Here is a 62,427-nt window from a genome sequence, read left to right as displayed (position 1 = left end):
ATATGTTAAATTCACGTTCAAAGTCGAAAAAGCCAGTCTAGCCAGACCTCGGTGCCCAACGGAGGAGTACATGTATATTGCCAAATTAATTAATAGCCAAGAAGAAGAAGCATAAAACATAAAAGATACCTTCAATGCCTTCGATTTGTATTTCGGAAACTGCAGCAACGGTGACTGGAGGCTGTAGCTCAGAAGTACATATATATGTACATGCCTCTATATCATTGTTGAATTTCTATTTCACATATGACCTCAAATAAGCTTTATAAATTGTACTCGTATCTAAAACATATTTACTTACATTCTCGATTTTAATTACAATTTTTATTTAAATTTAGAAATTTGACTCAATTCGCAAATTGCAATTCCTGTTTAATTTTACTTTGCGATCAGTTGTTTTTCTCACTTGCAAATTCTTACAAGTACAAATTTATCCAGTAAAAACTTGCAACTTCTCCTCAAAATGAAATGCCATTTGCTCTCTCACTTTCCCCTACTTTGCAATTTTTTTGGATACATGAACAGCCACACTTGATAATTTATAACAGTTGTTATTGTTATTGTTACAAATTATTTGCCTCATGAACAGATGTTACGCTACGAAGATCTCTTACATACATACATACACATTTTAGAAGCCTAGGAGCCGGCAGAAAATGTTGCTTAGATTTCGCTCAATACTGTAAATTCATGAAAGTAGCAGATAGTCAGTCACGCATAAGTTGTATGTTTAATCGCTGCGTTGCTATCAAAACCATTTCAAAATTTCGTTTCACTTGGTGTTTAAGTACAAGGCCATTTTGTAATCTCTGAGTAATAGTTTAAATAAAAAGTATACACTGTTTGTATGTAGTTATGTAATATGTATGGATGTATGTTTGTATTTTCCCCAATAAATTAGAAAACCAGATCCAAAACGTGATTTCACGTAGTACGAGACAGTTGAAGAAGAGGTGAAGGTCGTTTCTTCCTCTTCATCGTTCATGCAGCTTCTTCTATTGAGTATGGGAATAAGTTTCCGTCTTTCTTTATACAATTAAATAATTCATAATATTATTATACATATGTGAAGTATGTGCCATTGGAAGCTATAACTTTACTCCATCTTTTAGGTAGCATACGGACTTCTCTGAGGAAAAATTCGAGTTTTTTTGGCTTGATCCATTCATTGAGCCAGTTTGCGATGCTCTCATAAGAAGTGAATTGCTCTCCAATAAGGGCTGACTGCATTGATCGGAACAGATGGTAATCCGATGGGGAAATTTCTGGGGAGTACGGCGGGTGGGGCACGATTTTTCATTTCCCAATTCAGCCCCTCTAAATATTCTAGATCGATTTAACAACGTGTGGCCTGGTGTTGTCATGCAGCAAAATCAGTTTGTCTTGTCTACCGTCCCATTCCGGCCGCTTTTTCTTTGAGAGCTTGATTAAAACGCATTAGCTACAGTCGGTAACGATCACTAGTGATAGTTTCAGATGGTTTATGGAGTTCATAATAGATGATACCCTTCTGATCCCACCAAATGCCCAACATAACCATGAACCTGGTTCACTTTGCAGGCTCCAACATTTTAGATGCTCGACATTTTGTATCACCAGTGACGATGCGATGCAGAAAACCTTTTCTTTTCTGCCGTTCAAGAAGCGTCTGACACGTCACCAAACGTCTCCCGATATCCCTCTCCTTCAATTGATGTGACACCCAGTTACCTGCTTTCTGGACAATTCCCATCACGTGCAAACGTTTATCGCCGGCTGATCTCTCAACATCCAACTCTTTAGACACATCATCAAGGGTTCGACATGCGTCTTCATCCAATAATTGTTATAGTTGAGTGTCTTCCATTTCGAATTTTTTCGGTGCCCCTTCGCGATCTTTATTACTCACGTCGAACTTGCCACTTTGGAAGCGTCGAAACCTTTCTTTACAAGTTGTATTTGTTGGAGCGTCATTACCGTAAATATTGATCAATGTACGATACGTTTCAGCTGCACTTTTCTTTACTTTACTTCCCGCAAATGCTGTTTTTTCGGGACGAATAAATCTTTTTTGGGGTCCCTATATCCTAGGACCACTTGTGGAACGACAGGATGAGGAGCTCAACACCCAACAAGTGTGTAAGCGCTAAATATATTTATTATTATGGGACCCAGCTGATTAACCAGCTCCTATGGAGATCAGACGACAGTCCAACGCAGTTTTAGAAAAGAACGTAAAGCAGCACAGATAATTTGATTCTAATTTGGCTATCACTTTGGAATCATTGTAATGATCGGAAAATTACAAAATAGGTGTATTGGTGACGAGAAGACACACTTTTTACTCTGCTAACAACTTTACGGCATTCTTGTAGACTGCCAGGGGAGCATAGAGATTGCTATTTCATCTCCGTCAAATTGCTATCTACAATCGGGAACAGACCCAACCATTTGTATTGCTCGAAATGGAAGCAAACATTTCTATTATGTGCGAGCGTCACAGAGTTTCAGCATCCAATGGATGGGATGACTAGAGCCAATTAATTTAGAATAACAATCAGAGCATTGCAAGGTGACTTATACAAATCCTGTTAAAATCTTTAAATATTGGAATATACAAGCAGGTTCAATAAGTACCCGTGTTAGGAATGAAGACATAATTTTTTCAAAAATATTTTTTTTTTCAACATAGTCCTCTTTTAGAAAGATACACTTCTCTCAACGCTTCGGCCATTTTTTTAATCTCTCCAAAAAATAGGATTTGTCGAACTCTCTAAAATATGCCTCTCCCTCGGCGATGACTCCCTCGTTTGAACTAAATTTTTTTCCCGCGAGCCATTTCTTCATGTTAGGGAACAAGAAAAAGTCGCAGGGAGCCAGATCGGGCGAATACGAGGGGGTGCGACAGCAATTCATAATACAATTCACGCAGTTTGGCGGCAACAACTCCGGATGAATGTGCTGGTGTGTTATCGGGGTGAAACAGAACCTTCTTTTACGCCAAATGCGGCAGTGCCTCCTTCAATTTTTTGTGAAAGCGGCCCAATAACTCACTGTGATTTTGTTCAATGATCGTTCTTCATTTTTCTCAAAAACCCATGAGGATGACGCCGTTCGCACCCCAAAAAATCATCGCCATGGCCTTTCCGGCCGATGGGTCTATCTTCACCTTCTTTGGAGCAAATTCATCGGGAGAAAACCATTGTTTTGATTGTTGCTTAGTTTCGCGTGTGTAAACGATGAATCCAGGTTTCCTCACCGGTGACAACTCGATGCAAAAAATTCCTTCGGATCTCGCTTAAATTGCTCAAAACACTGTTTCGAAGTTAATAGCCGCATCCGCTTGTTGTCCACCGTGAGCAATCGCAGCACCCATCGAACTGAGAATTTTTTCATCGCCAACTTATCATGTAAAATATTATTTGCCGTTCCGGCCGACACGCCTATGACCTCTGTTACTCCGCGCACTTTCGTTCGTCGATCAACGAGAATCATGTGGTGGACTTTTTGAATGATTTCCTCGGTAACCACGTCTGCCGGGCGTCCTGGTCGCTCCGTATCAAAAACGGATGTTCGCGCACGTTTAAACTGGTTGATCCAATGTCTAACTGTGGTTATAGATGGCGAAGAGTCCGCATAGATAGCATCCAACTTTGCTTTTATTTCCTCGCATCTTTTCCCATCCAACAACAAAAAGCGAATTACCGAACTGCTGCTCTGTTTCCATCTTAGCGAAAATCACGAAACATGTATATAGCATGAATAGCTCTTCCAAATCCAAACTAACCTATCAATCAGTTTGAAATTTGTTTAGCCGTCGTTTGATAGATGCCAGCGCACGATGCTATCACTAATTTTCCTCAGGAACGCGCTTTGTCATCAAGCACGCGTACTTATTGAACCGCCCTCGTATTTCAATCGCCAAGAAAAGTATCACGAACTGTGTTTAAGATGACTCCAACAATACTGGTAACATTTTGGACCCTTGTGGTCTCTGTGAGGGCTATTCAGATCAGCCAAATTTACCTAAACTAACCTAAAATATATTTTAATGTTAACCATCTCGCTCGAAAGGAGTCACAAAAGTTGCAAATATACGGGAGAAAATATCTTACGACTGCAGCACATTTTAAACGATGAGCTTCGCTTCCTTTTACTAAATTCTTTCTTATTTATTTTTTTTTTTTTTGCAAAATCATTTTTTGTTTGTACTATTTGTTTTTTTTTTCATTAGGCTGTCGAGAAGCTAGTATATTCTTTTCACGGTTATCTGTCATGACTCCATTTCGTGCATTCATATCTACATAAAACCCTTCAACAACTTATCTTTTACTGATTTCGATTTTGCTTTTCATTTCCAACAGCCGGTAGCGCGGTGGACGATTTCATCAAGCAATTGCTGCCACTCCTTTCGCCCGGCGATGTGATCATCGATGGTGGCAACTCCGAGTACCAGGACACCGCACGCCGTTGTGATGAATTGCGTGCCAAAAAAATATTGTACGTCGGTTCTGGCGTGAGCGGCGGCGAAGAAGGTGCACGTCATGGACCATCCCTCATGCCCGGTGGCCATCCGGAAGCTTGGCCACTCATACAACCCATTTTCCAGGCCATCTGCGCGAAGGCAGACAACGAACCATGTTGCGAGTGGGTAGGCGAAGGCGGTGCTGGACACTTTGTGAAAATGGTGCACAATGGCATCGAATATGGTGATATGCAATTGATTTGCGAAGCTTATCAAATCATGAAAGCGCTTGGTCTGACCCAATCGCAAATGGCTGCTGAATTCGAAAAATGGAATAGTGAAGAGTTGGACTCGTTCCTTACGGAAATCACACGTGATATTCTCAATTTCAAAGATGACAAAGGCTACTTGCTGGAGCGGATACGTGACACGGCTGGGCAGAAGGGTACCGGAAAATGGACAGCAATTGCGGCGCTGCAATATGGTGTACCTGTAACGCTAATTGGTGAGGCGGTGTTCTCGCGTTGTCTCTCTGCCTTAAAGGATGAACGTGTAGCGGCCAGCAAGCAATTGTCGGGCCCAGGCGTGCAGGCTAAGGTTGAGAATCTACCCGTGTTTTTGAATCACATTAAGCATGCGTTGTACTGCGCGAAAATCGTGTCGTATGCACAAGGTTTCATGCTGATGCGTGAAGCTGCCAAGGACAACAATTGGAACTTGAATTATGGCGGCATTGCTTTGATGTGGCGCGGCGGTTGCATCATTCGCAGGTGTGTAACCTAGTTGAGGAGCGCGCGCTCTCTCTCTTGTGTCGCTCATATATTTGCTTGTTGACTTTTAACTTATTATTTTATTGTTTTTTCCTTTGCAGTGTCTTTTTGGGCAACATCAAGGACGCCTACACTCGCAATCCACAGCTTTCGAATTTATTATTGGACGACTTTTTCAAGAAGGCAATTGAAGTGGGCCAGAACTCTTGGCGTCAAGTTGTGGCCAATGCCTTTCTATGGGGTATCCCTGTGCCAGCTCTCTCGACCGCACTCTCCTTCTACGATGGCTATCGCACTGAGAAGCTGCCCGCGAACTTATTGCAAGCTCAACGTGATTACTTCGGTGCACACACCTACGAGTTGTTAGGTGCAGAGGGCAAATTCGTGCACACCAACTGGACCGGAACAGGTGGCAATGTATCGGCAAGCACATACCTGGCGTAATTGGAATACACATTTCACGACACGTCGCGGCTAATGTTCCAAATGTCATTCCACTTTTTCCTTAGAAGCTAATTAGAAATTAATTTTATAATAAATATGTCAATATTTAAAAACGGTGTAAATAAAAAAAAAAAAAAAAAAAAAAACGAATCAAGTTGGAATCAAAGCTTATAAACACTTAACGTTTAAATGTGTTTTTATTTCATGTTTTGTTTTTCAGAAGTTTCAAATTTTTAACCTACTAACCTAAATGCAGCCAGTGCGATATAAACAAAGTAATTATCATAGTAGCAGATATAACAAGGTGCAACAATATGTCGGGCTTTTCATTTTATTTCGAGCGGCGTAATGCTTTTTTGGGCTGTTCGATTACAAGTTTTTCAGCGGAGTATAAGTGGCCAATGATTACCTGCAAAAGATAGATAGATTTGATAAGGTCGTATAACAGCAAAATAGGAGTACTTGAGTTCATATGAATGTTTGTGTGTTGCGTCTATGTAGTTTTCCATATAAAGGGTTTTCCAATAACAGGTGTTATTGGTGAATGGTTTGCGCTATCGAGAGATGATTAACGATTTTTTTTATCGCCGGAATTGGATGGTATTGAGCTGGACAACGTTTATTCTCAACAAGACGGCGCTACGTGTCCCACAAGCAACGAAACCATTGATCTCGCAGGAGTGATCACAATTGGCCACCGAGATCTTGTGATTTAACACCTTGTGACTTTTTTTTGTAGGGCCACGTAAAAGTGAAGGTCTACGCCAACAGTCCAGGGTCGATTCAAGACCTCAAAGATGGAATTCGTGAGGCTATCCAGGACATAGGGCAGCCACTTTGCAATTCGGTTATGGAAAATTTCATGAAAAGGATATTGTGCTGTAAGCGTGGTTGTTGTTGTAGCAGCATACACATTCCCCCTACCTACATACGGGGAATGCTGCTGGAGTGACAGTCCTTGGCCGGATATAAATCCGGGCCGTTTCGGTAACGTAGAACCGACTGTCGTGGAAACGCTGTAAGCGTGATCGTGATGGTCATTTGTCTGATGTTATTTTCCGCTATTAACGGTATACCTTCCTCTTTATAATGAAATAAACATCCGATCATTTATATTAAAAAATAGCATTTTTCTTTGAATATCAAAATAACACCTCTGTTTGGAAAACCCTATACTATGGACGATGTTTTTTTTTTATTCAGCGAAGGCCCTAGTAGCCAGTGTGCTAATTAAGTTAGAGTGATTTTGTATATAAATGATAATAATAATTATTTCATATTTTTCAAAAATTTTCATACATGAATGTATAGGCCTAGAAACTCATACCTTGCTCGTGATTTATATATATATATATAATTGGCGGGTACACTCTTTTTGGGTGTTTGGCCGAGCTCCTCCTCGTATTTATGGTGTGCGTCTTAATGTTGTTCCACAAATGGAGGGACCTACAGTTGCAAGCCGACTCCGAACGGCAGATATTTTTATGATGAGCTTTTTCATGGCAGAAATACACTCGGAGGTTTGCCATTGCCTGCCGAGGGGCGATCACTATTAGAAAATTGTTTTTCTTAATTTTTGAGTTTTAGTGATTTACTTTTTTAAATTAAGTACATGAACGTTAAAAAAAACTACAGTGCAACTACAACACTGATCAGCTAGACACCTCAATACATCAGCTGTAACAATGGATAGGAAGTTCTGCCTCAATATCATTCATGTTTCCCGCTTGATTCAGATCAACATTTCAAACGCATGTCTACATTTCTTAGTTGAAGTATTTCTAAATGCAGTTGTTGCTTTAGTTAACTCACTCATTGCGGTGCTTTTTCTACCACTTTCATATCTACTACATCTACAACTATGCCGTTAGCACTCGCAAAGAGGAAATTCTTCTTAATAACTCTTCAGCAACTCATCAGCAACCCATCGGTGTCGAACGCAAATCAACTAATAATAGCAATCAACAAAAACACACGAATTCTAACCTGTCGCCGTATAAGCTCCAAATTCTGTTTTGCTTCCACTAGCTTATGATCGATGACCGCGAAATCGCTTATGCTTTTATTCTCCCTGAATGTATCCCGTATTTTGCGTCCAGCAAACATTCTACAATGTGTAAATATGGATTATTAAAATGTATTCAGTTGCTGCAACAAGCATTTCACAATTTGGTTAGGTAAAGAGTGCAAACCTGAAGTTGTAGGCTGGAATTTTTTCTGCTTCCCGCAAAAGTTGGCGATAAATCGCAATCACTTGTCGTCTTGTGGACATTTTCGTTACTTTCTTTCAGCTTACACTTATAATTCGCCGTTTGTTACAGCGACAATTTTGCGAAATTAAAATAAATAGTCCAATTGGCGCAAACGCACTAAAATCGTAAATCAGCCGCTACTGACGAACAATTTAGAATGGCGACACGTCAAAAACATATGGTACTAATGTCAGCTGACTGCACACAAATCTACTACAGTGGCCTCTGTAGGGCCATATTACAGTTTGCCTGTTTGAGTGCGAATAGTTGGTATAAATTGTTGAAATGAGGAAAAGGAGGGCATTTTTTTTAAATAAAGTTAGTTCAGTATAATAATAATAATAAAATCAAATAAAATAAAATAAAATGAAATAAAATGAAATAAAATAAAATAAAATAAAATAAAATGAAATAAAATAAAATAAAATAAAATAAAATAAAATAAAATAAAATAAAATAAAATAAAATAAAATAAAATAAAATAAAATAAAATAAAATAAAATAAAATAAAATAAAATAAAATAAAATAAAATAAAATAAAATAAAATAAAATAAAATAAAATAAAATAAAATGAAATAAAATAAAATGAAATAAAATAAAATAAAGTAAAATAAAATAAAATAAAGTAAAATAAAATAAAATAAAATAAAATAAAATAAAATAAAATAAAATATAACAAAATAAAACAAAAAAAAAAATAAAAAATAAAATAAATTAAAAAGGATACGCTGACCGCCATATCTGAATAGATTGGTGTGTAACTACCATTCGGTTCGAATTGCCGTGCATGAACATCAAATAACAAAAACAGGTTTTTCTAATAGCGGTCGTCCATCAGTAGGAATGGCAAACCTCTGAGTGTATTTGTTTCATGAAAAAGCTCCTCATAAAAATCATTTGCCGTGCGGAGTCGGTTTGAAACTGTACGTCCCTTCAATTGTGGAACAAAATCAAGACGCACACCGCAAATAAAAGGATGAGCTCGGCCAAACACTTCACAGAAGTGTACACGAAAATTACTTATTTTTAGTTCATTACGCACCGATTTTGGATTATAGTGTCCAAATATGTGACTCGATCGAAAAAATTTTAATAAACTCGGTTCGAAAAATTACTTTTTTTGTAAATTTCGAAAATAAGCATAAATTATCTATTCTTATTCTGCCTTAAAGTAGCAAGTTAATCAATCAATTTTTAGTTTTAACTCATTAATAGTAATTTATTAAATAAAATTATTCTGTGCTTTTGATGAAATGATAGAGTTGAGGTCTGAAACTCTCAAGAGATAAAAGAGAACAAGCAAAACCCCAATAAATATTAATGATATTAGACAGCAATGCTATTTGTTTATGTGTTGTGAAATTTTTTATAACAAATTATATATTAAATTAAAGTTTTCTTCTTCATTGTTTATTTAGGAGAACTTAATTTTTTTTTATAAAATAATAAATTTTAATATATTGGAAACTTTGTCCTTTTTTCTGGTGGTAAAAAATGTTATTAACTCTTTTTATTTATTTTTTTCGCCAACTCTTTTTAATTGATTCTTTGTATTTGTTTTATTTTTTTGTTTTGCTTTTGATTTTTTTAATTATTAATTTGGTTTTTTTTCCTTCTTCTTCGTCATTTATTTAGGATTTGATCCTATTTACAATAAATGTTATGGGCTATTTTATATTATAAATTTATTGTATGTTTCCGTTTGCCGCTTGCTTTACTGCTATTCTTACATCTCTATTGCTGGTGTACCTTGATCCGAGATAGGTAAATTCAAGAACCTGCGCTATCGGCTTTTTGTTGACTGTCAATTTGCATCTTACGGTTTCTTTGGATACAACCAAGCATTTGGTTTTTTTCTGCAGAAATTTGCATGCTTTCCTTTCGGCAACTTGCTCAAATTTTAAGAGAAGTCCCATTATGACGTCTTCATTCTTAGCAAAAGAACTGCGTCGTCTGCGTAACTAACTATCTTAAATTCGTCGATTGTCATACAGAGTCCAGATGTAGCCGTTTTGACTTGATCTATTATTTCGTCCATTTTTTTTCTTTCCTTGTTCACTCCTCTCGGGAGCATAGAGCCTCGATAAGACTTTTTTTTTTTTTTTTTATATTCCTTTAAAAGGATTTGTTAAAATTTTAATTATTTCCAGAGATATATGTAGCTATTTTAGTGTCACGACTTCTAAACTGGCTCAGCTGGAACGCCACAGCGCGTAATTGCACTCAAAACTTTAAACGCGTTTTTGTCGAAACTATATTTTTCACAAGGTTTACCATGATTTCTCAGGTTCTACTTAACCGATTTACTTGAAATTTGGTGTGGGCCTTTTCAATATATATATCTATAGTACTTACTATTATTATAAGCAAAATAAAAATTTTTACTATTTAAAAAAAGTTCCGAAAAGTAACAAAAAGTAGTAAATAAATTTATCATTTTTTCGGGCAGCCGTAATTTAGCCCATACACATTTTTTTTTGACTTTTTTGTAGTAAGTACGTTAGCAACATTCATCAGGATTAATAATCCTTTTTATTTTTTTGTTTCAGATTAATAGAACGCTTGCAATCGTGGCAGGTGTGGCGCGCCATTTTTTGTTAACCACCCACTCCAACAACTTATAACTTTTTGAGTTTTTCATTTTTTGAGATTTTTAATTTTTTTTATGTACTTTTAAAACATTAGTAAATATCTTATTAAAAAATGGATGGCAAAAATATTTTTCATTTTTTATTTATAGCACCCGAAAAAACACCTCAAATGCATGCCTCTACACTAGAATACCCCCTTGAATTTTTTGAATCATCAATAAAATATCAAAGTGAATATGATTTTATTTAATAAGATAAATTTGTAAGCTTTTCACTGCTACATATTTTTTAAGCTACACCGAATTCTATTTTCTAACCTCACGATTTAATTTTCCAAATTCTCTTGTAATTCCCTTAAGTAAGCAACACTGCACTAATTTCCGTTGTTCTATTTTATTCATTTATTTTATTTTTTACGATGAATTTCTAAATTTTTTCACTGAAACATTTTTTTAACTTCACTGAATTCTCTTTTCTAACCTCACGATGTAATTTCACAAATTCCCTTGAAAATCCCTCAAGTAAGCAACACTGCACTAATTTCCGTTTTTCCGTTGTTCTACTACAATAAACCGTAATCTGTGCAAGAGAATTCAACCATATGCCTTCGTAGTGCATTCGCAGTTGTTCTCCGAAAACTTGTTGTGTGGGATCGTTGTGCTAATTGAATAAAATTGATTTTTTTGCACTTAAACTTTCTGCTTAAAATGTGGCAAAATATTTGCAATAGAAAAATGCGATTATTATTAACTTTCTTCGAGTATTGTATATGAGAAGTGTACGAAATCTGTGAAAAATGAATAGTTTACAAAGTGAACAGATGGAAGAAATATTCGATGCGGATTCCAGCGTACTTGCGAAATCTGCTGCAGACAACAAAGACAACCGTGTTTGTGCCCTGTCACTTGTGGAGGTAGCAGCAAATAAGCACAAATATGTGGGGGATGATTACAGGGACGAAGGTCAACAACTTGACGAGGAGGAAACGATTTTTCTTGAACGTCGTTGCAACAGTCAATGTAGCGTAAGCAATGCAGCTGAGACTCCGATAGAGGCAACAACCCCCATCTCCCCCACCTCACCATCATCTACACCCTCACCAACTAGCGCACAATCAACCCCTTACACAAACAAGCCCACGGCATATGCGTGTATGCAAAATCAACTAGAAAGGGAGGACGAGGAAGAAGAAGCAGAGGTAGAGGTGGAAAACACCACAGGGGAATCAACACGAACCAATATAGCGAATACTGACCACCATGTGTTTGAAGCATGCAAGGAAACGAATGCTATTTTCGGTGATGATACTTTGTTGCCCTCGGAGCATTACGATCACACATCCCCTCATCCGCTTAGTGAACGTTGGTCGCCTCTAGGCGCGAACTATGACGATGCAATGAGTCCTACTTCAGAATTGCTTAGTCCCGAATCCGAATTAGAACTTTTGAGTTCCGATAGTCAGGACAAGCAGGAGTTGTTGCGTAATGATCCCAACGAATTGGGACGTTTAAGAAATATGGAAGAGGAACAGGAGCTGTTAACCACTTCGCTGATGGCATTGACTTCGCATTTCGCCCATGTTCAATTAAGGGTGCGACAAATTGTGGAGGCGCCTTCACACGAACGAGATCAGCTACTGAAGGATTTGGAGGAATTTGCGTTTCGCGGCATACCGGAAGTAAGTTATAAGTTTTAAAGTTTGATAAGTGGTAAGGAAGATGTTTGTAAGAGAGAATTTGATTGAAGCTGATAGTGAAGTATATACACCTCAGTTGATATACGGTACACTAGACAGGGCTAGTGTACTGGGGCGGCAGCCCTTGGTCGGGAAAAACCCGAGTCATTCCGGTAACGTAGAACCGGCTGCCATGGGAACGTCCCCCACCAAGTCCACGGCGACCCTTTTCACCACCTGGACAAAGGAGGTCAAGCTGTCCCTTAAGGTAAAAGTCGATGACACACTAATTCCGACTGTGAATAACCCCAAAATTTTGGGTGTAACCTTCGACAGTTTGCTCTCCTTCTCTGCGCATACAACCGCAATTGCCACTAAGGTCCAAAATCGCAACAAGGTCCTCAAATCGCTGGCCGGCAGCACTTGGGGCAAGGACAAAGAACTGTTGCTTTCGACATTTAAGGCAATTGGCCGGCCGGTTCTAAACTATGCTGCGCCTATCTGGTCGCCTGGTACTAGTGATTCGCAGTGGACAAAGCTGCAGACATGTCAGAATACCGCCATTCGGACAGCGACCGGGTGCCTCCTGATGTCGCCCATACAACACCTGCACAACGAGGCACAAATGCTCCCAGTTGCGGAGCACAACAAATTGCTCAGCAAGCAGTTCCTGCTGGGGTGTTACCGCAGGTTTCACCCCTGCAGACACCTGCTTGAGCCCGAGCCGCCTCCCAGGCACGTCAGGAGACATCTCCTCGACTACGCTGACGAACTCCAGGACAAAACTAACCGAGACCTACTGGACAGGACAGTATTCAGACAGTCAATAAACGACATTCACCGGGAGACCGTTACCACCTTCATGAACTCCCGTCCTGTGAATGCCGTAATCGGAGTCCAACCACCACCCATTGCAGATGAAGAGCTCCAGCTTCCCCGTGAGACTCGTGTAACATTGGCACAATTACGTTCTGGATATTGTAGCAGGTTAAACTCCTACCTATCCAGACCCGCACGACACTAACCACCTCTTCACATGCCCCCTCAATCAGACTCATCTAACCCCCCTCTCCCTCTGGACCCAACCTGTCGAAACAGCATGTTTCCTGGGCCTACCCCTAGATGAGCTAGACGAAGATGACAGATGATATACCTACACTGACAGGGCTAACTACGCTGTTAAAAACAACAACAACATATATACACCTCAGTAGTGTTTAAGTGTATGGAGAGAAAAGTGAAGAGTGTAGAGCAAGAAGATTTAAAATAATAAATAAATGATTGGCGCTTACATTTCAGTTCGGTGTTTGGCCGAGCTCCTCCTCTTATTTGTGGCGCGCGTCTTAATATTGTTCCACAAATGGTGGGACCTACAGTTTTAAGCCGACTTAAGCCTTTTCATGTTAGAAATACACTCGAAGGTTTGCCATTGCCTGCCGAGGGGCGACCGCTATTAGAAAACACTTTTTCTATAATTTTGTTGTTTCATGTCATAGATTCGAGCCTACGAGCCTCTCGTATTTGAATGCTTTGATCAAGGAGGGATTCATTTGAAATTCCCTTATTGCCACACATATATTTGAACCGGGAAGGCCTTTGTAGCTCCTACGTTGGTAAGGAAGGCGGGATGCCTACGAACTGACAATTACCTCCCATTGTTGACAACTGATATAGTCTTGTGATCAGGATTCAATACCATCCTACATATGAAGAAGCTTTACACAATTCTCTTTCTACAATTCTTGAGCTTTTTAGAGTCTAACTGAAAAAGGTCTTATAGATCGACCAGCTGTTCGGAAGGGCTATAAAACTGGAACCTACCATTTATGGAACGATATCAAGACGCACACCACAAATTGAAGAACGTAGGATCAATGTGCCAATTATATATATATACTCTTAAGAAATACTGATCTAACCTGAGGTCTTAAGATGATTTAGGTTGCTACAAAAAAACTATATGCTAACAGAGTCTAAAGCTCTAAAACTGGTAATTCGAATTAAAAATTTCCCTATTTTTTACTGATTTTCTTTGTCAGTTTCTTACCAGAAAACTGTTAAGGAAAAATGTCACGAATCCAACATTTGCTTCTGGTGTTTTCACAAAGATGAAATAAAAGTACTTCGTCTTGCCATTAATTCTGTAGGTAGGTAGGTAGATAGGTATAGTGGTTGTCGGCTGACACACCGTGGCCTGCTGTCGGCCCATTGTGATACCACCAGGGCTGTCCGCTCTCCTCACTCTACATTGTTCTCATTGAACTAACCTGTGGCTTTAATATATCTAACACGGCTTGTTATTTTTATATTGGCTACTTCTGCCAGGTTATTCAGGGAACTTTTTCCTAAAATCTTGAACCTTCTTCTATCCAGAGCCATGCACACCCATAGAAAGTGTTCTATAGTCTCTTCTTCTTCAATGTCGTTAGAGCTTCTGCAATAGTCGTTATAGGGTGCACCCAATCTACTGGCATGCCTGCCAATCAGACAATGCCCTGTTAGGACCCCGAGAAGATTTCTTATGTTTTTTCTGTTTAGTTTCAAAAGTTGGTTTGTGCGGCCCTTGTTCCATTCCGGCCACGTCATTCTACTTGTTGCACAGGTCAGGGACTGAGTCTTTAGCATGTTGGCAGCTTAAAAAATTTACAATTCATACGGCGAGAACAAATTCGAAGAAAAAAGTTCCGTTATTTTTGTTTTTGCTCGTATGCATTATCTTCTCAATTTCGTGGCAAATTTCGTTTGTTAACAATGGAGTGAGGGGAGAAGCTAAGGGAAATGGCATTGCAGTGATTGTATTACAGAAGAAGAAGTGATCGTCCTCGCGTGATTCGAACCAGCCATAAAGGCCGTTCGAGAAAGAATTCGCAGAAATCCTCTTAGAAAGCAGAAAATCATGTCCTGGGTATCGAATGTATTGATCAGATCCATGTCAAGACTAATTAGAGATGATCTCTTCCTGAAACTCCGTCGCTCAACTGATCATCTTTTGACAACACGCTTGAAGAAAATTAGACTCGACAGATGCAAGCAGCTTTTTCGGTGGCACGCGGTCAACGGCCCTGAAAATATTATTTTCACAGTTGAGAAAATGTTTACTGTTGAACAAATTTTTAATAAGCAAAACGATGGAAAAATCTATGCTAAAACTTTTAAAGAAGCACACAAACTGTTTTTCCTAGGGCTCAGCATGGCCACCATCCACCGTCCGTAATGGTTTGGTAGGGAAAGTCTTGCAAAGGCGTTACATCTCATCTTAATTTCTGGGAAAGAGGGTTTAGACCAGGGCAAAAGTGTGTGGAGGATGTCTTAGAAGGTGTGGTGAAGTATTTGGGCGGTACCCTCTTCAATGGAGAGTGTTGGATCTTCCAGCAAGATTCCATAAGGCAAAAACCATCTAGTAGTGGCTAAAAAACAATATTCCTGTGTTCATAGACGCAAAAAATTGGCCATCTGGAAGTCTAGAACTGAATCAGAGTACAGTTTATGGTCAAAATTGGAGGGTATGACCTGTCGAAGGCCTCGCAGATTTTATGGAGAGTCTCAAACTCAGTGGCCTAATCGTTTGTAGGCTTGAAAAGCAAATGGTGACTATTTCGAATGAAAATTAATTTTTTGTTTTGTAATATTTATATGATTAAATAAAACTAACTTCATTAAAAGAAGTATTATAATTCTATATCTATAACGGACCTAACTTGTAACAGAACTTATGGCAGGACATACAATAGTAGAAAATTATTGTAGTTTCGATTAACCTCAGTAACTCAATATTTTCAGATTCTGGGTATATGCCACTCTACTCGGCCCCGATTGTAAGCTTTCTATATAAGGAGCGCTTAGAATACGACAAAGTTTCGTCGTCTGTAATGGTTAAAAATTATTTGGTCTGAAATTTTTGCGAGTTAAAGTTTAGTTCTTTTCTTAGTATACTTTTGAATCTTGAACAAAATAGTTATATTGTATAACCAGATTTTATGAATGATGCTTTCCCTCTCTTTCAACAATTATCTCATTAACGGCGCCTCTTCTTTATTGCAGCCAATAGTGCCCGGCTCAGCAGGCGATATGAATCCTGACTCATCCTCCCTTGCACAGCCTGACGATGAGGCGGTGCGACAACGACAATTTGAACTGATTGAACATCTGAAATCACAACTAAGTGAACTAGAAAAGCTGGCGTATGAATCGGGAGCGCCGGTTTTGCCACAGCACATCTTACTTGAGAAGCAGAAGATAATCATTGACGAGCTTAAAAACAAATTGAATTTGCAAGTTGACGAGCGCGATTTGCCCGAGCTGAGTCCCGAAGAGTTGAAGAATCATGTAGACAATGCCATCGGCGAATTTGTAGGCCCACTGCGAATGAAGGAGCAATTGGTGGCACAATTGAAAACACAAATAACTGATCTTGAACGTTTCATTGCCTTTTTGCAATGCGACACGGAGGATTCGAAGATGAAGACGCTCAATGGTAGTGAGAAGCTGAATGAACCCTATAATAGTTATGCTGCCAAGAAGAAGGGAGAAAAGGTGCGAAAACTGCATTTGAAGCCACAGCAGGACGTAACAGAAGATACTCTCAATGCTTTGCATCCAAATACAAGTCGAAATGCCGCACAACAGAGTCATGGTGAGACTTTGAATAGTAAGGCGCATAGTTTGTTGGATAAGGCTTCCTTGTTGATGCAAATGTTTGCCACTACACATTTTGGCGCCAAAGCTGATCAATTTCAAAAGAATACGCTGAAGAAAACATCAAAGGGCAATCACTGGGGGTAAGTAGATACGAGTATTTTTTATTCTGCTTTCTCCTTAAATATTCTGCTTTCTACATCCTTACAAGTTTTGGTTGCTGACAATCCTACCACAATTTTCCATGCGGAGCTCTGCGCCATAATGGAAACGGTGGAAATCATATCCAAAAAGGGTTTGAGAAAGTAAAAATTAAAATACTTTCGGACAGCCAATCGGTTCTCAAAGCATTGAATAGCTTCACATTCAAGGCAAAAGTAATAATAGAGTGTAACAATGCGCTCAACAAACTGGCCACTCCTAATCAGGTCTCACTCATTTGGGTACCAGGACTATTTATTAGGCCAATCCCATTTTTCGGCTTTAACAAAAATAATATAAAACAGGAAACCAAAAAATGGATCCAAACCAAAATCAGGGAACACTGGAACGGCACAACCGGCCAAATGTTTTTGAACTTCAATGCCAACAGAGCAAAATCTGCTCTAATCCTAGATAAAAAGGGCCTCAGATTACTCTGTGGAGCACTTACAGATCAATTTGCCTGTAATAAGCACTTTAACACAATAGGGTTATCTAAAGGGTTTTCCAATAAGAGGTGCTATTCTCGTAAAAGATCAATGGTTTCGTTGCTTGTGTGGCACGTAGCGCCGTCTTTTTGGAAATAAACGTTGTCCAGACGAATACCATCCAATTCCGGCCGTAAAAAATCGTAAATCATCTCTCGATAGCGCAATCCATTCACCGTAACTGTTGCTCCAGCTTCATTTTCGGAAATGTAAGGTCCAATGACTCCACCGGACCATCAACCGCACCAAACAGTCACACGTTGAGGATAGAAAGGCTTTTCAACAATAACTCTTGGATTTTCTGAGCCCCAAATCCGACAATTTTGCTTGCTAATGAAGCCAATGGACCTCATGGACCGAAGTGGAAATGAGCCTAATCACTCAAGATGATTTTTCGATGGAATTCCGGATCGTTTTCATGCATTTTAACGAGCCAATCAGCAAAGACACGACGTTGTTGATGGTCGGTCGGCTTGAGTTCTTGTGTTAACTGGACCTTATAAGCCTTAAGACCCAAATCTTTATGCGGAATACGGTGTAATGACATTTGTGGAATGTCTAATTCCAAAGAATCTGGGCTCAACACTTTCGGCTACAACAGCAATATTTTGGACTGTTCTTGAGCGACGTGCACGGGTTTTATTCCTCACATCACTAACTTGTCCCAACAGCTCGAATTTGTTCTCCAATTTCTGTATTACGGTTGTTGTTGTTGTAGCAGCATAAACATTCCCCATACTTACATACGGGAAATGCTGCTGGAGTGACAGTCCTTGGCCGGATATAAATCCGGGTCGTTTCGGCAACGTAGAACCGACTGTCGTGGAAACGTCTGTATTGCGGTCCAACAAGGTGCTTCACGATGACTCAAAAATGTTCGAGTTTTACGAACTGTCTCTGCCAAATTTTCACCATTTTTATAGTGAATTTTAATAATTTCAATGCGTTGTTTAAGCGTCTATCGTTCCAGTTTTGTTAAGGGCGTAGTTTTTACTTGTCAAATATCAAAAAATCTTCAAAAGTGATATCTACCGAAATGACGGGTTATTCAAAATAACCTCTTTTATTGGAAAACCCTTAAGTACAAGATTATGCAGGTTCTGCTGTGATGAAAAAGACTCTTTGAAACACTGAATCACCAACTGTGAGACATTAGGTCACAGGTGACACAGAATCCTGTGCTGGTACCTACTAGAGGAGGAAGACCTACAATTGCTCCCTCCTAAGAAGCTGGTTCGATTCCTCGGTAGACTAAATAATTATGATTAAGTAATTAGGGGCGCACAATAGAAGGCCTTAGCCTAACACGTACAACCATTACCATTACCATTCTGGCAATCCTCCGAGAGGGTATGACACTTCCATTTCATGACTTTAAGTGAAGATTTCTTTTCCTTGCCCTGTTGTTTTAGAAAAAAAAACATTATTTTGAACCGTAAAGACCGTGAGTCGTTTCTATTCGAACTACGCTTGAACTGAAGTAAATTTTCAAAAGTGTCTCGCTAGCGTGACTAGCCTCAGAGCTATCTAACCTACCTAGTAACCGCAAAATTGGCCAATTTATATTAAAGCGTTTTTCAGTAAGAGCGCTTCAACTTTTGAACTTTTTTGAATAAAACACAAACGGTTTGATTTTTTTAACTAATTTTTTTTTATTATCGAGTTTGAACATATACATTTAAGTATGAAATTCGATTTCTTTTGCATGACCATCGCGTGCACGTTTTACGAAGTCCAATCGTTGAACCCAATTTTCGGCCACTCTTTTGCATAAAGCGGCCGATATTCCAGCAATTTCGCGTTCAATATTGGCTCTGAGCTCACAAATCGTCGCCGGCTTGTTACTGTAGACCAATGACTTCACATAACCCCAAAGAAAATAGTCTAGAGTCGTCAAATCACACGAGCGCGGCGGCCATTCGACCGGTCCATTTCTGGAAATAATGCGCTCATCGAACTTACTCTTCAACAAATCAATTGTAGCGTGTGCTGTGTGGCTTGTGGCCCCGTCCTGTTGAAACCACATGTCGTCTAAGTCCATACCATTCAATTGTAGCCAAAAATAATCGTTTATGATGTCGCGGTATCGATTTCCATTCACAGTAACGTGGCGATCGTTCTCGTCAACGAAAAAATATGGGCCAATTACGCCGCCGGCATGTAAACCGCACCAAACAGTGATTTTTTCGGGATGCAACGGTGCCTCATGAATCACGTGTGGATTGCTTTCTGCCCAGTAACGCATATTTTGCTTGTTGACAAAGCCATTGAGCCAAAAGTGAGCTTCATCACTGAAGATGATTTTTCGACTTTAAACTTTCTTAACAGAACACGCATTTTTATAATAAAATTCAATGATTTGCAAGCGTTGCTCAAGTGTGTAGCGTTCCATGATGAAATGTATACTAATGAAGTTTACAAATGACAAGCGAAAAATAAAAAATATTGCGTCGTTCGCCCTCCCTATCGGAAAAAAGTTGAAGCGCACCTATTGAAAAACGCTATACAAAACATTTACCATTAATTAAAGTAAATATTTTATTATAATTATTTTATTAAAAATGTTGTGCATATATTTTTCGTTTAGTGATTTGCGCGCCCAGCTCGAAGTCGACATACAGGAGGTAGCTTCACTGGCAGCTACACTCAGTTTCGATCGTGAAAAGTTGGCCAACATGAAGCGGGCACTGAAGAACTCAAATCGCAATGTTAGCGCCTCCTTAGCATTGAGCGCTCACAATGGCACCGTCACCAAACCGCCCCGTGCGCGTCCACATGCCACAACAACAACAAATCGTAAAGATCTTAAGACATACACCGTGTCCTCCGATTCGGATGAGGAGGACACCTACGATTGTTACGCTTGGGAGCGTAACCAGTGGCGCAAGTCGCATGGTTCGCGTTATAATGGCGGCGACTCAATTGCAACGATAAGTAAGGAGTTGACGACAGCGGTGCGCAAGAACTTTTCCATGACGCTCTTGCGGCTCATACAACATGGACTGCGTGTGGAAACCGAATCGGCTACTTCCAGTCTAATTGTGCCATTCATGCGCTGCCTCCATCCGTCCCCAGTTTTTGCCGCCGAGCAGGGTTATCGCACACGAGACGCAACTAGCACTTCATCCTTTGTTTCTTCGGCGGCCTTCTCTTCCACCTACAATGCCAATTACACGGGCAACGATTGCGATGAGGAGAGCACAAGTGGATTCTTTGGCACGGGTGGCAGTCGACCGATGCATGCGTGGGAACTCATTTTGGAATATTACTATTTGAAGAATGGCGACGAATTTAATAACACACCGGCACGAAAACTCTCGCAAAGTTTCAATTTGGATATTGTGGACTCGCAAGCGGTGACGGCGAAGCAGGGTTTCCTCAGTGCGGTGGGCATGATAATTGCCATGCATCGCCCCTACAAACGCAGCTACAATGCACATTTCAAGGCTTTTGTTTGTGCAGGACTGAAGTGAGTACTAAATTTCTGTGATGTTATTGAACTTCTCTATCTTTCCTATCTTTGCAGCTGTCATCAGTTGGTTGAGTGGTTGAATTTGATATTTAGCTGCACCGATTTGGTAGACACTTACTACACCGCCAACAGCTATGTGGCACGCACTGGCTTTCGTGACTCGTTGCGTTCAATTGATGCGCTCACCAAATACGATTTTGATTTGCCTGTAGACTTGGCAATTCGACATTTTCGTAATCTTTAATTAGTCAGCGTAATTAAGTAAGCACAGTGGATGCCCAAAGTGCATATATATATATCTACATACCTACATACATACATACATACATATTACGGAGTCCACAAGTCAACTAATTTCATATCCAAACATAAAAAAAAGGCAAAACCCAATGTACTTATACGAATTAATGCAAACTAATCGAATTTCTTCCAAATTAGTATGCGCATTTATTGATGTGTTGCTCAAGTATTCGTATGCTATAGTTCGAATATTTGTGTATGTCAGTGTGTAATTTATGCTTTGATATGTCGTTTAGTATTGAAAGGCACCAAACTCTGGTCCATTTTTATTCTAGTCTAATACTACTCTATATATGGTAATATTTATGTAACTATGTATTAAATAACCAACTAATGCCTAAGTAGCGATAAAACAAACTCTAATCTATGCAACTCATGACTACTTTTATGTACATAGATAAAACCTGGCTAAGAATAATTGGTGTACAGTGTGCTTTTCCTCTCGGCTTGCTTGCTCTCAAATAATTTGAACGTTGAGGTTTTAACTTCATTTCGTTTGAATGAAATTGTTCGAATTAAAAAAAAATTAAAAAAAATTGCATTGTTACGACGCACGAACTGCAACTTTTTGACTTGTGTACTGAAAATATTGTATTATTATGCGTAATATACAACATATATTACATACACACATTTTGCCAAAGAAGTGCCGGGAATTGTTCCATAAAATGTAAAATAGTTGTTTACTCATCAAAATTTATTTTGTCGCCTTCAAAATAGGTTCCATTCGAAGCAATACCCATATGCCAACAATTAGTCCAGTCATCAAAGCACCTTTCAAACGCATTTGAAGAGATCTACTTCAGCTCCTTCAGAGAATTCTTCTTCATGGCCTTTATCGACTCAAAGCGGCGTGCGCGGAGTGGCAATTTTAGATTTGGAAAAAGCAAAAAGTCACAGGGCGCTAAAGCCGGCGAATACGGTGGTTGTTCGATGATATTTGTCGAGTTTTTGATGAAAAAAGTGTTCACAAAATGAGCCTTGTGAGACGGTGCGTTATCATGGTGCGAGATCCATGAGTTTTATTTGCTCAAATTGGGCCGTTTCGTAGCAAATTCTCTCTTTAACATCGCATAAAAAATAAATAAATAATTGGCGCGTACACTTCTGTTAGGTGTTTGGCCGAGCTCCTCCTCCTATTTGTTGTGAGCGTCTTAATGTTGTTCCACAAATGGAGGGACCTACAGTTTCAAGCCGATTCCGAACGGCAGATATTTTTATGAGGAGCTTTTTCATGGCAGAAATACACTCGGAGGTTTGCCATTGCCTGCCGAGGGGCGACCGCTATTAGAAAAATGTTTTTATTAATTTTGCTTTCACCGAGATTCGAACCAACGACCTCTCTGTGAAATCCGAATGGTAATCACGCACCAACCCATTCGGCTACGGCGGCCGCAAACATCGCATAACTTCCAAATAATATTCTTTATTTGCCGTAGCACCATTAGGAACGAATTCCGAGTGCACAACATCATGAAACATCATGCAACAACAATGAAAGAAAACGACCGACTTTGACGTGGTTTTTTGGGTTTCAACTCATGTGGATAGCGTCATTCAGCCACCTGGTTGCATGTTGTCTGGTTTGAATGTCAAACTCATATACCCACGTCTCATCAGCTGTTATGATGCGCTGGATAAACGTTGGCTCCGAATTCACTTGCTCAAGCATGTCGTCAGCCACCCTCTTCCGATGAATTTTTTGGAAGAATGCGAATTGATTCGTGAGACACGCTGAGGTCACAAGCTACCTCTCTCACACTTAAATGATGGTTTTCCAGCACCATTTACTTGACTTTGTCGACGTTTTCATCCGTTGAAGACGTTGATGGACGACCAGATCGGGGCAAATCTTCCACGACTACTACAACTCGGCCCTCTGCAAAAGCCTTATGCCACTCGTAGACCCGTGTTTTTGATAAAGTACACTCGCCATAGGCTTTCTGCAACATTTTCAACAATTCGGCACACGAAATCCCGTTCAAAACACAAAATTTAAGACCAATTCTCTGTTCGATATTTTTATCCATAGTAAAAATCGCAGAGCACATCTGCGGTTGACTGATATAATTAAATGCCAAAAACAAGCTAATTGACAGATCACCCTGAAACTCTGTGACATTATAGAGGACAGTTGTACCAACATTCTAGCAAAAAAATTTGCAACGCGCGCTTTTTAAATGACAGGATGTATGAAAACGGCGGCCGCCGTAGCTGAATGGGTTGGTGCGCGACTACCATTCGCCATTCACAGAGAGAACGTCGGTTCGAATCTCGGTGAAACACCAAAATTAAGAAAAACATTTTTCTAATAGCGGTCGCCCCTCGGCAGGCAATGGCAAACCTCCGAGTGTATTTCTGCCAGGCGCTCGAATTCCAAAAGTCAAAGTTTTGGCTTCAATTTGCTTGCATTTAGTTTTCCGGTAAAGACGAAATGCCTGCACAAATACTTGCAACTGAGTAAGATGAAGATAAAAATTAGTAATAGTGGAAACTTGCCCTCATTTTTAACTGGCCAGATAGTAGTCACCAACAACTATGGTAACTTATTTCAACTTCAGCGTGAGCACTTTAATCTCAGCGTAAAGCACACTGTACCAATTTTTCGTGCATCATTATAAAAACAATCTTGATATCAATAGGTTTTGGTGTTATTAAAAATATAAATTTTTTCGGTTAGTTATTTGAGCAATCATTTTAATTCTTATGCACAGTCAAGCCTGGGTAAGCGCGCCAAAATCCAGAAGATATTTAATTTCACGCTTCCGCTGGGTTGATTGAATCCTTGAAATTTCTATAGTGCCATTCTGGTGCAAAAATAAATAGCTCTGCATCTAACTAAGACTACTGCTTGTTGTACACCTCTAGGAGTATAAATTTCACAGCAGTGAAATTTCGCTAGCAACATGTACCGTGGCGAGAAATGTTGCAAGCAAACCAAGTACATGTTGCTAGCAAACCGAGTACCTGTTGCTAGCAATATTGCTTGTTAAATGAGAAGAAATCAGGCCCGTGCGCAGAAAATTTCCGAGGGGGGGCTTTTAACTCAAGTTACGTAATCAATGAAAAAAGAAACAAAAATTTTTAGAGTACAGAAATTTTATTGTCAAAAGTAATAATAATTAGCTACATTTAGGTACGTAATAAATCAACTCTTCGAGGTACTGAAAAAAACTCTTTCAAAATTATTTGCGGATCGATTTTGACATCGCGATGTACATTGAGTGAGGCTAAGCCGTCGTGCAAAATTGAACAGTATGGTTGGAATAGTTGAGCGCAGGGAAAAAGGCAAGCGAAATTTGATAAAATATTGCGGTGATTTAAGAATCGAGATTGCAATTGTACCAGAAACGAATCAATATACGGTATGTAGATTGTTATGCGGAAATAATCTTCAGCTGAATCAGTTTGTACGTTGGAACGTTGGGTTTGTTTCGACGCAATCCTTGGCTTTCGCAATTCAATTTCATATTGTTCGCTAATTTCGCTCACGCTTTTGAAAATTTGTCTAAACTCACCCTCAGCGTTTTCTCTTCCTTCCATCCTGATAGCCTCTCCCAGATCTTGATTTTCTCCTTGAAGTACTCGACTCAGGGACAATGTGAGAGAATGCACCGAGCTCAAAATATGCATGGATATCTGGAAATTTGTGGTTTTTATAGCTGAAAGCAGTTGAAAAGCTCCAGACGAAGTCGTTTGGTCTTTCCAGGTAGTAGAAATCACTTCAAGAGCGCGAATCACTGCTGGTTGCAAATGAAGATATGTTGCGACGGACTCGTGCTGCTCTAGCCATCTGGTTTTACAAAATTGTTTCAATTTCTTTACTCGAGATTCCGATAGATGTTCGTTTTCATTTATCGCACCCATAAGGGCATTTTGGCGTTTCGGATAAATGAAGAAGGAATGGATATTCTCTAGAACTCCCAGACAATTTTTGATTCCTGTTATATTGCACACAGAGCTTACCGCCAAATTGAAGCTATGAGCAGCACAATGAGAGTACAGCGCGAGGGGAAAACTTTTGCTGACAACAGCTTGGGCCCCTTGGAACTCTCCGCTAACCGCTCTCGCACCGTCATATCCTTGCCCGAAGAAATGCTTGCAATCTAGTCCGGAGGATTTGAGGAAATCAAGGTAAGCACTTCCTATTCCCTTTCCAGTAAAATCGGTGATAGGAATAAAACACAAAAAATCTTCCTGAATGGTGAACTTTTTGCCGCATTTAGCCAAGTAGCGAATGCAAATTGAACTTTGTTCTACTCCTGCAATGTCTGGCATATCATCTCCGAGAAAAGAAAAGCGCTTCGATTTGTTCACACGATCAAAATACTCTTTGTGAAGGCGTTTCGCTTAAAAATGCCATGTCTCTGGAGTACTTGAACACAGGTACTTCACTCGTAAACAAATTGTCAGTTTTCGCTAAATTTTAAATGGTAGGTAGAATAAGTCTTCCCAGAAGAGGAGGAGGGATTGTTTTAGTGGCTACACCATTTGACGCAGTTGACGGCGGTCGCTGTAAGTGCGAAGGCATTTGAAACCTCCTCAGCCACCACAAAAAGAAAAAAAAAAACAAAGTGGCATGTATGTATGATACATTTTAAATTTGGGGTGAAAAAATGTTGCTGGCATTTTATGCGGTGTTTTCACGGCGTGAACTGAATGCTACTTTGCCGTGAGAGACATACGAAATTTTCCGGTCATGCTATTTGTATGGATTTTCACAGCCATTTCGTGAAACGCGATCTTAGTAGTAGGCTTAAATGATAAAAAAATAAAATTCCAAGTAGTAGAAATGGTCCTGGGCGCTTTGAACTCTTCCTTATGCAGGTTTGACTTTGAATCCGTATTAAAATGCTTATAAAGGGCGGTTAAGTTTCAAAGCCCGGTGTTGATTTTGAATAAAATACAATTTTTTAGGAAATTATTGCCATTTCTCTTTATTATGCGTATGGAACAAAATATCGGCCAAATGGCCGCTGCGGCACACCTCCATCCGATGGTCCAAATTTTTGATGGCGCTGAGGCATAATTGAGGTTCTATGCCGTTAGGGGGGGAGCCTGGCTTAAAAGGTCAAAAAAATCAATTTTTGTTTCAGTTTAAGCGATTCCTAATATATTTCAGAATATTCACACAAAGTTACAGAACCTAATTCTCAATATTTCCGTAGATACAAAGCCAAAGGTAGGCGAGCGTTAGGTAGTTACGCTGTGACCGTACAGCTATAGTACAAACTTTATCTTCTTTTCTCGACTTTTCATTTTTATGATTTCTTTGAATTGGCGTACATGAATGAAAAAAAAATAATGGACCTTTTGAAATGAATCATAGCTTGTTCCCTTCAGTATTAAATTCTCTTCTATTTGAACTAACAAAATAGATAAAAAATTTTTTTTCAAGATTTTTACACCAAGTTGAAGTGATTTTTTTTTTATAGAAAGGCATTTTTTTCTTTAAAACCTCCAAAGAGTTGAAATTTTGGAATTTCTCTCAGTTTTCTTAGTTCATCTAGAATAAAAAATCATGATAATTAGAAATCCATTTGAATTTTTGCTTTAGATAATAATTACGAGCTGTATCTTGTACGCCAGTTGGAAACTCCAGCGTTGCAGCGCTTGTTTCTATGTTAAACATTTTTTTCAACTTATTTTAACCAGTACAAAAATTTTTTATACTTTTTAAATGGTCATTAAAAGATAGAAAAAAACTTTGCAATGCTAAATTAATTTTTTCCTTAAAAAAAAAATCGCAAAGAGATGCAATTTTTAAACCTCATAAACCAAGCTCCCCCCTTAATGTGCCGAATTATCTCATCCTTTAGCTCTTGAATTGTTGCTGGCTTATCGACTTACACCTTTTCTTTCAAATAATTTCAAAGAAAGAAGTCCAACGGTGTCGTTGACGTTTAGGTGTGGTTCACATTCAACATCGGCCTTTGAAATTGAACCACCGTTTACATAAATAAATAGACAAGTCCACGAAAATAACCTTTCTTAAGTTTTCAAAGTCACAAAATTTACAAATAAGACAGTTTTCATTAGAAAAAAAATAAAATTAAACGCATTTAAATGCATGCAGTAAATACGCAAATTCACTTTTCTTAGCTAAAGGGTTTTCCAATAAGAGGTGTTATTTTGATATTCAAAGAAAAATGCTATTTTTTAATAAATATAAATGATCGGATGTTTATTTCATTATAAAGAGGAGATTCCACTATGCCGTTAATAGCGGAAAATAACATCAGACAAATGACCACCACGACCACGCTTTCAGGACAATATCTTTTTCATGAAATTTTCCATAACCGAATTGCAAAGTGGCTGTCCTATGTCCTCGATAGCCTCACGAATTCCATCTTTGAGGTCTTTAATCGACACTGGACTGTTGGCGTAGACCTTCTCTTTCACGTGGTCCCAAAGAAAAAAGTGTCAAGGTGTTAAATCACAAGATCTTGGGGGCCAATTGTGATCACCTCTTCGAGAGATAACAGGGTCCGGACACTTTTCCCGTTAAAGATCAAAGGTTTCGTTGCGTGTGTGGCACGTAGCGCCGTCTTGTTGAAAATAAACGTTGTCCAGATCAATACCATCCAATTCCGGCGATAAAAAAATGGTTAATCATCTCTCGAAAGCGCAATCCATTCACCAATAACACCTGTTATTGGAAAACCCTTTATAAATACATACATACATACATCTGTAATAGTACTTACTGTGCATACTCAGTCTCTATCATTGATTGAAAAAATTCATGTCTACTTTCATTCCTGCCTCTCACTACTTAGTAAAAGCTATAATTAATGTATTTAGATAATATAACATACATATATACATATACATATATATTCATATATGTACACATGCATATGTTATGAGTAAGTATGTATTATATTATAGTGTAAATGCATAATAAAAAAATGCAACAAATAAACTTCGGTAACAGAAGCATAACTTGAAATTTGATAGTGAATTTCTGTCACCCTTTGAGCGTACAGAGAACAGCTGTTAGTGTCCAAATGGCATGTGATTTATAAAGAAGCCAGTCGACGGCGCACCCTTTATATTCTTAGTACCTATATACTTATACTTGTTTGCTAACTATAACCTATACTAACAATAAAGAATGAGACGCATACATACAAGATTGCGCCAACCAAAAGAACAGGAAGAATAAGCGCAAACAAGTAGAACGCAAGGAAAAAAACTGCATTCGGAGGCTTTATTATCATTCGAGTTTTCACAATTTAGCGCGCGGTACTTCACTTTGATTATTTAAATAAATAGATAGAGAGATAAGACCAGATATTCGCATTACGCCAAGTATTGGAAAATACCCATGAAAGGAGAATTGACACACACCACCTTTTCGTCGACTTCAAAGCTGCATTCGACAGTACGGAAAGGAGTTGCCTGTATGCCGCGATGTCTGAATTTGGTATCCCCGCAAAACTAATATGGCTATGCAGGATGACGTTGCTCAATACGAGCAGCGCCGTCAGAATTGGGAAGAACCTCTCTGCGCCGTTTGATATCAAACGAGATTTCCGACAGGGCGACTGGTTGTCGTGCGACTTCTTTGACCTGATGCTGGAAACGATCGTGCGAGCCGCAGAACTTAATTGCTCGGGCACAATTATTTATAAGAGCGTGCGATTGTTGGCATATGCCGATGATATTGACATTATCGGCCTTAACAACCGCACTGTAATTTCTGCCTTTTCCAAACTGGTTAAAGAGGCAAAGCGAATAGGTCTGGTGGTGGTCTCGAATTAGAGGACAAAACGAAGTACCTCGTGTCATCAAACAAACAGTCGGCGCATTCGCGCATCGGCTCCCACGTCACTGTTGCCAGTTATGATTTCGAGGTAGTAAGGGGCTTCGTTTATCTAGGAACCAGCATTAACACCGATAACAATGTCAGCTTTGAAATCCAACGAAGAATTTCTCTTGGTAAAAAGAGCTACTTTGGACTAAGTAGGCAATTGAGTTGTAAAGTCCTCTCTCGACGAACAAAACTAACACACTGCAGGACTCTCATCATGCCCGTTCTAATGTATGGTGTAGAAGCGTGGACGAGGACAATATTCGATGAGGCATCGCTTGGAGTGTTTGAGAGAAAGATTCTGCGTAAGATTTTTGGACCTTTGCACGTTGGCAACGGTGAATATCGCAGGCGATGTAATGATGAGTTGTATTAGCTGTACGACGACGTAGACATACATATGTAGCTGGCTGGGTCATGTCGTCCGAATGGATACAAACGCTCCGGCACTGAAAGTATTCGATGCGGTACCAGCTGGTGGTAGCAGAGGAAGAGGAAGAGGAAGGTCTTCCCTCCTCTGCGTTGGAAAGATCAGGTGGAGAATGACTTGGCTTCCCTTGGTGGGTCCAACTTGCACCGGTTAAGCGCGAGAAAGAAATAACTGGCGCGCTTTGTTAAACTCGGCCAAAATCGCTTAAGTGGTTATCCCACCAATCAAGAAGAAGAAGAAGAAGAAGGATATAAGGAAATAGTGAAGATATAAGGAAATATAAGGAAATCGATAAGCCAGCAACAATTCAAGAGCTAAAGGATGAGGTGGTTCGGCACATTAACGGCATAGAACCTCAATTATGCCTCAGCGTTATCGAAAATTTGGATCACCGGATGGAGGTGTACCGCCGTGGCCGCAGCAGTCATTTGGCCAATATTTTGTTCCACACGTAATTGAGCCATACCAGTGTTATCATAATAAAGAGAAATGACAATAATTTCTTAAAAAAATTGTATTTTATTCAAAATCAACACCGGCCCTTAAAACTTAACCACCTTTTATAAGACATGCATTCGATAGATTCTAACGTATGCGGCGGAAACTAGAGCAGGCACTTCCATAGCCTAGCAGTATATTAGCACTGAAAACACTACAGACAATAACAAGACGCACATTGTATGACAGAAAACCAAATGGCGAAATTATAGGGATTTGTGATGTAACAGACGTAAGCCTGTGAATGAAAGGAAGGAGAAAAGTGTGAAGAGATCATTTTCGCAGAGCGTCAAGCGAACGCATTGCATGTAAGGCAATGAACGGCAGAATAATCCAGCCTAGACCACTGAAGAGATGGCACAAATTCTGGACATTCGAATCCACTGAACTACAGTACAGGTTTATATTGTTGTAAATAGGAATTTTCCTCAATAAACGAAGAAGAAGAAAAAGAAGTGAGCAATTGTTGCCGTATACAAATTCAAGAAGCAAGAACTTTGTTGTGGAAAACAGGGGGAAAGGCAGATCTGTATATGACTGCAGCGAAGGCAAAGCTGGGCTCATGGCCTTAGACAGCCCTCTAATCACTTCAAGAGTAGTCTAGTAAATCCAGGCTGAACCATGTTGGTAGACATAATAGCCTGATGCTAACATGGGTCCCGGGACATGTGAGTAACAGGATCTCTGACTCTTTAGCTAGGATGAGCTCCTGGCGAAAAAAGTTGGTCACAGAGTCCGTTCTGCTACTCCCTTCTGCAGCCATCAAAGCCATGGTTAGCAAATGGGTTACTAGAGCCCACAAGCGAGCTTGGTAGGATGAGAGAGGCTACAGATGGACAAAATTGATGGTACCTCTCATGTCCGTCCAACTGTCGCAGATCCTCTTGTCATTATGCAGAAGAGACTATAGACAGCTGATTGTACTGTTGACGGGCTACTTTTTATGGGTGAAACACATGGAAAAGGTAGGCATCTCAGACAGTGCACTGTGCCCAGCATATGGAGAGGAGAATGAGACGGCGAGCCACTTTCTGGCCATCTGCCCAGCCTTCGCTTGTATCAGGCTTGATGTTTTTGGCACTGATGTGTTAAGAAGTGACTACCTTGGCTCCTTGGCACCACAAGATCTGCTCAGATTTCTTCGGAGGTTGGCTAGATTTAAAGGAAATTATAAAGGGAAGCCCAGTGCAGTACAATTTACTTAATGTTGGCTGAGTGCTGTACTTGCTAGTTGTTTCGACAAAAAAACAAAAAATACAAATTCTCAATTGAAGCAACGCCACATTTGTTTTTGTGTCATTTCCCAGGCGGTAACTGCTTGAGTGTTTTTGGCCAAGCCATTTCTTTCTTATGCTAACAGCCAATTTTTCTCTACTCATCGAAAACTTACAAGGCTGAAGCTCTTTTATATATTCATACGACTTGACCCATGATGGAAAGAATAATGAGGCGCCAGCCTATCGCAAATTTGACAATGAGTGACGTTCTATTAGCACCGGGATGGCCAGATTACCATTTTCATAACTTGATTTGGTATTTTTTTGTTATTTAGTCTTGAAGTTTTAGTTCTTCCTTCATGACATTTTTCTAGCCTGTTTTAATTAAAAGTAATGTTTATAATTTTGTAAAATATAAATTTTTTAAAAATTAGTTCATGAATTTACTCAGTTTTATTTAGCTTTACTTTTTTTAATATCTGATCGCATTGCCCGCGATTGCCGTTATTGTTGGTGTTCTGCTGCTTTCGGCACTCAAACCTCTCTCTCTCGCTACAGCAGTGTTGCCTAGCTTTGGATATAAAAACACACTAAAATGCCTGTTTAAAGAAAATAAAACACCAATTTTTTGTTGAATTACTTAAAGAACTTTGTATGCGTGTCAAATTGGTTTTAAAATATGGGTCTTTTAAATAAATATGTTATGGTTGTGTACAATTTAATTTACGATTTTTTTTTTTTTTTTTGTTAAGAGAAACTCTTTTGTTAAGGGAACGACTTTTTTGCTATATTTGAGGTTATGTAACAAGATAAGGTACTCTTTATGTAAAAATGCCGTGATGGTTTTTTTAGTATTTTCTGGTATGTTTTTGCTTATTTTTACTATAAATACACCTCTTGATGCCCTATGTGTCACTAAGGATTGATGACCGGAAGAAACGATTACACCTCTATGGTTTTAATCCGCATTCAGTGTTTATTATTATTAGAAGGCCATTACGCACTGCGACCAGAGCTGATTTATTGTGGAAGGCCTATTTTTGTAACCCTAGAGTTTTAGGCTTTTTAAAAATTTTAGCACAATTTTGGGTTTGTTGTTCCAAAGATTGCATGGAGATACTACGATACCACCAAGATGATGAAGTCTCTGTCTGCCCAACGCAGGACATTCACAAAGCACATGTTCTGAGCTTTCTATGTCCATTTCGCAAAAGCGACAGGCATTGGTCTCAGATAGACCAATATTATTTAGATGATACCTCAGGCTGCAGTGACCTGTAAGATATCCTGTGAAAAGACGCAGATCTACTCTGCTTAGTGAGAGAAGTTTGTTAGATATTCCTTTGTTGGGACTTAGGAATAGTTTGGATTGACGCTGACCGGCACAGTTTAGCCAGTGTGCGGCAAGTTTTCTTTCTTCCCATTTTCTAAGGAATTCATTTATGTGGCCTTTTGTTAGTCCACAGAAAGGCTCAGGACCAGTAAGTTGCATATTTGCTCCTTGTTTTGCAAGGTCATCAGCCATTTCATTTCCCTCATGTCCTTCATGTCCCGGAATCCAGTCTAGTGTTACTCTGTTGAGGTTTCCTAACGTGTTGAGAAGGTTTAGGCAATCATTTACCAATTTAGAGGTGATAGTTGTTGATAGAAGGGCTTTTAGAGCCGCTTGGCTATCTGAAAGTATGTAGATGTGAGTACCTACCTCTTATTTTCCTGCTAAGGCATTCTCTCACACATATTTCAATGGCATGTATTTCTGCCTGGAATATTGTTGGGTAGAATCCCATCGGAATCGATTTTTTGAATTTAGGCCCATTGATTCCTGCCCCTGTTCTACCATTTTCCAATTTGGACCCATCAGTAAACCATAGTTGGGAGCCAGGTTTGAAAGTGATAGAGTTAGTTCTCCAGTCTGTGCGTTCATTAATTATAACTTGGAAGTCCCTGAAGAGTATTGGTTTGGGTGATAGTATATCATCCCTATGAAGAATGGGACTATGTAGGAAGTCTTCTAAGATCTTTAAATGTCCTTTCATATCCCCACTTTTAAGTTCAGATATACCTTTTAATCTTAAGGCACTCGAGCGAGCTTCCCTTTCAATCAAGATTGGAAGCGGTGGTATGTTCAGGAGCACACTCAATGCTTCCGTGGGACATGTTTTCATAGCCCCTGTAATATATACCAACACATATCAGCCGCATTCAGTAAATTCAAACGCCTTTTAAAATGTGTAAAAAGGTTTTCAATCTTAAGAAGAGTTGAGAGAAGAAGATTTAATATTCTTGCATAACCTTAAAAGGAGCAAACAATTAAATTTGCACTTTCAAATTTTATAAGGATCAACAAATTTCCATTAGCACTAAAATCTTCTCTTAGTGAACTTTTTTAACTTCCTTTGTTCAATAATACAGTTTTTTTTAACTTACAGCTTCGGTAGCTTTAAATTAAAAATAAGAAGCAAACACCAACTTAAAAATTTTCGCATTTGGGTATAAAAAAGTACTAAATTTATTGCGGAGAGCAAATGGTTAGAAAAACTGCACAACTCAGCTAATGCGACGTCACGCACTCTCTGATGGGTGCAATCTTGTTTCTATCACTCTTGGACTTGACCTACCCTTATGCTCTGCACTGTGTCTCATCTTCTTACGTCTGTGATATGCACCACCTTTCAACAGGCACAGAATCTTTTGCTGGAAATCGAGATAAATTAAAATCCGTAGAGCTTAAAAAGTGGTGAAAAAAGTGTTGGCGCACAAAAAAAAAAAATCATGCATTTGTTGCAATTTGTCAACATAACACCAATTAAGACTGATTACAAGTAAAAGTATTGTCTAGTTTCTTTTAAATTATGAATAAGAAGAAGAAAAAAAGCAAATCGCAACATTTGCATATAACCGTCTGCGAAATGGTGAACTTGCAACATCATTCTAACTTGCAAGAAATTCATTCTGACTTGCACATCACCGCTAATTTGCATCTGCAAAAGAAGGCCCAGCTTGGCAAGCAGAAAGAGTATTTATATAAAGAGAGTGCAGCATAGATTTGAATTCAGTAGATGATTTGTAGACATCGAAAGTGAGTTGGAGTGAAATGCTGTTGAGCTGCCGCCACAAGTATTTGCAACGCATCATCTGGGTGGTGAGTAAAAATAATGAGGTCTTTGATATTTGAACAATCAAAAAAGTAACCTATTTTTTTTTTTTTTTTTGTGTTTTAATTTCAGCTCTGCACCATGTCTTTGAGTTCGACTGCTCGTCGTCATAAACGCAGCATCTATGGCCTAGACTCAAATGGTCCCTATTTGCCAGCGCCATTTGGGCCCGTACCGTTTGCGCCATTTGGTTTGGGCTCTCCGTTTGCACAGCCCCCTTTCGCTCTTCCCTATCATCCTTATGCTCCGCCACCGTATGCCGCACCAAATTCCTATGCCTTGCCTCCATGGTACCCACCGCATCCCTACCAGAATCCTACTTTTGCACCGCCACCACCGCCTTTATATCGGCCGCCATATTTTCCACCTGTAGTCGCACCTGCCGCTCCTGTGGGTCCGCCACCAGCGCCCATTATTGTGCCCGCCAAGACAGCAGCAGCGTTGAGCATTGCGTCAATAATTCATGCATTCATCGCGCGCAAGTTCTATCCACCGGTGCTGCCAGTGCCAATTGCAAGGCCAGTGCCATATCCGGTGCCTGAGTTGGTGAGTACGGGCGGGGTGGTGAATAACTTTGATATTTACAGGGGATGTCGTAGAGGTGAGTACGTAATTTGCTCTCTCTCTTGGGAAATTTGGTGTCCATAATTTTAAATTTCACACTAAAGATGTAGCAACTAATGTTCTCCTTTTGCCTACTTTTTTTCTTAGTCACCAATCACTGTACCATCTGAACGACCTGCTGCTGTAACGAATATACAACCCATTGCCAACAGAGAAGCTACAGCTAAGACGCTATCTGAAAACACTTGCGTGCCGATGATCATGTTAGAAAATTCATTTTTCGAACGCATAACAACTACAACAGAAGTGCCTTGGCAGCCCACAGTAATTCCCATACGAGAATAAATGATACTGATAGCTTTGGGGTGATCCGACTTTATTTTTTACTATCAAATATTTCAATTTACTTAAACGATACTTACTGAAGTTTTAGAAGAGGGTGTGACATCCTTTTATAGAATAAGAAATATATGGAAAAACTATCATTTTGTAATTAATAAATATTGATAAATATCACTTTACTTAATACTTTTTTTTTTATAAAATTTTTTTAATGAACGAATTAATTGCCCCAAAAAATAAACAACCATTAGGAAAAGCAAATAAAGTAAGGCTGGCAAAAAAAAAAAAGAATCTCGAATATGCAATTCTGGCTTTTGGATTTGTGTTTTGATTTTCAGCACTTCCAAGCCAAACTGCATTGGAAGCTACACATTGAAAATCGGATAAAGAGGCCAAAATACCACAATTTTCCATGCGGAGCTCTAATAATGGAAACAGTGGAAATCATATCCAAAGGAGGGTTCGAGAAAGTAAAAATTAAAATACTTTCGGACAGCCAATCGGTGCTCAAAGCCTTGAATAGCTTCACATTCAAGTCAAAAGTCCTAACCTCACTGATTTGGGTACCAGGACATGAGGGGCACGAAGGAAACGAGAAGGCAGACTTGTATGCCAAAAAAGGATCAGAAGGGCTATTTATTGGACCAACCCCATTTTAACAAAAATAGTATCGGGTGTACAACGAATTAGTTTCGTATTTGTTACTAACCTCATATCTATTTATGTAGTCAATATTTTGACAGTGACAGCTATTCTATGTTAAAGACGCCAAAAAATCAAGTAAATTTGATATGTCACAGTGAATATTAGTAAACACACAAATTTTTTTTATTACAGTCAAAAGGTCAAATTACGTTCCAACAAAACAGCATTTGCGGGGAGGTCTGCTTTTGTTCTTCTATTTAAGGGGTTACATGGGTTGCGTCTGGTAAAAAAAGGCCTATTTTCAATATTTTTTTTTCCATGTAAAAAATTATTTATTTAATTCAAACTTTTTTCTGTCTTATAGATACATATTTAAAGAATAATTTCTGAAAATTAAAAAAAAAAATTAAAACCCCTCCATTGTTACGTCATTTCCGGTGACCCCTAGAAAAAAAGGTGCGTCCGCGTTGTCAGCATAACTCCTGACAGGCTCATGAAAAATGAAAAAAACAAAAATAAGTGCTTTAGTTAAGACCATAAACTCGTGTTTGAACGAAGCAAAAAAAAAAGTAAAAATTGGAATTTTGGCTGATAAGTGAATTCAAAATTGATACATGCTCCATGCTTTAAATAAATCCAACACCAGTAATGAAAGTTTCTTACAATTTGTTTTTGGAAATCTTCAACAACTACAAACAAGTAAATTTTGTAACTATTTTTACTGACGGCTCTAAAGCAACAAACACTGCCTTTGCAGTTACCTCATCGAACGGCAGTACCATCAGAGGCGGTACGCTTCCTCCACATACATCTGTATTTACTGCCGACGCTTTTGCTATCCACAAAGCTCTAGAACATGCCATTCATCTAAAGGGCAAATTCGTTATATGTTCCGATAGTTTTTCCTTCTTAAATGCAGTTCAAAACGCATGCAAGACCTCAACAATAATAGCCAAGATCCGTGACCTTTGCATGTCGGCATTCCTGTGAATGAACAAGCTGATAGTGCAGCGAAATACTTTGGATTAGCACCTACCTTTTAGTATGAGACAAACGATTATAATGATCTGAAAAAAATGTTACGTCAACACTCCCATCAAAAGCGACTCACAGAATGAGAAAATTACCAACATCGATACTTCAACCTTAAGCCGACTCGCGATAAACTTCTCTACGCCAGTAATATCACTCGTCTACAAGCAACCATTTTCACACGTCTAAGGATCGGGCATACGCAAATAACTCACCAACATATTCTCACCGGAAGTCCAAAACCAAGATGCCCTTTTTGCAGCAATATTATGTCCGTCGTCGATCATATATTCCACACTTGTTGGGTTTTAGAGAGTATTAGGCAAAAATATTTAATTACTAATCAGTATCTAAAATTGCTAAGAACACCATCCTATGTAAATATTTTGAGAATTTAGATTTAATATAATATTATATTAGGAACTTACTTATATATTCGGAGTCGATGGCCATTGTAGCTAGCACTCTTATATGCAATTAGGTTTAATATCTATATATTTTTCCTAATAAATAATAATAATAATAATATATTATTCTTGAATTTCTTTCGGAAAATAGGTTTAAAGGAAGCTTGAATGACTCATCCAAACCTTGATCGATTTAAAATTCATTGGAATTGAACTATCATTGGACAGGTGTTTGTGGTGTGCGTTTTGATGTTTTTTTTTTACACGGATATGACAGAATAAGGCTGCCCACACGAGGGAGCCGACTTAGACAAAGAATCAAAATTCGTCCATTGCGATATCATAGGGGAAAGTGCCTTACAAGGGGAAGAAGGGACTCTGGATTAGAGGATGACGACCAACTAATTACGCTTGTATTAAGCGCTTTAAGCTACTAATAAAATTCACCAGGCGCGTGATATTCAAACCCGCAATATCCGCAGGTGCAGTAAAAAAGTAAAAGCCCAGCTGAGAAGAAGGTGCTGATATGATTCTACCTCATCCTCCAGACAGCATCTGAAGAAAGGTCTCGGGGCAATCCCAAGTCTCACCGCATGAATACCTAACGGACAATGTCCCACCAAATTAGTTGCGACTTTCTTCGCCTTAGGAGTTCCCTCGAACGCCACCGTTCTAGCCATGGCCAGAAGGTACTCGCGACTTTGCACGTTTGCGCACTAGTCCAGCGCTCGCTAAGTTCAGGCGAGGCCTGTATTTCTATGAGTAGACCACAAGTTCCCAGGGGAACCTCAACACTCTCATTTTGCAATGAAACCGGCTCCAGGGTTCCCTGTTTAGTCAGCTCATCAGCCCACAAGTAGAAGAACCGTCAGTTTTACATCGCCTTCGAACGGCAGGTGGTTGCTTGACGAGATGCGATCGGTATTAGACAATTCTGTTCTAACATTTGGGACCTGCGAAACTTATTCAGCTGCTGTGGGTGAGGCAACAATGCAAAACGGAAACTTTCTAAACCGCATTTTGTTTGATTTGACATTAACAAAGTCACAACATTTTTAAAAAAACCTTGGGAGAAATGATAGTAGGAACAAAATCGGATAACTCTGATATTCTTAATTCACAAATATTTAATTATATCAAACAACAATAACATTTCAATACATTCACACTGATGTTTATTTCTCGCTTTTAACGCGGGCACATGGCTTGCTTGCCACCATCCACAGGCACGGTGGCGCCAGTGATGAAGGTTGCCTCGTCACTGGCCAAAAATGCAATGGTATCGGCCACTTCCTTCGTAGTGCCTACACGTCCGAGCGCGTGCGTTTCCTTGGCGCGACGCATGTAATCAGCATAAGCTTCCTCAGTCATGCCACTGCGCGCATGAATGTCCGTCACGACCACACCAGGATTCACGGCATTTACACGCACATTTTTCGACGCTAAATCCAAGGCAATACATCTAGTGAACTGATCAACTGCCGCCTTAGAGGTGCAATAGCTGGAGGTGTTGGGAAAGGTGCGCGTGCCAGCTACACTCGAAACATTCACTATATTACCTTGCGTCTTGATGAGGTGCGGTGCGGCCAACTTGGTGAGCAGGAAAATCGAACGTAAATTAGTATTAAGCAACGAGTCGAATTGCTCTACATCAATATCCAAAATGCTGCCGTAAGCCAAAATACCGGCATTGTTGACAAGCACATCCAATTGTCCGAATTCGTCCACTGTTTTATTGATGATACGCTCAGCATCGACGGTGACATCGGCTGGAATGAGCAGCAATTCAGCATTGCTGTTGGCTGCCTTGCAGTCTGATTCGACAGCTTTAAGATTATCGACATTGCGGCCAACGAGCGCAATTTTAGCGCCGCGTATAGCAAATGCCTTAGCGGTGGCGGCACCAATGCCAGAACTAGCACCAGTTACAATCACAACTTTACCGTTGAAACTCATTATGACGACTGTGTGAGGAACGGCTTGTGTCTGAACTTTTTATGTTTGGCGATTGTCAGGGGATTTTTTTTCTAATATACTATATTTCTTTTACGCTTAGCAGATGATAAGATAAGCACAAGTGGTCTGTGGCATCCGCCGAAGTCGTGTGCACTACATTCTACCTCACGCGTGCAGGGAGAACTAATCTGATAATGAATATACGAGCATTTGCAAAAGCATGATGTGAGAATGCAAAAAAAGTTAGTTGTCGTAAATAGCGATAACCTTGACTAGATGAAATGGAGGAGTGGAACTGCATGCACATATCTGAGTTGTTGTGCAAAATACTAAATCTGCACAGTGATAAGAGTTCCTTCCCCCTTGATTCTCAAATGGTTACGTATTGAAACACTCTCGTATACTTAAGGCTGAATTAGAGGTGCCATAACCATAACCACATAAACCTGCGGAGCGAACCAACCTAGGGATAATTAATTAGAGGTGGGCTGTGATAATGCCGTAGTCAAGGGGAATCTATTAAAGGTAGTCATTTTTTGACATTTGACAAGTAGAAGCCACGTAATTTATAAAAATGGAACGATAGACGCTTAAACAACGCAATGAAATTATTAAAATTCACTATAAAAATGGTGAAAATTTGGCAGAGACGGTTCGCAAAACTCGGTCATCGTGGAGCACCTTGTTGGACCGAAATACAGACGTTTCCAAGACAGTCGGTTCTACGTTGCCGAAACGACACGGATTTATATCCGGCCAAGGACTGTCACTCCAGCAGCATTCCCTGTATGTAAGTATGGGGAATGTTTATATTGCTACAACAACAACAACCGTAATACAGAAATTGTTGAACAAATTCGAGCTGTTGAAACAAGTTAGTGATATGAAGAATAAAACCCGTGCACGTCGCTCAAGAACAGCCGAAAATATTGCTGTTGTAGCCGAAAGTGTTGAAGAAAACCCAGGTTCTTTGGAATTAGGCATTCCACAAACGTCATTACACCGTATTTTGCATAAAGATTTGAGTCTTAAGGCTTATAAAGTCCAGTCCTAGTCTATTATCGCGACAAACTCAGTTAACCTCGGTGAGGACTGACTACATCGTCCCGATGGTAACGTTCAATAGGAATTTTGCTACACTCTTTCCATCTAAAAAAGAATGGAATAAGGGATTCTCTCTAAACAACTTCGATACCACAGTCTATACAGATGGCAGTAAAATGGATTGTGGTGTTGGAGCTGGTATATATTCTCATAGACTTGGAATTGAAAAATCTGTGCGTCTTCCAAATACCAGCAGCGTCTTCCAAGCGGAAGTACTAGCAATTGGGGAAGCCTGTAGGTTACTAGTCGCAGATTTCTCTTTTAAGGGCAATATCGCTATTCTTTCGGATAGCCAAGCCGCAATCCAGGCGCTGGACGCGACTATAACAACCTCTAAAGTGGTGGAGCAAAGCAGGAATAGCCTCACCAACTTGAGTGAAAACCATAGAGTAACCTTAATTTGGGTCCCGGGACACCGGAACATAGAAGGTAACGAAAAAGCTGATGAACTGGCAAGAGGGGGATCTGCCATGAATAGCGCTCTTGCAGTACCAGTATTCACTCCACTAGGTGCGGTCCAGAACGCAATTTCCCTAAAATACCTTCGAATTGCAGATTGTAGATGGAGAGACCAGACGAAATGCAAAATCAGCAGAACGTTATGGCCCACCTACAACCTCAAGCAATCGTCGACATTAATAAACATGAAACGACGGGACACCTGTAGACTTACGGCAGTCTAACTGGCTTCTGGTCTATCGGAGAACAAGCCGCCAAAATGGGCATCCCTCACAATAAATACTGTCATAGTTGTAAACAACCGGAGGAAAAAGAAACAATCTTCCATTTCCTCTGTGAATGCCCTGCCCTATGGAAGGACAGAATGTTAACCCTGGGCAAACCGCTGTTCGAGAGTCTCGAGCAACTGTCTGGCTTAGACGTCAACAACCTAATAAGGTTCCTAAACCGCACAGACTGGATATAGTCCTGCTGCAAATAACTGTTAAACAATTTGGTAACGAGGATGTGGCAACAAAATGGTGCGGAAGCGCTAGTTGGATTCTGGCTGAATCACCACTCTAACCAACCAACCAGTTAACACAAGAACTCAAGCCGGCCGATCATCAACAACGTCGTGTCTTTGTTCTCTTTGCTGATTGGGTCGTTGAAATGCATGAAAATGATCCGGAATTCCATCGAAAACCCATCTTGAGTGATGATTCCCATTTCCACCTCGGTGGCTTCGCCAACAAGCAAAATTGACAGGTCTGGCGCTCAGAAAATCCAAGAGTTATTGCTGAAAAGACTCTTTATCCTCAACGTGTGACTGGTTGGCGCAGTTTATGGCCTGGCGGAGTCATTGGAACTTACTTTTTCGAAAATGAAGCTGGAGCAACAGTTACGGTGAAGGGATTGCGCTATCGAGAGATGATTAACGATTTTTTATGGCCGGAATTCGATGGCATTGGTCTGGACAACGTTTATTTTCAACAAGACGGTGCTACGTGCCACACAAGCAACGAAACCATTGATATTTTATGGGAATACCACCTTTTATTGGAAAACCCTTTATTTGGATGTATCCATTTTTTCCGCCTACTCTCTTCTTCACAAACAAGCAATTCCCCTTCCTTTTGTTTTTTTATTGATGGACTCTTACGACACAGCAAATTCGGAAGGCGCAATCTTCTTCACTATCATTGGCTTGTTTACGACAAAGCTAAGATTGTTTAGTGATATTCGAAAAAAATTTACCAATGACACTTCGTTGCCGTCTGAGCAACGGCTGATTGGACAAGTGTGTAAATATTTAATGCATTTTTTTTTCCTTGTTCACTCCACTCGGGAGCATAAGGCCTCGACAAGACTCAGTCTTGCGTTGGTTTCGTTAATCTATTTTTTTTTTTCTTTTTTTTCAAAGTGAAACTTCTTAGGCGTCGATGGACGAGCGAGAATGGGGAGTAAAATTTCAATGCCATGCGACGTTTTATGAATTTTCGTTCTGCGAGAGAGAAAAAGATATAAAGTAGAGGAAAAGGAGAGAGAGAGAGAGAGAGCTATACCTTATATATATTTTTGTAAATTTTGTCTATTTGTATTCCCTGCAAATGTTGGTAATTTATTTAGATATATATACTTACTCTCTCTCTCTCTCATTCTCTCTCAGGTCTCTCCCTCTTTCTTTGTCTGCTTTGAAAGTTTCACTTTTGTTATGTGTACTACGCTACACGCACTTTTTGTTTTTTTTTTGTTTTTTGTTTTTGATTTCTGACGAGGTAGGTGATTAGCCTGCCGCTACCAGTCCTAAGTAGTGGGAAATGCCCACCTGTCGTTGCTTAGGAAAAACGTCTTCTTACTGCTTGGAGCGTCACCTGTGTTTCACATTTTTCTGGCAGAAAGATCGCACAGATGGTTGAGGACTTCGCTAAATTTCGTGTGTCTGCGCTATTACCGCGATTGCCCACTTCTTCTTGCTGGCGCCACTGACGCAATGTGTAACTGTTTATTTTTTCTTTGTTTTTTGCTTGTTTTAGCAGCCACAATGCAAGTAATGCGCTAACTTTTGTGCGGGAGTAAGGATTGGAAGGCTGTTGGGGCTGAGGAGTGAAATTATGATTATTTGTTTTTTTTTCATAGAAACTAGGAAAATAGGTAAGTTTGGAAAAGTGTGACTCGAACCCACAACCTATGGGATGGCAGGCTAGTGCACTTATGCTAGACTACCGAGGTGCAGTAATGAAATAATCGTGCAGAATTAGGCTGCAGAATCTACAAGTGACGTGACTGCCAAAGTTCCCTTCACAATTTTCCTTTTCACCATAGCTAAATACGAGGGGTGCCTTTTATATTTCGGGATTTGGCAACCCTGGTTTTGCAATCTGGCAACTGACAGCTGTATCGCAAAGTTTGGCATTTTTTGGCTTTTACATACTCAAAACGTTTTGAAATATCAGCGCTATTTGTGTTGTTTACAGTAACTTAAAAGATTCATCTCGGTCCAAAAATGGAATTAAATCGTGAACATTTTCGTGCGATTATTTTTTACAACTTTCGACGAGGATTAACCCAGCAACATTGCATGGATGAACTTAATTCATTTTTTGGCGATGAAGCTCCATCAAGGACCAGTGTTTATCGATGGTATGGTGAATTCAATCGTGGTCGTAGTTCACTCCAAGACGAATTTCGTGAAGGTCGTCCAAAATCAGTTGTTGTTCCGAAAACCATTGATGCTGTGCGCGAACTGATATTGCAAGATCGTCATGTGACCTATCGTGAGATTGAGACAATCTTAGGCATAAGTGGGACCAGCATACATTCAATATGGCATAAACGTTTGACTGTCAAAAAAATTTGTTCGCGTTGGATCCCACACAATTTGTCAATCGCTCAAAAAAAGGCTCGTGTCGATTGGTCGAAGGAAATGCTCAAAAAATACGATCGCGGGGCTTTGAAACACGTCTATGACATCGTGACAGGTGATGAATCATGGATTTACGCGTATGAGCCCGAAAGTAAACAACAGTCGACTGTATAGGTCAGTGATTCCCAAAGTGGTCTATATCGACCCCTGGGGGTCTATGACAACCTGCAAGGGGTCTGCGTCAGCGAAAAAAAAATTTGGGGGTGAATGAAATGAAAATGGGGGTCCGCGATAGTGGATCTCAACACATACACTGATAGTACCTATTTACTTACATCATACTATCTTATAATATCAAAATATATATCCATTATTTATAAAAGCACCTATGAAGTAAAAAATTTATTATATACTAGCTTATACCCGTGGGTTTCACCCCACATTTCTATCAAAAACTATGCAATGTAAATAAAACAACTTTAACTTTTTTAAGTCAGTTTAGGTATTATTTAAAACGATCGGATGTACGACATTTTTTGTTATATTATTTTGAGTATAAATAAAAAGGTTTTTCGGTGCGACAACTCTGGAGCAGGCTACCTATAATTGGCCATGGGTAAAACATGAGTTGGTTAGATTGACTCCTACTACAGCTAATGATTGTCCCTGAGCTTTACTTATGGACATTGCGAAAGCCAGTCTAATAGGAAATTGGAGGCGTTTAAAATTGAAAGGTTATCCGTCGGTATCATTGGAATTCTTGGTATGAAAACTTTGTGGTTTTCAAAATTTCCTGATAAAACCATAGCTTCTATAACATTCGGTAAAAGTTTCGTGATGATTAGCCTTGTGCCATTGCATAAACGTGGAGGATCCAAATTACGCAGCATAATTATCATGGCCCCCTTTTTAAGCATCAGTCGATGAGGAGGAATTCCTGATGGGTCCAAGGAGTTAAGAAACTCAACGGGATAATGAACAGCCTGGGATTCTTCGACGACTGTGTCAATGGAATGATAAGTTGTGACAGTTCCTGGTAGTATTTCTTGAATTTTGGAATTAATGACATTTACATCGTCATCCTTAGGTGCCAAAATTGCCCTTTCTCGAAGCCATTTATAGTTTGTGTGATTAGCTGAAATATTTGGAAATACCCTTTCTATCAAGGCATCGGCTGATAACATAAGTTGACAAAAACCTGGAGGAAAAGAAATTAAATTTGGTGGTAAAGAAACTGGTATTTTTCCATTGCCTATTGTAAGTAGTTGTTCAGAAAAAACTTCTGCTGAAGCATCTCCTCCCAAATGTGCTCTCATATTTGTAGAAAGAGCCAATTTTTGAACGTAGTCCCATAGGTATGACGATTTTAAGCAGGCATTCACTTCATCTGCGACGGTTCCTTTCGGAATAACTGGAAGAATTTGTCGAAAATCCCCTGCCATTAAGAGTAAGGCACCACCCATGGGTTGATCATTACCTCTCAAGTCTCTCAGAGATCGGTCTAAAGCTTCCAGCGACTTTTTATGGGCCATTGTGCACTCATCCCACACGATTAGCTTACATGTCTTTAGAACCCTACCTTGACCTGAGTTTTTGCTTATATTGCACATCGGTGTGTCAGATATTTGCATAGACAGTGGTAACTAAAAAGCTGAGTGAGCTGTTCGTCCGCCACACAAAAGGGTAGCCGCTATTCCTGAAGAACCAACTGCCACAGCGATTTCTTTCTTTTCTCTTACATCAGCCAATATCAAATTAAGCAGAAATGTTTTGCCGGTTCCTCCAGGCGCATCCAAAAAAATTAATCCTCTCTTATTTTCAATAATCATTCCTTGAATAGTTTCGTACGCGACTTTTTGATCCGTAACCTCTATCGTTGATAATATAAATTCGTTTCTATATCAAATGGTCGAACCCCCATTTTTCTCTAAGCTCATATTTTTTCTAGGAGTACTAAATACTAACTTCATTAAACTTTTTACCAATTTTTGGTATTCTACCATAAATGCGTCCAGTAATATGCAGTATGAAAAATCCCATTTGTATAGGAGGTGTCACGCGCCATTTCTAGCTATCACCTTATATAATCTCTTACCAAATTTCAGTTGTCTAGCCCAAATACTTCCGGAGATATGGACAATGAAAAATTGCATTTATATGGAAGGTGCCAAGCCCCCTTTTTCGTTTTTCTCAGTTTTCTTGGAGGTGTTAGAAATTAACCTCATACAACCCCTTCCCAAATTTCATTGGTCTAGCCTAAATATTTCTAGAGATATGGACTATAAAAAATTCCAGTTGTATGGGAGGTGCCATGCCCCCTTTTTCGTTATACGCAGTTTTTCTGGATGTGGTAAGGATTAATGTCATATAACCCCTTACCAAATTCCAGTAGTCTAACGTAAATAATTCCAGAAATACGGATTGTTAAAAAATCCATTTGCATGGGAGGTGCCACGCCCCCTCTTTAGTTATACGCAGTTTTTGTGGATGTGGTAAGGATTAATGTCATATAACCCCTTACCAAATTTCAGTAGTCTAACGTAAATACTTCCAGAAATACGGACTGTTAAAAAATCCATTTGCATGGGAGGTGCCACGCCCCCTCTTTAGTTATACGCAGTTTTTGTGGATGTGGTAAGGATTAATGTCATATAACCCCTTACCAAATTCCAGTAGTCTAACGTAAATACTTTCAGAAATACGGACTGTTAAAAATTCCAGTTGTATGGGAGGTGCCACACCCCCTTTTTCGTTATACGCAGTTTTTCTGGATGTGGTAAGGATTAATGTCATATAACCCCTTACCAAATTTCAGTGGCCTAACGTAAATACTTTCAGAAATACGGACTGTTAAAAACTCCATTTGTATGGCAGGTGCCACGCCCCCTATATATATCAAAATATTTTTTAGCCTATGACCATCCCGGTAAGATATCCAGTTCGTGTTTCAAATCTGGTTACGATCGGTTTATGCGTTTAGGACGCAAGTCGATCTATAGATACATACATAATTTGAATTTTATATATATAGATTATAGAATGTAATAAATGACGTTGGCAATATTTTAATGGTTAAAATATTGCCAACGTCAATTAATGGAAACGTCAAGTGTAAGAACGGATATCAGCAATTCTGGCTGCAAAACAACATACCCGTTACTTATCCCGTATTATGGAGTATAGCGAGGAAATTTTTAATTTCCTTTCCATAGTCATACCTACTGGAAAGGGGGTTCAGCGCTGTTACCAATCTCCTAACGAAAAAAAGAAACCCTTACCCTAAGATTAACCCTTACAAAATTGACGCCAAATGTTGATAATTTATTATTAAAGCATCAGGTTCATCCTTCTCACTAAAAATATTGACTTATTGCTTATGTTATTTTATTTATAGTTTATTTTCTGTTACGTATATTTTACATAACAGATACAAAATTTTATTTTGAGTAGTTTTAATTTAAGTTCAATTAATATTCAATTAATAAATGTATAAATTAACATGTGTTTTTACTTTAAGTTTTTAGCACTAAACTTCACTACAGTTAGAAATTTACAGGAAATCAATATCAGATAAGTAGCGGGTCTACCCAACACGGAAAAACATGGCAAGGGGTCTACGACACAAAAAAGTTTGGGGAACTCTGGTATAGGTGTTTCAAGATGAGCCAAATCCAACAAAAGTTCTTCGCGCACGAAGCACTTCCAAGCAAATGGTCGCCTGTTTTTTCGAAAAAACTGGACATGTCGCAACCGTACCACTAGAACAACGTAGAACAGTAAATTCTGAGTGGTACACAACCATTTGTTTGCCAGTTGTCTTCCAAGAAATTAGGAAAACCAATCGCCAAAGACGGATCACTCTTCACCAGGACAATGCGAGCTCTCACACATCGGCTGAAACAACTGCATTTTTGAGCACCCAAAACAACATCGAATTAATGGGTCATCCGCCGTATAGTCCTGACTCGGCACCGAATGACTTCTTTTTATTCCCGTACGTAAAAAACAAACTGAGGGGTCAACGTTTTTCGATGCCTGAAGAAGCGGTTGCGGCATTCAGAATGCATGTTTTGAAGGTACCTCATTCAGAGTGGCAAAAGTGCTTCGACAATTGGTTCAAACGCATGCAAAAGTGTATAGATCTTCATGGAGAATATTTTGAAAAACGATAAAGTGATTTTCGATGATTAAAATTTGTTTTTTTTCTCTAATCCCGAAATATAAAAGGCACCCCTCGTATATATATACGAGTATATAATTGGCGCGTACACCCTTTTGGGTGTTTGGCCGAGCTCCTCCTTCTATTTGTGATGTGCGTCTTGATGTTGTTCCATAAATTGGGGGACCTACAGTTTCAAGCCGACTCCGAACGGCAGATATTTTTATGAGGAGCTTTTTCATGGCAGAAATACACTCGGAGGTTAGCCGTTGTCTGCCGAGGGGCGACCGCTATTAGAAAAATGTTTTTATTAATTTTGGTTTCACCGAGATTTGAATCTACGTTGTCTCTGTGAATTCCGAATGGTAATCACGCAACAATCCATTCGGCTACGGTGGATAACTTACTTCAGTGTGAAAACTTTACTTATCTAGGATTAAGTTGTTGGATTGTTGCTTTTTAGTATTCAGTTGGTCCACTGTTAGCATCAATAACCGCTTGAAGACCACTAGGCATCGATACAACCAAACTTGTGAATTCTGCAAATCTTATACTGTTCCAGGCTTCTATTAAGCCCTCTTTGAGTGCACTCGGTTGCTAGACAAATTTTTCGGTTTGATAAGAAAAACACAATTTTGTGGTTTCAGATACACTTTTTCACTTATTCAGTATAGTCTCCCTGAACATCCGCTCAGTTGTGCCAACGAGATTTCAATTAATGAATCCCATCCCTGATAATCTAGAAGGGCTGCAAAGTACGCCTCCGCAGCTGTTATGACCTCATTATTTCATGAAAACCCTTTCCATGCATGCATTTTTTTAGGTCTGGAAAAAGATGGAAGTCGCTACGAGCCAAATCTGGTGCATACGGTGGATGCTACAACAATTCGAACTTTAAGTAATGGATTTTAGCTTATGTGAAAAGGATCTTGTGACAAGGGATTGAAATTGCTCCGCTGCTGCCTGGTTTTCATTTTTACTGCTGCTACTACTCTGAACTTGAACAGATGAGTGGTCGAGCAGAAAGAGTGCAAAACGCGTGATCCAATGTTCTACTCCGCTCCAAGCTACGTTTGAATATTAAAAATTCTATTTTTTATAGTTCCTAAACCCTCTAGGTAGGTAGGTGAAATGGTTGAAGTGCCAGTCTGGCACTCCCCCAATAGCACTGATACTGATACCATTATGAGACCTCCAACAGACAGATATCTACAGCCAGCCAGAGCTGTTGATATAACGGAGAAGAATGATGGGATTTAGGTTGGAGCACTGCACCTTAGTCGTCTAGCTGCCAAACCCGGACATTTACAGAGAAAGTGCTCAACAGTCTCCTTCTCTGAAAGGTCCCCACAGCTTCTACAATGGGGTAACCCTAGCTGTTCCGCGTGCGTGCCGATCGTTCAGTGACCGGTAAACACAGCTACGAGTTTGGAAATTGAATGGCGAGGAGTTCGAAGGACTTTCTGAGCCCTTCGTATATTATACTGGGGTCAAGGGTTTTCGAAATAGCTCATGAAGAAATGGAGCTCCATCTTTTCTGCGCTTTCCTGAGAAACAATTTGTACAGTTCCTCTTTAACAAATGCCAGGTGGATGCTGATGACCGGGTAGAAGGTCTCAGAGGCCAATTCAGTCCCCTTCCTGGCAAGCTCATCAACAATTTCCTTTCGCTCTATGTGCCTATGTCCTGGAACCCAGATCAAAAAAATGTTACCTGCACTCTTGGCTGGTTTGATCTTCTCCCTACAGGAGTTTACTAATTTCGTTCTGCATCATGGCATCGTCAGCGCCTTGATGGCGGCTTGAATATCGGAGCAAAGGTTAATATCTCCATCGCTCCCGCGCTCCCTAAGCATTTTGCATGCCTGGAAGATCGCAAAGACTTCTGCTTGAAAAACACTAACAGTGTTCGGCAGTTTAAAGGAGATAGACAATCCTGCTTATTTGGAAAGATTGCCGTAGCACGACCCTCAAACTCCAGTTTGCGAATAGAGAGATCTGTTTGTTATGCATCAATTATTTTTTATTTTTATTTTCTGATAAAGATTTCTCTTTATATCGATTCATGTTACCCTCAGTAAATGCTATTCTTCCAGCCTTCCAAGCCATAACGTTGCCTCCACCGTGCTGGACAGTTGATAGTAAATTTTCCGGATTAAGTGCATTTTTTCCCCCCAAGCTTTTGCCTTTTCATCGCTGTTTAATATTTTAAACTTTGACTTATCTGTAAACAAAAATTTCTGCTAAAAATGCATCCCCTTTTTAGAAATTAGAGGCGTGGTGTTCTAGTGCGGAAACCGTTACTGTTTAGAGTTCTTCGAATTGCGTTCAAATGGACACATTTTTCAGATGTTCTGTTACGTGTTTGGCTAATTTTGAAGTATTAACATTTGGATTTTGACCCACTTATTTGAGAATCAAACTGATGTCCCTGCGAGATAGCTTCTTTGGACGGCTGTACGGTTTTTTTTTCGGTAGAAATAATATTTGTAAACTTATTTACAATGGTCTGCACTATTGGTCGATTCAAGTTGAAAATTTTCGAAATTTCATCATAATACACCAATTTCTTAGATCAAAGTACAGGGTGGCTGATGAAAGCCGCTACCAAAAAAAAATTGAATAACTTTTTTTCTTTTTAAGTTATTTGTTCCATTTTTGTTTTAATTTGCAGATTGATCTTTAAAATTTATTAAAATGGATAACTGGGACACGCAAACAAGAATTTGGATAGTCCGCCGCTATCACGCACTGGAGTCCGTAGTTTTGGTACAGAGAGAGTACAGGCGGATGTTTGGCGGCGATCCCCCGAGCAGATGGACCATAATGAGACTGGTGAATAATTTTGCTGAGCAAGGAACAGTCGCAAGAAGGCCTTATCATCGAAACCCACCAGTTCGGACGGACGAAACGATCGCTGCTGTAGCTGCAGCTATACAAAGCAATCCAAGGGTTTCAACAAGAAGCTTATCTGCTCAACTTGGTGTCAGCCGACAGTCTTTGCAAACAATAATGCACAAAGATTTAGACTTATTTCCCTACAAAATTCAAATGGTTAACAAACTAAGTGCAGCAGACTTGCCGATTCGCTTGGAATTTTGCCAGAAGATCCTGCAAATGGTGGAAGAAGACCAAAACATGTTAAACTGCCTTTTCATGTCTGATGAGGCCCATTTCGATTTAAACGGCAATGTGAACAAACAAAATTGTCGAATATGGAGTACTTCTAACCCACCGTTACGGTTACTGGAGACCGTTATTTGAAAATTCTGAAAGAATTTTTCTATCCAGAACTATGCCCAAAGAGAATTCCTTTCAACTCTGTGTGGTTTCAACAAGATGGGGCAACGTCTCACATAGCCCAGACTGTTATGACAGAGTTGCGACGAAAATTTCCCAATAAACTGATTTCAAGAAACTCCGAATTTCGTTGGCCCCCAGGTCGCCTGACCTTACTGCACCTGACTTTTTCTTGTGGGGTTTATGTAAACAAGAAGTTTATAAAACAAAGCCAACAAATTTGGATGAACTAAAACAATCCATTCGGGCAACAATTGCGGCTATTCCTGTCGCAACTCTCAAAGCAGCAATGAACAACTTTTTACTAAGATGCCGCACTTGTGTCAACGAGCATGAGGGGCATTTAAATTCAATTATTTTTAAAACTAGTTAAGCTACATTTAATAAAATTTAATGACCTTCAACTTGAAAAAAAAATAAATGAATTCCATACACTAAAAAAAAGTTATTTGAATTTCTTAATGTAGCAAAATTCATCAGCCACCCTGTATATTCTATTCGCGGAGCCATTTTTAATGCTTAAGTGTAAAATCTCAATTGAATTCGCAGCAAAGTTATAGAAAAAAACAAAAAAAAAACACAGCATACCCAAATTGAAACGTTTTCAAAGGCGAGCTTTCTTTAACAGACCGTTAATCGGCTCTGAGCGAATTTCACAGAATCGACTAACGGACTGACTTCGCTCGTGACCACGAAGTGGTTTGTTTACGAAAAAACTTAGATTGTTTAGTGATATACGAAAAAAATTAACCAATGACACTTTGCTTCTGTATGAGTAACGATTGATTGGACGAGTGTGTGAGTACATGAGAAATGATCATGCGGAATTCGACAGCCAAAGTTCCCCTCATAGTTTTCTTTTTCACCATAGCTAAATAGCAAACTGGTAATCTATCGACCTTGCTAGGAGTTTCGTTCTCTATGTAGACTTTTGTCAACGCTATTTTGGCTTTTTGCCCCCATAACTTTGATGTTTTATGTTCAAGCTTGGATTTCTTCAGTTTACTGTGAACAGAAAAAGGTTTCAAATAAAAATATATAAACACATTTCTCAATAAACTTTTTGTACTTTCAAACCAACGGAAATGCGTATAGTATGTAGACTTTATTCCACCACTGTATGTAGCCATGAAAGTACGTGCGAAATAATATTAATGAAAGCAATTATCATTCGATTTCTTTGTTCATTTTATTATTTATATTTGAACTACAAAAGTTTGTGAGTAGCTGTAAAAATATAATCACATAAAAATGTTAGCCAATTAAACTCACACTTTATAATGCAATTTAATATTTTTTTTACACACAAACATAGTACTCTTATACGAGTAATGCAGTAATATAAAATAGATAAATGCACAAATTAACGCGGGCACATTGCATGTTTGCCTCCATCGATGGGCAAAGTAGCCCCCGTTATAAAGCTGGCCGTATCACTGGCAAAAAAGATAATAGCATCGGCCACCTCCTTCGTAGAGCCAACACGACCTAGAGCGTGCGTGTCCTTGCTATGTTCCAAATATTTCGCATATTCCTCCCCCGGCATGCCCATACGCTTATGAAAATCGGTCACTATCACACCAGGATTCACAGCATTTACACGTACATTTTTCGCTGCCAAATCCAAAGCAATACATCTGGTAAACTGATCAAGAGCTGCCTTAGAGGTGCAATAGCAGGATACACCCGGAAACGAACGCATACCTGCGACACTGGACACATTTACAATGTTGCCTTGGGTTTTAACGAGATGGGGTGCGGCAAATTTGGTTAGAAGAAAAACTGAACGCAAGTTGGTATTCATAATTCTATCGAATTGCTCCACGTCAATGTCCAATATATGCCCACCCTCACCAATACCGGCATTATTGACCAACATATCCAGTTGTCCAAATTTGTCTATAGTTGTTTTTATAATGCGCTCCGCATCTACCGTTACATCAGCAGTGATAGACAATAGTTGGACTTTGTTGTTGGCTGCTTTACAGGCTGCCTCAGCGGCCTTCAAATTAGTTTCATTTCGTCCTACCAACACCACTTTGGCTCCGTGTTTGGCAAATGCTTCGGCTGTGGTAGCACCAATACCTGAACTTGCTCCCGTTACTATTACAACTTTTCCGGCCAAACTCATTGCGAACTATTCTACTTCACGGCGTAAAATGAACTAAAATCATATGAACCGAGACGCACAACTATAAATACATTCGGGGAATTCATAAAGCCTTCTTCGTGTGATATCTATAAATATTTTCGTGTAAAATTAAAAAACACCTCAAGCAGCAATAGAAGTTATTCATACATATAAAATGAAGGGTTTGTTAATAGCTGCACTCAAGTGACGGTGATTAGCTACAGTGCTACATATTCGTTTAAACGCATTGCATTTTTTTCGTTTACTTTAGAACTGTTTTAAGATTACAACAATAACAACAACAAATATTCTTCCAAACTATTCGTTTAGGTAACAGTAAACCATCGGTGCATTTGTTTCTTATCTATTGCTTTTTGTTGTAAAATAACGGGTCTCTATTTAAAATTGTGCTTAAAAATGCTACATATTCGTATAAACGCATAGTTTGTTAAAGAGTGCAGTAGTGAAATTAAAAGTGATTAACTTGTGAATATTGTTTGTAACTGAATATTTTGGTAAATTCTTACAATTTTTTTACACATTCATTCAAATTTCTTAGCTAAATTAAATTTTTTAACCTAATTTCTTCAGATTTTCTAAAATGCCTAAGGCAAAATACTTAAATGATGAGGAACGGGTATTGGTCAGTGTTTACCATGAGGAGGGCTATTCCAATCGTGAAATTGGACAAAAAATTGGAAGATCCGAAGGAGTTGTGCGTGCTTTCTTAAAGAAAGCAGACATTTATGGAATAAAGAAAGCAACAAGAGGCAACACAAATTGTCACAGCGTGACAAAAACAAAATAAAGTATGAGGCTACGAAAAATTTTTTGAATTGCACCCAAATAAAAAATAAATTGGGCATCTTCTAACATATCGGTGTACGTTTTTGAGTTCATTTTTGACGGCACAAAGCACAGTTGAGCCTTGCCAGCTGACGAAAATGCTGCCCACACCATAACACTGCCACCACCAAAGTTACGCTTCGACATGCGTACATTATTTTTTTGTAGATCATGCCAATAACATGAGTATGAGTCAGGGCCATCTAAATTGAACTTCTTCTCGTCCGAAAACACAACTTTCCTCCATTCCGTAGTCCAATGAATGTGTTTACGGGCAAATTCCAAACGAGCTGTTTTTTGATGTTCCTTTAACATTGGCTTAGACTTTGGTTTTTTCCATTTTATATTTTCATCAGTTCGTAAAATGTTCAAAGTGTGTTTTGCCGTTACAGGAAGACCCAATTTATTTTTTATTTGTGTGCAATTCAAAAAATTTTTCGTAGCCTCATACTTTATTTTGTTTTTGTCACGCTGTGACAATTTGTGTTGCCTCTTGTTGCTTTCTTTATTCCATAAATGTCTGCTTTCTTTAAGAAAGCACGCACAACTCCTTCGGATCTTCCAATTTTTTGTCCAATTTCACGATTGGAATAGCCCTCCTCATGGTAAACACTGACCAATACCCGTTCCTCATCATTTAAGTATTTTGCCTTAGGCATTTTAGAAAATCTGAAGAAATTAGGTTAAAAAATTTAATTTAGCTAAGAAATTTGAATGAATGTGTAAAAAAATTGTAAGAATTTACCAAAATATTCAGTTACAAACAATATTCACAAGTTAATCACTTTTAATTTCACTACTGCACTCTTTAACAAACTATGCGTTTATACGAATATGTAGCATTTTTAAGCACAATTTTAAATAGAGACCCGTTATTTTACAACAAAAAGCAATAGATAAGAAACAAATGCACCGATGGTTTACTGTTACCTAAACGAATAGTTTGGAAGAATATTTGTTGTTGTTATTGTTGTAATCTTAAAACAGTTCTAAAGTAAACGAAAAAAATGCAATGCGTTTAAACGAATATGTAGCACTGTATTACGAGTATTTTGGTAGAGGTATAAAGTAGCGAAAATGCACGGCCAATCCATCAGGTGGCTTTACGCTCAGAAAAAGTGCTTGCCTGGTATGGATTTTGTTCTAGCGATATTAGCGGCGTTTTCTTTGAAGATGTGGAAGAAGCTGCCCTCACTGCCATCCGAAAGTTATCCACTCAGATGCGCCATTAGAGTGAACCCGTGGCAGCTATTTTCCTGATGTTTACACATATTAAAAAAATAATACATATTTGCGACAATATCACTAAAACTGTTTATTTCCCTCTATTTCACAGTTCGGACGCTCACAATTACAATTAAACTGTCGTGAATATAATGAAATTCCCTATGAATCCCCCAATTGCAATTGGCGAAATTGCCACTACAAATACGCAATTACTTACCTACACATAATTGGAGAATATGAGCACCAATACAATACGTACAGGGTGGCCTATTTTGAAGTATCTTTTTTAGAATGGAATAAATAGCACAAAAGTCAATCAGTTTTTTTATATTATTATGAATTTTCGTAGGTTAAAATCCAAATAATTCACTCACAGTAATTCCTCTGAGTTCGATCACTAGATTGTCGAATAAAAGTCACAAATTAATGGCAACACTACTTTTTCCCCTTACAAGTTCAACTTACAACTGAATATCCCATGCGCATGCAACTGCGCTTATCTGATGTGCTTAATAACCATTTTTATTTTCTACAGCTGACAGCTCGTATGTTCTGGCGCGTTCTGTTGTTGTAGCTGCTTACTAAACCCTGTCTGTGCGATGTAGTTACCTGTCGTCTTCGTCTAACTTATCTAACGGTAGACCCAGAAAGCGTACTCTGCTATCTGCTGCCGCCATCAAGACTAACTCGTCTTTTTGTTTTGACATCTCATTCGTTCGCTATTGTTGACAGTCGGTTCGTGCAGCTTCTAAATTCACAACAATAATTTGGGTTAAACAAAAAAAATATTACCTTTTTTTTCTGATCACGACTTGATTTATTTGTAATATCACTTTCTGTCAACCAAATTTTTCGGCCAAAACTCCTCTGCAGAAGTCAAAAATCTTCCGCAGAATCTTTCACTGAAACACTTCAAGGGGACGTCTGACAAGATAAGACACTCCAATCTTCTGCGCCTTACAATAGTACGGGCATGATGCGAACTTTGCTTAATTTTGCAAGCATGATGGAAGAGGACTGTACTATACAATTGTCTACTTAGTCCAAAGTAGTACTTGTTGGCAAAAAAAAAGAGGTTGTCTGTACAGTCGGTTTACTGACGATAGTTTAACGTGATAACGTCATAAGAAAATACTAATTGAATGGTTGCATTTTTCAAAAGAAAATTTTAATTTTATTTGTTTGATAGATATTTTGTATGGATATAGAGAATGAGTTAACATTAACATAACATAATATACTTTAACATAACATAACATAACATAACATAACATAACATAACATAACATAACATAACATAACATAACATAACATAACATAACATAACATAACATAACATAACATAACATAACATAACATAACATAACATAACATAACATAAAATAACATAACATAGCATAACATAACATAACATAACATAACATAACATAACATAACATAACATAACATAACATAACATAACATAACATAACATAACATAACATAACATAACATAACATAACATAACATAACATAACATAACATAACATAACATAACATAACATAACATAACATAACATAACATAACATAACATAACATAACATAACATAACATAACATAACATAACATAACATAACATAACATAACATAACATAACATAACATAACATAACATAACATAACATAACATAACATAACATAACATAACATAACATAACATAACATAACATAACATAACATAACATAACATAACATAACATAACATAACATAACATAACATAACATAACATAACATAACATAACATAACATAACATAACATAACATAACATAACATAACATAACATAACATAACATAACATAACATAACATAACATAACATAACATAGCATAACATAACATAACATGCTGTTCAAGCAAGGTAACGACGCATTTTTTGGTGCGTGCAGCCGGCTACATAGAATTATAGGACGTTATCACGTCAAAAAATAATAATAACATTGAAACAACAGGTATTATTAACAAACTTGGTTTTATTTTAAATTCTTCAAGTAAATCAAATTAATAATAATCAATAAGAAGGCATATGCAAATACAAATACGTGAATTTATATATGTACATATGCGCATATACATACACATATACGCTCACTTAAGTAGGAGAGAGCAAGATGTCGAACGTTGCCGTTCGTTTGCTTTGTTTGCTTTGTCGTTCGTTCCGCGCTTTGCAGTTCATTCAAGGTAACGGCAATGAGCAAGGTAACGACACATGAGCAAGGTAACGGCAATGAGCAAGGTAACACTAATGAGCAAGGTAACGACACATTTTTTCGTGCGTGCAGCCTGTTAAATCGAATTATAAGACGTTATCACGTCAAAAGATTCTCTGTTGGCTTTCAAAGCTGAAATTATTATTATTGGTCGGCTTCCCCGACTTTGCTGTTCTTTAGCCGCGTATTCGCACCTCATCATGGTCGGGTAGTGGAACGCGAGTTCCCTCGTCAACGATTGGGGTATCGGATTCTCACTTTCTGTAAGTTCGAGAAGTGTAACCTCCATAACTTAAGTGTGCTCTGGGCGTCAGTCGCCAGGTCGGCGTATTTGTTTTACAGGAAAACGCCCCGGTCTGGAAACCTTCCGAACACCTGCAAATGATTGTGGTTATATCCAGTGGAGATCGTTTCAAGACATATAAAAGACGTATAAGATCGATCTTTAACCACTTCGCATGAAGAAAGTCTAAGAGATTTAGCTTTGTGACATGACGCACTATATTGCTCAAATTAAAGGTCATAAAATGTCGATAATCAGAGCTCCTGTTGACTAAAATCGCGTTTCCAGCAGCAGTGCAAGTCAGTAGTCACTTTGGAAAAACGTTTTCTAATGTAGTTTAAGCGTGAAGCGAAGCATTTCGTTTCGAAAAACTATCAGTGTCAAAATAACATTTGTGCATAGGTGCGAAAAGATACTTCTATTTGGACCACCCTGCACTTATAAGTACATATGAATGCAATTATAACTATGTTTATTTTTATTAGTTATCGTGCTTTTGTACGTTGTATATTTACTGAAAGTTTTGCCTTTCCTGGTTTATTTTATAGTATAAACCAAATTGTCGCAAAAATTGATCCCTTTCGTAAGCCCTCATTGCCACCTCTTCACAAGTCTATGAGTAGATAAAGAATAATATTTCACTATGCGCTTCTTTCGAAGAATGCAAAAGTCATTCGCAGGGGGAAGTAATCATAGATAAAAATATCTTAAGTACGCACTTCAATCAAATTTGAATTTGACTTTGCAAAAAATAATACACCTAATTACATATACATATATACATATGTATGTATGTATGTATGTGTGCATGCACTTTTAACTTTGCCCGCGTTTATTTACACATAATTGTGAAATTAGATATGATTCAAATCTATACTAATATTATAAAGAGGAAAACTTTGTTTGTTTGTTTGTTTGTTTGTTTGTTTGGTTGTAATGAATAGGCTCAAAAACTACTGGACCGATTTTAAAAATTCTTCCACCATTCGAAAGCTACATCATCCACGAGTAACATGGATTATATTTTATTTTGGAAATAGGGCTCGAGATATAGGTCAAAACGTGGACCCGGGTAACCTTCGGATGTGTATGTACAATATGGGTATCAAATGGAAGCTGTTGGTGAATGCTTTAGTCCAGAGTATTTTTCATGCCGCTCTGTGACTAGGGTCTCGAGATAGAGACCAAAACGTGGACCCTAGAATGTGTTTGTTCAATATGGATATCAAATTGAGGCTGTTGGTGAATGCTTTAGTACAGAGTAGTTTTCATGCCGCTCCGTGACTGGGGTCTCGAGATATAGGTCAAAACGTGGACCCGGGTAAACGTGGACCCGGGTAAATGAAAGCTGTTGGTGAATGCTTTAGTACAGAGTATTTTTCATGCCGCTCCGTGACTGGGGTCTCGAGATATAGGTCAAAACGTGGGCCCGGGTAACCTTCGGATGTGTATGTACAATATGGGTATCAAATGAAAGCTGTTGATAAGTGCTTTAATACGGGGTAATTTTCATACCTATTGATGACTAGGGTCTCGAAATATATGCCAAAACGTGGACCCGCCGTGTCTTTGCGCCGAATTAAACCAAACTTACGCACATTGTTAAGTAAGTATTGAAAATGGGTTTCGTAAAGTTTGGTTGTAATTCGGAGCACTGGCAACGGGTACAGCGTTCTTTTCAACCAGCCATAATGTCGCTTACTTTTTTAACGCTTGGAGCGGAACTGAACTGTCAAATTGACAGTGTGAGTTACAATGTGTCAATATTTCTTTCTGATTTGGATGCCATAAGGAAAAAACGTAAGTGCAACATGTAAAAATTGTTTGTGAATTTTTTTGGAGTGGATTTTGGAACAGTGAATAATTTCTTACGAAATTTGAGAATTTAATGTGAAATCCGAATGAAATTATGTGTTCGTGGAAAAAAAATTTTTTTTTGTTTTTTGTTTTTGAAAAATATAAATGGATAATGGTTAAAAAAGCTCCAATGCTATAAAACATATAAATTGAAACGAAAAATTCATGGATGATCAGGAAAAAAGGCGATTGTTTATTCATATGCGTTGATTTGAAATTTAAAAACAATCTTCTTTTTTCCTGATTTTCAATTTATATTTTATATTTACTCAAAAACAAATAGAAAAACATAAAATATTGTTTATGCCAAAATTATGAAAATCATATATTTTCTGTTCTAAACCATATCTATTCTATTTTAGTGTGCCCAGCGAAGGGGGCCGAGTTTGCTAGTAATTTAATAAAGATATCGCAGTGGCGAAAAAATGAAAATTCTTCTCCTCCTCTCCTCCTCCAAATTTTATTTTCTGTACTCAGTAGGAAAAATCTTTCTTCTGCAGAATAGTATTGGGTAGTCGAAAAAGTCTTTTCGTATTTCTAATCAAACTTCAACTAATTTTTTTATATTTCTAATGAACTTTATTCAACCAAATATGTACCATTTTGGTCGACCACTTTTTGCCATTTTTCTTCTAGAGACATTATTCCATCAGTGTAAAACTTTTGTGGTTTCTCAGCGAAAAACTGCGACAAGTAATTTTCACAGGCTTCTCTTGAAGCCAACTTTACTCCATTAAGGGAGTTCTGCATTGACCGAAACAAATGGTAGTCCGATGGTGCAAGGTCAGGGCTATATGGTGGATGCATCAAAACTTCCCAGCCAAGCTCTCCCGGTTTTTGGCGAGTCATCAAAGATGTGTGTGGCCTAGCGTTGTCCTGATGGAAGACGACGCCCTTTCTGCTGATCAGTTCTGGCCGTTTTTTTTCGATTGCTTGCTTCAATCTCATCAGTTGTTGACAGTAAAGTGTAGAATCAATCGTTCGAGCAGGCTGGAGCATAACCTTTCGAGGCGTCAATCCTGGCTTTGCGACCATTTGTCGAGCTTCACCACCCTTGCACCATGATCTTTTTCGCACATTATTGTCGTATTTGATCCACTTTTCGTCTCCTGCTACCATTCGCTTCAGAAATGGTTCGATTTCATTTCGTTTCAGCAAAGAATCGCAGATGTTAATTCAGTCCATTAAATTTTTCACAGACAATTCATGTGGTACCCAAACATCGAACTTCTTTTTGTAACCAGCCTTTTTTAAATGGTTCAAAACTGTTTGATGATGAATGTTTAGTGCCTTGGCGATGTCATGGCAGCTTATGTGACGGTCCTGGTCAAATTTTTTCCATAATTTCATCGACTTTTTCAACGATAGGTCGACCGGAGCGAGGTGCATCTTTCACATCGAAATTTCCAGAAAGGAAGCGAGCGAACCATTGTTGTGCTACACGAACTGATACAGCATCGTCTCCGTAAACTTCACAAATTTCATTGGTGGCGTGCATGGCATTCTTCCCTTTTTTATAAAAAAATTTCAAAATATAACGAATTTCTTCATTATTTTCACTCATTTTTGAACAGCTATAACTTTTTTTCAACTTCTCCGAATTTAATTTTTTTTTTTGGTTAAATGAAGCTTAAAATGTCCCATTTCCCAACACCATATGATATGACACAATGTGGTTGGTAGCACTGGAGATAAATGACTCTAACGATATCTATTGACAAAATTCGAAAAGACTTTTTCGACTACGCAATATTTTTTGCTTCAGGAGCAGATTATAGTCAGAAGGGCCAAAGCAGGTCAGTACGATGCTTAGTCTCTGTGCCCTTTAGCACAACGGTTCTTTTGAATCTTCTTCCACAAATTCGATAATTTTTGGATAAGTCCAAGCACTCAAACAGGAGACAATTGTACTACACCCGGATAGAATTCAGTAGAAAGAATAGAGATAGCAAAAATGAAATGTGGGTGGTAAGACGGAAAAATTAGTTTGAGGTCACTCTTTCACAAATCTCTTGGATTCATTGATGAATCTTAAGAGTTCCGAAGTGGAAGAGTATGAACTTTAGCCCTACTCAGTGTATCACAACCCACTATCCCAAGTCTGATTCAGGAAAACACCGGACAGCTACAAAGAAAATGCTCTAAAGTGTCATCATGCTCAAGACAGGATATCCGGCTGTCAACGACCCCAATGGCAGTCATATGCTGACCACAGACGTTATGCCCTGTGATTCTACCCACCAGTACTCTCAGGTCCTTTCTGCTGAGTTTTAGGAGAAAGCTCGCTATTTTTCTGTTTGGTTCTTTCACAAAGCACTTAGCTACTCTGCACGAGCTCAACCCAGAGCAACGTCCTCTATGGGTAGACCTCATGAAGTTGTCAATCCATAGTTGAATCGATGCAGAATTTACACCTAGAGGGTGTCCAGGGCTAAGTGGTATACTTGCAGAGACTTCATTAGGAAGTTTATCAGCTAACTCGTTCCGTACCACAATGTCCAGGCACCCAAATAACACTTACTTTGTTGTGTTTTGCAACACTGTTCAGTTTTTTGTTACATTCACCGACTAACTTCGAAGACTAGCGTGGGTTAGCAAAGGCTTTGAGTGCAGCCAATACTGCTACCCCGCC

General features: G+C 38.9%; 6 protein-coding genes across 6 annotated transcripts in view; 3 read left to right on the top strand and 3 right to left on the bottom strand.

Moving 5' to 3' along the window:
* Positions 1-5,805, top strand: part of LOC129236838 (6-phosphogluconate dehydrogenase, decarboxylating) — a 9,033-nt gene extending 3,228 nt beyond the window's left edge. Inside the window, exons 4-5 of the mRNA XM_054871092.1 lie at positions 4,344-5,214; positions 5,316-5,805. Coding sequence (XP_054727067.1) covers positions 4,344-5,214; positions 5,316-5,658 — 1,214 coding nt within the window. The 3' untranslated portion in view covers positions 5,659-5,805. The remainder of the gene's footprint in view (positions 1-4,343; positions 5,215-5,315) is intronic.
* A 31-nt stretch (positions 5,806-5,836) lies between these two features.
* On the bottom strand, positions 5,837-8,072 carry LOC129236839 (protein bcn92). The gene is made up of 3 exons (XM_054871093.1): positions 7,851-8,072; positions 7,645-7,765; positions 5,837-6,067 (listed from the first exon to the last, which is right to left on the bottom strand). The coding sequence occupies exons 1-3, from the start codon at positions 7,928-7,930 to the stop codon at positions 5,990-5,992; spliced, it is 279 nt and encodes a 92-aa protein (XP_054727068.1). The 5' UTR covers positions 7,931-8,072; the 3' UTR covers positions 5,837-5,989.
* A 2,967-nt stretch (positions 8,073-11,039) lies between these two features.
* LOC129238973 (RUN domain-containing protein 1) lies at positions 11,040-21,645 on the top strand. Its single transcript, XM_054874224.1, has 4 exons — positions 11,040-12,180; positions 16,219-16,955; positions 20,089-20,970; positions 21,028-21,645. Exons 1-4 carry the CDS (start codon positions 11,299-11,301, stop codon positions 21,215-21,217), a joined length of 2,691 nt encoding a protein of 896 aa, XP_054730199.1. The 5' UTR covers positions 11,040-11,298; the 3' UTR covers positions 21,218-21,645.
* Positions 21,646-34,331: 12,686 nt separating this feature from the next.
* LOC129237188 (uncharacterized) lies at positions 34,332-35,301 on the top strand. The gene is made up of 3 exons (XM_054871699.1): positions 34,332-34,379; positions 34,465-34,938; positions 35,104-35,301. The coding sequence occupies exons 1-3, from the start codon at positions 34,332-34,334 to the stop codon at positions 35,299-35,301; spliced, it is 720 nt and encodes a 239-aa protein (XP_054727674.1).
* Positions 35,302-38,540: 3,239 nt separating this feature from the next.
* On the bottom strand, positions 38,541-39,381 carry LOC129237583 (uncharacterized oxidoreductase TM_0325-like). The gene has a single exon (XM_054872409.1). The coding sequence runs from the start codon at positions 39,336-39,338 to the stop codon at positions 38,571-38,573; it is 768 nt and encodes a 255-aa protein (XP_054728384.1). The 5' UTR covers positions 39,339-39,381; the 3' UTR covers positions 38,541-38,570.
* A 12,993-nt stretch (positions 39,382-52,374) lies between these two features.
* On the bottom strand, positions 52,375-53,375 carry LOC129239222 (3-oxoacyl-[acyl-carrier-protein] reductase FabG-like). The gene has a single exon (XM_054874571.1). It carries the CDS (start codon positions 53,333-53,335, stop codon positions 52,568-52,570), a length of 768 nt encoding a protein of 255 aa, XP_054730546.1. The 5' UTR covers positions 53,336-53,375; the 3' UTR covers positions 52,375-52,567.
* Positions 53,376-62,427: the final 9,052 nt, after the last annotated feature.

The sequence above is a fragment of the Anastrepha obliqua genome, chromosome 2 (genome assembly GCF_027943255.1).
Source record: "Anastrepha obliqua isolate idAnaObli1 chromosome 2, idAnaObli1_1.0, whole genome shotgun sequence".
Lineage (NCBI taxonomy): Eukaryota > Metazoa > Arthropoda > Insecta > Diptera > Tephritidae > Anastrepha > Anastrepha obliqua.
The sequence above is the reverse complement of the archived record's forward strand: the minus strand, read 5'-3'. Positions and strand labels throughout refer to the sequence as shown.

What these genes read in the sequence shown, in the direction of transcription:
- LOC129236839 (XM_054871093.1), bottom strand. Translation starts at nt 7,930, where the DNA reads ATGTCCACAAGACGACAAGTGATTGCGATTTATCGCCAACTTTTGCGG. An exon ending in ATTCCAGCCTACAACTTCAG is followed by an intron (nt 7,766 to 7,850) that starts GTTTGCACTCTT and finishes TACACATTGTAG; the next exon opens with AATGTTTGCTGGACGCAAAA. An exon ending in TGGAGCTTATACGGCGACAG is followed by an intron (nt 6,068 to 7,644) that starts GTTAGAATTCGT and finishes TATCTTTTGCAG; the next exon opens with GTAATCATTGGCCACTTATA.
- LOC129238973 (XM_054874224.1), top strand. Translation starts at nt 11,299, where the DNA reads ATGAATAGTTTACAAAGTGAACAGATGGAAGAAATATTCGATGCGGAT. An exon ending in TCAAAGGGCAATCACTGGGG is followed by an intron (nt 16,956 to 20,088) that starts GTAAGTAGATAC and finishes TTTTTCGTTTAG; the next exon opens with TGATTTGCGCGCCCAGCTCG. An exon ending in TTTGTTTGTGCAGGACTGAA is followed by an intron (nt 20,971 to 21,027) that starts GTGAGTACTAAA and finishes CTATCTTTGCAG; the next exon opens with CTGTCATCAGTTGGTTGAGT.
- LOC129237188 (XM_054871699.1), top strand. Translation starts at nt 34,332, where the DNA reads ATGCTGTTGAGCTGCCGCCACAAGTATTTGCAACGCATCATCTGGGTG. An exon ending in TGCAACGCATCATCTGGGTG is followed by an intron (nt 34,380 to 34,464) that starts GTGAGTAAAAAT and finishes TTTTAATTTCAG; the next exon opens with CTCTGCACCATGTCTTTGAG. An exon ending in CATATCCGGTGCCTGAGTTG is followed by an intron (nt 34,939 to 35,103) that starts GTGAGTACGGGC and finishes TTTTTTTCTTAG; the next exon opens with TCACCAATCACTGTACCATC.
- LOC129237583 (XM_054872409.1), bottom strand. Translation starts at nt 39,338, where the DNA reads ATGAGTTTCAACGGTAAAGTTGTGATTGTAACTGGTGCTAGTTCTGGC.
- LOC129239222 (XM_054874571.1), bottom strand. Translation starts at nt 53,335, where the DNA reads ATGAGTTTGGCCGGAAAAGTTGTAATAGTAACGGGAGCAAGTTCAGGT.